The sequence below is a fragment of the Hordeum vulgare genome, chromosome 6H, assembly GCF_904849725.1.
Source record: "Hordeum vulgare subsp. vulgare chromosome 6H, MorexV3_pseudomolecules_assembly, whole genome shotgun sequence".
NCBI classification, from domain to species: Eukaryota; Viridiplantae; Streptophyta; class Magnoliopsida; order Poales; family Poaceae; genus Hordeum; species Hordeum vulgare.
This window is the reverse complement of record NC_058523.1, coordinates 160,479,599-160,551,687: the sequence shown is the minus strand read 5'-3', so window position 1 is coordinate 160,551,687 and position 72,089 is coordinate 160,479,599. Positions and strand designations below refer to the sequence as shown.

At 44.2% G+C, this 72,089-nt stretch overlaps 1 protein-coding gene and 1 pseudogene across 1 annotated transcript; both read right to left on the bottom strand.

Annotated features, from left to right (window-relative positions):
* Nucleotides 1-16,289: 16,289 nt before the first annotated feature.
* Nucleotides 16,290-61,238, bottom strand: LOC123405254. Its single transcript, XM_045099013.1, has 3 exons — nt 61,017-61,238; nt 60,591-60,938; nt 16,290-16,385 (listed from the first exon to the last, which is right to left on the bottom strand). Exons 1-3 carry the CDS (start codon nt 61,236-61,238, stop codon nt 16,290-16,292), a joined length of 666 nt encoding a protein of 221 aa, XP_044954948.1.
* LOC123406481 lies at nt 52,354-52,450 on the bottom strand (annotated as a pseudogene).
* Nucleotides 61,239-72,089: the final 10,851 nt, after the last annotated feature.

The window sequence follows — 72,089 nt, the reverse complement described above, 5'->3', positions numbered from 1 at the left end:
AAAAAGTAGTAATGGTAGCATATACCTTTAATGAAAATTACACGGAAGAAACTAATAACTTCTGACTAAACCTGTTGCCATCTTCTCATATGTAAAAGTACACATATTTCTCTCATGAGATATTATGCAATTGAGTAACAAAGAATTTATGCAATTGAATAAAATTGTGTCAAGTGTCAACTAATTTGTTAGAGATTGTCGGCAAAACATGCTATTTTGAGGTTTTCTAACGATGGTATATTTACGGCTTCCTCATGGTGTTTGAGCGTGACTTTGGTCTGTAACTAAGTTCATATATTTTTAGTCATTTCACATTTGTTGTTGTTCCTGGGAGTTGAAAGTCGAAGACCTTCTCAACTGTATCGCCATTTATAGTAAATAGAAAGGATCCTAAATTGAATGGTGAATTTGAAATAGAATAGGGAATTTGATAGGACCCTCAATAGAACAGTCAATTGTATGGACAAGTTGAGAACCTTTCACAATGTACCCAATGCTTTATGCTCTCTTCTCCTTGCCTCCCCAAACTTTAATATATTATCATCATCCGACTGAGCATACTAAGGAGCCGAAACTCCCACAATCTTTGTCTAGTACAGGTACAGGAGGTACGCGCTCGGCTAATGCACCTTCCGACGAGCTGAGATTTGGTTCCTTCAAACACGCTTCTGCGCCAGCTAGAGTTGGTGGAGCACGTGGGGTGACAGACATGGAGGGACAGCTTCGGGCTAGGCTGCCAAGGTTCCAAGGGAAGAACCCTCGGAGTAAGGCGGATCTTACAATTGCGCAGCCCAAGCAGGTATTGTCGGATGTGTCTTTCAGGGAGTATCTAGCTGGAGCCAAGTTGGCCGGTAGCTTGGGGTGCGAGGGGGTTGCACATCTGGCGAGCCTAACGCAACCAAGGGCATCGCCACGCTGGAAGAAGGAGCTGGAGCCAAGTCGGATGGCAGCTTGGCGCGGGAGGGGGGCTGCACATCTAGCGAGCCTGACGCGCTCCTGGGCATCGCCACGCTGGAAGGAGGGGTGCCAGCCAGCCCTTCTTTTTCTAACACTGCTTTGGTCCTCTTGGTTGGATCGGACCTAGCGTCCAAGGTGGAAACAGAGACTGTTCACGTGGTTGCAACCGAGCAAGAGTCTGCATCGGTCTCTGTTGACGAAGTTATAGCTTTTGGCGGGATTCCGAATCCGATGACTCCGGATAGAAGGTCCAGTCAGCGGGTCCATACTCAGCCAGATGCGGATGACTTGCAGATGGGTCGTGCAATGCGGGAAGCAAAAATGAAGGATGTTCAGAATTCGACAGGTATGTCAATTAACACAGAACATTCTATTCTTCATTTTTCATCGCATGAAATTATAGATAATGATGTTTCTGTTGGGGTTACCTTGGGTAACACGAGTAAAGAAGTTTCAAAATCTATTAATGACCTACTAGACCTAGAAGTCGATAGGGCTTTAGATATTATTCGGAACTTAGCTGCAGTGCAACCAATGAACGATGTTGAGATAACTAAAATGGAGGGGCTGAATTTGCTTTGTGAAAATTTAGTCCCAACCGATGCTCTAGAGGAGGGACAAGAGGATCTTCATGATCAACACCTACCCAATAGACAACTTAATGATGTTGGCACAGAAATACCTGGTTATATGGACCAGCTGTTTGCTTCTGAAAAGCCAAAACGGACTTGGAAACAGAAGGTGTATCCGGTTTCTGTATTGCGTAGAAGTGCTAGATTTAAGACTGCAAAAAATTCTATGATGAAACATGAGAGGAATTTTTTGGAATAGCAGAGGTCTCAAAGACTTGGCTAAAATTCGGTTCCTAGCAGAGGCGACTTTAGAGCATAGTCTTGACTTTATCGCGCTGATGGAGACAGGGCGGGATAATTTCACATCGCAATTCCTAAGCTCTTTATCAGCTGGAGTTGATTTTCACTGGCATTGTCTTCCTCCAAGAGGAAGGTCCGGTGGGATCTTCCTTGGAGTACGTTGTGACACCCTTCAAGTGCGAGAAGTGGTGTTGGGGGAGTTTACGGTCAAATTTCGGATTCGATCCAAGGGAGACGGGTTTCAATGGGCTCTTGTTGTTGTTTATGGTGCAGCCCAGACGGAGCATAAACCCGACTTTCTTGCTGATCTGGTTCGGATTTGTGACGAGAAACTACCATTGTTGGTAGGTGATGATTTCAATATCATCAAGCGTGCTGATGAAAAAAACAATGATAATTTCGATGGCAGAGGGCCCTTTATGTTCAACACGATTATAGAGAGCCTGGACCTAAGGGAGATTGATCTCTGATGTAGGAAATATACCTGGGCGAACTCTCTACAAAACCAGACTTTTGAAAAGTTGGACAGGGTGCTTACTAGCGTTGATTGGGAACAGAAGTTCCCGCTAGTTACGATATGTGCACTTCAAAGGGATATATCTGACCACAGTCCACTTCTGCTAGACTCTGGTAATGCCACTCACATGGGGAAAAAAGATGGTTTCTCTTTTGAATCAAGTTGGTTCACACGTGAGGGATTTATGGACATGATTGCTAGGGAATGGAACAAGGAAGTGGGTGGGAAGTCAAACATGGACATATGGCAAAACAAGATCCGACATCTTAGACAATTTTTAAGAGGTTGGGCTAAGAATGTCTCTCGGATCTATAAGGATGAGAAAGATCGACTTCTCAAATTTATAGCTGACCTGGATCGTAAGGCAGAGACCTGTGTGTTGGATGAAAACGAAAGGCCTTCGAAGAACGAGGTTGAACAACGAGTACGAGTCCTCCTTCGAGAGGAGGAAATGAAATGAGCACTTAGAGACAAAGTAAGGGCAATAGTCCAAGGGGACAACAACACCAAAATTTTCCACTTAATTGCAAATGGCAAGCATAGGAAAAAGAGAATTTTACAGCTAGAGCAAGATGAGGGTACAATAGTAGGTCATGAGAATCTAAAGTTGTATATCTCAAACTACTATAAATAGCTGTTTGGTGCTCCGGATCATAGTTTTGTGTCTATGAATGAGCATCGGGTAGAGGATATTCCTCAAGTCGGATAGGCCGATAATGAGTGTTTATCTGCTCCATTCTTAGAGAAAGAGGTGCTACAGGCTATTGAGGGTATGAAGAACAGAAAAGCTGTCGGTCCGGATGGGTTTCCGGCTGAGTTTTGTAAGAAATGTTGGCATATTATCAAGAAAGACCTTATGTCGATGTTTCATGACTTGTTCTCTGCACACCTACAACTCTTTCACCTGAATTTTGGTACCATTACGTTGCTACCAAAGAAGGAGGGTGCTACACTAATTGAACAATTTCGTCTGATTTGTCTGTTAAACGTTAGCTTCAAAGTTTTCACAAAGGTGGGAACGGATAGCCTAACTAAGATGGCCCATTCGGTGGTGCAATCTACGCAGACGGCCTTCATGCCTGGACATAACATTCTTGAAGGGGTCGTCGTCTTGCATGAGACTTTGCATGAGTTGCACTCCAAGAAACTAGACGGAGTGTTATTCAAAGTAGATTTTGAAAAAGCATACGACAAAGTGATATGGTCTTTTCTGCAACAAACCCTACGTATGAAGGGGTTTGGTGAGATATGGCGTAAGCATATCGATTGTTTTATAAAACAAGGAAGTGTTGGTATTAAAGTAAATGATGATGTGGGTCATTTCTTTTAGACACTAAAGGGTCTTAGACAAGGTGACCCTATGTCCCCTATTTTATTTAACATTGTTGCAGATATGTTGGCACTCATGGTCACGAGAGCTAATGAGAAAGACCTGGTAGGGGGACTAGTACCACATCTACTGGATGGGGGTGTCTCTATTCTACAGTATGCAGATGACACGATCCTTTTCATGGAGCATAATCTTTAAAAGGCCAAAAACATGAAACTCATATTGTGCTTATTTGAACAGCTATCTGGGCTGACGATTATTTTTAATAAAAGTGAATTGTTCTGTTTTGGGAACACAAAAGCAGAATAGCTCACGTATAAACAACTTTTTGGTTGTGAGGGTGGTAATCTACCTTTCACATACTTAGGGATCCCTATGCATCACCGAAAGTGGACAAATAAGGAGTGGAAATGTATCGAAGACCGATTTGAAAAAAATTAAGCTGCTAGAAAGGCAAGCTTTTATCCTATGGAGGACGTTTGGTACTTGTTAATTCGGTATTATCAAGCATGCCTATGTTTCTTCTATCCTTTTTTGAAGTACCAGTTGGGGTGCGGAAAAGGTTGGATTTCTATCGGTCTAGGTTTTTCTGGCAGAGTGATGAGGTCAAGACCAAGTATAGGCTGGCCAGATGGGATATTCTCTATAGACCGAAGGAACAAGGAGGTTTGGGGATTGAAAATTTAGAGGTTAAGAATAGATGTCTGCTTAGCAAATGGTTATTCAGATTATGTGTGGAAACAGAAGGTATGTGGGTACAAATTCTGAAGAACAAGTACCTACAACACAAGACCTTAGCTCAGGTCACTGCGAGACCGGGCGACTCACCTTTCTGGAAGGGTCTGATGAGGTCAAAAATTGCATTCTTTAACAGAACTGGGTTTATCATAGGTAATGGTGAATCAACTAGATTCTGGGAAGATACATGGCTAGGGGAGGAGCCCTTGGCTCTTCAGTATCCGCAACTTTACAATATTGCCCAACGCAGACAAACGTCTATTGTGACAGTTGTGCGTGAGATTCCTCTAAATATTCAGTTCCGTAGAGCCTTGATTGGTGATAGTTGGATTAGATGACTGCATCTAGTCAGAAGGCTGATGGACATTAGCCTTTCTGACTGCCCTGACAGTGTTCAATGGAGGCTGACCTCTAATGGTATATTTTCTGTAAAATCTATGTATGTGCACCTCATAGATTCTTGACCTATTCCAAAATCCATGCATATATGGAAGGTCAAGGTTCCCCTTAAGATAAAAATATTCATGTGGTTTGTTCACAAAGAAGTTGTTTTAACTAAGAATAACTTGGCCAAGCGAAATTGGAAAGCAAATCAAAGATGCAACTTCTGTGAGAATAAAGAAAATATTAAGCACCTCTTTCTTGATTGTCCTATGGCTAAACTTTTATGGCGCTCGATACATATTGCTTTTAACATTTCTCCTCCTACTAGCATTAACATGTTATTTGGGACGTGGCTGGAGGGGGTTAATGTTGATTACGCTAAACTTATTCGGGTTGGAACCTGTGCACTTTTGTGGGCTGCATGGAACTGCAGAAATGATCTAGTATTTAACAGACAAAGATATGTTCATTTTTTGCAGGTCATCCTCAGGGCTACTGCCTTGATCCGCAAGTGGTCCTTACTCACTCCTGTGGAATCCAGGGAGCCTTTGGTTACTGGGTGTGTCCATTGAAAGATGGTAGCTCGGGGTATCTTCAACCGATTTGGATGGCGACATATTAATAGGATAGGTGGATAGTCATCTAGGCCTATTGTTATCATTGCTTGTGGCGCGATGGACGTCTTGTATCTCTTTGTTTCTTTTTTAAGATCACTTTGTACTTGATTCAGACTGCTTTCATGTTTAATAATAGGTTGCATGCATCACTTGATGCAGAGGCCAGGGCGATGCCACCTTTAAAAAAAATCTCTTTATGTAGTTTGGCATGCTAATGTACACAATATTGTTTAAACTTTTTGGTATATACAGGTAAGAAAAATCACAACAAGTTTCGGCAGCAACGCGCGGGTATCCTAATTCATCAAAAAGATAAGTACATCCAAGCTAGGTTGCATTGGAGGCATGGACTCTGCCATCCGCATGAATAGGAGCAGTCTGGTCCCAAACCTCCAAATGGTCCAAAACACTAAAACACTAAGAGAGGGTGCCGCGCGCTGCCACATGCATGGCCCATGGCATGGATAATGCTCCATAGGCACATCTGGATTCTGGAAAGTATATCTTGGTAAAGAGAAAACCATCTGGAGCGTATCTTCAACCGCATGCCGAAGCCTAGCTGGTGGTCGACAGCATCGTTTTTGGTGCTAAACTAATTCCATCATACGCACATCGTTTTCGTGGGTGTACGTTAATCCACAAGCTGACACGCCACATATTTGGTGCGTCACATAATGCAGGCAACCGCCTACTGGCTGGTGGAGACCCTTCATCATGCATGCCTCCATCCTCCTCTTCTTTCTTCCTCCTCCTCCCTCCTTTTGCAGCTAAGCCATTGGCCCGGCGCGCCAACTTTCGTAGCTAGTGCGCCTACGGTTCTTGGCGAATCCGACAGCCGTCGCTCTCCTCCCGCCGTGGCCGGCCCCGGCGTTCGTTGGCCCGTCGCGTACGCACGTACGCGGCGGCCCGCCGTGCATTAATTAGGTGTGTATATAGCTGGACTGGACGGAGGCCGGCCACACTCGCACATGCACCACGAATAACTTATCCATGCAGCGTTGAAGTAAAACATGGGGGTCGTGCTTCGTTACAAGTTAGTTCATGCTAGATGTGGCTTAAGCCGAGGAAAACTCGTTGTTTCTACAGCTACAGTTTAAGCCCGAAGTTTTGGCCCGGACAGATTAGACTTTGGTTTGGTGGCGCGGACAATAATTTGCTAACACTGTAGGTAATAGCTCGGTAGCAAGAGGATTCAATTATATGGTGGTGTCTTTTTGACTTGCGATCTGACGCGACATGCATCTTGTTCGCCACCTTCACCTGCTTTCTTTCCGGAAATGGAGACAAGCGGAAAGGAAGAAGCAGCAATGGGAACGCAGATGCTGCTTGCTTGTGGATAACGATGGACAGCTCCAAGGTCCCTCTCATCCGCTAGCTCCACCCCGCCGAAGCCATCCTAAATCCGTTTCTCTTTTTTCTTTCGGGGAGAACCCGTTTCATTTAGTATTGTATTTATCCTGAACCATGATGTGCGTCGGTGCCTTCCTATTTAGGATCAATAGCTCATGTGCGACACATTTGATGCGAATTGGATCCTGTGCGACACATTTGATACGAATTGGATTCTGTGCGACGTTTCTCTGGCCCAAATAGCCAAAGACCCACTCGGACGATTAAAATGGTCGTCAACGGCTGTGATGTTATATTTAAGATATGTGGGTCCTACTTGGCACATCGTCTACTTACGGCCCCACTTGACAGTGCATCTACTTACGGGCCCCACTTGACAGTGCATCGGGTGAGACGTGTCTCCGTGCCTGGCATGTCTGTCTGAACCGCCCGTCTGAAGCTCTGTTGCCCCCGGCGGTGAGCCGAAGACGGCGGCAGCGCTTTTGTTGCAGCGGCGGAGCTTTCGATCTCGGCGGCGGCTGTGGTGAGTGAATCCGGAACCCTTGGCCAGCCCGTTCCCTTCTGTGTCGAGTTAGATCTCACTGCAGTTTCTGTTTCCCTCCTCTTTTTTGGTCGATTTGATCCAGATTTGGGTGGGGCAGAGGGGGGCTAAAGGTGATGGAGCCTCCAGAGACAACAACAACGTTGACTAGGTAATCTGTGCATCCTTTCCATCCTATGCGATGCCTCGTCTGCTTCCGCTAGCTCACAGTGCGCGCCATTGGAAAACTGGGCCGATGATGCTCGGACATTTGAATTCACTATTGAATTCTTTCCTTCTAAGGCGAAGCTAGGTGATGGTAGCTTGCGGGACATAGAGGGAGATACTATTGTGAAATGGAAGGTTGAATTATCAGAGATTGATCCACAAGAACTACAGAGCATGGAAGAGAAGGCCGTGAGGAATGTGGTGGCAAAAATTGGGAAGAGCATTTTTTTGGGTCCAGAGCAAGAGGTAGCATTGTTATGGTTTGATAATTGGAAAGGAGAGTATGTGAGAATTGAGGATGGCGAAGAGATGGTTGATGAAATCGATCAACAAAATGGCTGGACAACCAAACAAACTACGTTTCGTGCAGAGCTGGTTGATCTGAAATCAGATTCTAAGGTTGGATATATTCCCTCAAAATTGGCTGCACAAATGATAGATGATGATTGGGTTCAAAGAGGCAGATAATGCCCATGTGTATGGGTGAGGTGACAGTATTACATGAGGGGGCTGATGCAGATGCACAAGAGGGCTCTGATGGTGTTGCAAGGGTTCTTTCTGTTGATTGGAATTCGGTTGAATTAAATGAACCAACTGATTTAGTCATTGCACCAATGGATGACACTGAGATGGCCAAAAAAATTGGCATTCCAGTACCTGATGAAGATAAGGAAGAGAATGATGAAACTAGTAACCCGCTTACTGATGCTCAAAGAGATATATGTGAAGATGTGGATGGACAACTGATGGAAGATGTTGCAAATGATGTTGATGATGCACATGATGATGAGTTGGTAAATGTCTATAACAAGGAAAACCATGTTATTGCAGTAGGGAAGTTGTTCCCAAACATGGATGAATTTAGAATGTGTTTCAAGACTTATGCCATCAAACATGAGTTTGATGCCAAGACAAAGTGGACTAATAGAAAAAAGTTGTATGCAAGATGCAGAGGTTTTGATGGAAGTGTCAAGCCTTGCAAGTGGTACATATCTGCTAGACGCCAACCTGATGGAAGTACCATTAAGGTCAATCAAATCCCACACCAACATACTTGTATTACAATTTCACAGAGAGTATCAACCATGACATCACAGCTTTGGATTGTAGAAAAGATCACTCCTATTTTAGCAAAGAAACCAAATACTACTGTAAAGAAACTTAAAGTAGACTTGGAAAAGTAGTACCCAATTAAGGTGAAGTATAACACAGTGTGGAAGGCAAAACAAAGGGCAATGAAAAAATTATATGGTGACTGGGCAAATACATTTAGGATGCTTTATAATTTCAAAGCAGAGGTGGAGAAGAGGTCACTTGGTAGTGTTGTGGAGATAGATACTAAGGTAACAGAGGAAGGAAGAGTCCTTTTCTCAAAGTTTTTTATGGCTTTAAAGCCTTGCATCGATGGCTTCAAGGCAGGTTGTCGTCCATATTTGAGCATAGACTCATCGTTTTTGACCGGCTAGTGGAATGGTCAATTGACAGCTTGCAATGCTTTAGATGGACACAACTGGATGTTCCCTGTTGCTATTGGCTTGTTTCAGTCAGAAACAGATGTCTCATGGACATGGTTCATGATGCAGTTGAAGAGATGCATAGGTCCAGTATCACCTTTGGCAGTCCACACAGATGCATGCAAAGGGCTAGAAAATGCAGTCAAGAATGTGTTCCCCCATTGTGAGCAGAGAGAGTGCTTCGGCCATATGTGTATGAATTTGATCAAAAAGTTCACAGGGGAAGAATTTGGTCGCATGTGGCCAGCAGCAAGATCTTACACTAAATAGACATATTCATATCATATTGGTAAGATAATCACAGCATGCCCTGAATTTGGTCCGTGGGTGAACACCTACCATTCTCTATTATGGTATAGGTGAGGATTTAACACTGCCATCAAGTGTGATCATATCAACAACAACTTGGCAGAAAGTTTTAACAACAAGGTGAAGCAGTTGAAAAACCTGCCTGTGCATGACATGGTTGACCAAATCAGGATCATGATCTTGCGCTTGTGGGAATTGAGAAGAAGGATTGGTGATTGTCTGCAAGGGGAAAAGCTTCCTGCAGTGGTACAACAGGTGGTCAACAGGAGCAGAAATCTTACACATTTATCTATTGAAAAATCTTGTGTGTGGGGTGCTGAAGTTAGAGATACCAAAAATGGTAGAAGGCATGTTGTTAACACTGAAATGCATGAGTGCACTTGTTTGGAGTGGCAACACACTGGGAAACCATGTGATCATGCCCTACTTTTCTTGGCCTCCCGACCAAAGATAAACATGCACCCTTATTTGCACGAATATTACTCAGTATCAAAATTCAAGGCTGCATATGCAACTCCAATTCCAGCACTTACAGATCAGTCTCAGTGGCCTGAAGTGGACATAGAATTTTCCATGTGTCCTCCCCTAACAAAAAGAAAGGCTGGTAGGCCTAAAGAGAGCAGATTCAAGGCATGGTTTGAGAGAGGCGGGAGTAGTAAAAAAGGGAAGCGAAAGAAGGATGAAAAACCAAAAAGGTCCCAAAAAGGTAACAAAAATAGATGCAAGTTATGCGAGGAACTTGGGCACCGAGCTGGATCTTCCAAGTGTTGTTACACTCCTAAAAGGCCAAAGTATTTGTGCTAATGTTTTTTATGTTTACTATTTGGCTGCATTTTTCAATTACAAACCAATTGACATGCTTAAATTTTTTAGGAGGAAGTGTGCAGCTGAGCCCCTTGTTGTTGAAGATTGATGGCCAAAGAAAAAGAAAAAATGCAATGGTTGTGGAAAAAAGAGAAGTTATGGTGAAACAATGCAAACTGAGCAAAATGAGCAAGACTTGGATGTGCTGCAAAATGAGCAACAAGACTTGGATGTGTTCCAAAATGAAGATGTGGTCCAAAATGAGCAAGACTTGGATGTGCTGTAAAATCAAGATGTGGTGCAAAATGAGCAAAATATGGATCTGGTGTCAAATAATTATCTTCCAGCTGATGTTGTGCAAGCTGAGCCTATATTAGAAGTTGTGTTGCCTAACCCTGTTTTTCCAAAAGATGTGGTGCAAAATGAGCAAGATATGGATCTGGTGCCAAATGATTATCTTCGAGCTGATGTTGTGCATCTGAGCCTATATTAGAAGTTGTGTTGCCTAACCCTGTTTTTCCAGAAGATGTGGTGCCAACTAAGCCTATATTGGAAGTTTTGTTGTCAACTGAGCATGATGATATTCCAGCTGATGCAGTGATGAAAACCAAGAGCTTGAGTGAACTGGGGATATTGGTAAAGAGAAGCACTGATAAAAAGAAGAAGAAGAAGAAGTTGAAGTGAAGTGAACTGGGTGTTGTACTATGCTATAGAATAAAACTTTGCGTGAAATTGTATTTTTCGTATGAAATTGTATTTGTGTGATACTATTCAAGTTTGAGACAAATTTCAAGTTTGAGACAAAATTCAAATTTGAGCCAAAATTCAAATTTGAAGTTATTTGGTATGTGGTATGGTGTTGTATTTTCATATGAAATGTATTTGTGTAATACTATTCAAGTTTGAGACAAATTTCAAGTTTGAGACAAAATTCAAATTTGAGCCAAAATTCAAATTTGAAGTTATTTGGTATGTGATATGGTGTTACAATGATTTATGTACTATTACACATGTTAGGTGATTAATCGGAGAACTTTTATTATGTGAAACTTTGGACATGAAAAATGTGCTCCAAATGAGCTCCAAAACCCCCTCCAAGCCCCCCTGCAAAGCCCCATTTGTAAGCAAGTTTTTTTAGACCTTCTCCAAATGAGCCAAAAAATGAAACTTGACATATTAGTCATATAGAAAGATGATTGGCGCAAGTTTTAAATTTTTTTATTTTTTTGAATTAGTTATAGTCAACCCTAACTTTTGAAATCCGTACAACCTCGTACGTGATAGCCACTTTTGTGAAGGGTTTTTCATGAAAAATTTCATAGTCCAAGTTTATTATTTTTCCTAGCAACCTAGTCACATATAATGATGATTGGCACAAGTTTTATATTTTTTTGATTTTTTCGAATTAGTTATAGCCAACCCTAACTTCTAAAAACCGTACAACCTCGTACGTGATAGCCACTTTTGTGAAGGGTTTTTCATGAAAAATTTCATACTCCAAGCTTACTATTCTTCCTAGCAACCTAGTCACATATAATGATGATTGGCACAAGTTTTATATTTTTTGATTTTTTTTGAATTAGTTATAGCCAACCCTAACTTTTAAAAACCGTACAACCTCGTATGTGATAGCCACTTTTGTGAAGGGTTTTTCATGAAAAACTTCATAGTCCAAGTTTATTATTTTTCCTAGCAACCTAGTCACGTATAATGATGATTGGCACAAGTTTTATATATATATTTTTTTGAATTAGTTATAGTCAACCCTAACTTTTGAAAACTCTACAACCTCGTACGTGATAGCCACTTTTGTGAAGGGTTTTTCATGAAAAACTTCATAGTCCAAGTTTATTATTTTTCCTAGCAACCTAGTCACATATAATGATGATTGGCACAAGTTCTGTATTTTTTGATTTTTTGAATTAGTTATGCTCTACCCTAGCCCTTGAAAACCTCTTAAAACCCCCTCAAAACCCCGTCCAAACCTCTCAAAACCCAGCACCCCATCGGACCATTGGATCGTCGTGAATGGACGGTCTGGATCACGTATTAGGGCTACGTCAGCAGCGATCCGTGGCCTTCACACTGATTGGCTGGCCTTTTAGCCCTCTTTTTTATTGCTGGACGAGAAGACGCGTGGATGCGTTGTTGGGCTTAATTAAAGGCCGCCCACCCTTTTATCCGTTGAACCTCACAGCGTACCAGCCTTGCATGCATGCGCGTAGCCCTGCTTCCCCTCGCTCGCCCGTAGCCCTGCCTCCCCTCGCTCGCTCGTTTGACCGACACTGCATGCATGCGCATCGATCGAGAGGGAGCACGCCCGACGCCATAGAGAGCAGCAACCCGACTGACGCAGCAGAGGCACGCAGCGGCTCAGCCATGCAGAAGCTCGTCGCCCAACCCGACCGACGCAACAGTCAGCTTTCAGCTCGTTTTAATTGCTCATGTGCGACGTGTACCCTGTTTTAATTGACCCTGTGCTACGTGGGGTGTGTACACACTCGATGCCCCCTCAATGCCATGCGGTAGCCATTTCACACTCGATGCACACCATGGCTAGCACCCCTATTTAAGCACGGGTTTTAAGCACCCCCTAACATCATATTCTCCCACCCAGCCTTCTTCTTCATATCCTAGTCCATCTTCTCCACCTCTTAGGCCGGAAGATGAACTACACCGGGATGACCTACCGTGTGCCGCCCACCGTCCCCGAGATGCTCTACCCTCCCCAAGTCCAGGTGGAGAACACCCTACGGGTGTGGGCGATCTCGAGGTAGAGGGGTGCAAGGGCGCTCACCGAGTTCTTCCTCTCCGCCGGCTACCGCCACCTCCCTAGGGGTTCTCCGGTGATGTTCCACGTGGAGGAGCTGACCAACAATGGTTATCCTATCGGCCTTATTGTGAGGTTCACCAACAGCATCGATGCTTACCACCTCCTCGGTCGTGTTTTTTGGTGTGGATGCGAGTTTATCGCATTCACAACATACAACATCTTCACGGATCTGGACAACATCTTCCCCAATGGTAACATGCACACTCTCCCGTACCACACCGACGGCGACGACGAGTGAAGGAGGAGGAGTTTGCCTTGGAGCTTGGAGTACCCGGTGGTGCCATGGAGGAGGAGGAGTTTAGCTAGTTGTCTTATCTATCTATGTAATCATACTATCTATGCGTGCTTATTTATCTATGTAATGGTACTATATATGTCATGTTTATGTAATGCCCTGCTACTATTTATGTTATATATATTGATGTTCTATCTAGTTCATATATGTTCTATCTAGTTCTATCTAGTGCATGCAACAAATATGTAAAGCCAATAGGAACTGGGTAACTTGTCATGTTACTGAATGCTCGTGTTCCCGTCAAAAAAATACTACTTCTGTATTTGGGTACCCTCTGTATTTAGTGTTAGCGTGTGCGGCCGTGTTGTTTGCAAGCGATGGCCGTTTCGGTTTCCGAGCCTGGCTAGTGTAAATGATGAAAAGACCGCACACACACCCACCCACCGTCTCTTTGCACCACTCCCCCATCTCCTCCTACACAGAAACCGCCGCCCTCCGTCTCTTCGCTCTCCCCCATCTCCTCTCTCCCACACGACGCAACTGCCGGCGCCATGGACCAGAGCATTGCCTGGCAGAAGGTCGTGCAAGATCTCGCCGGCAACAACCAAGAGATCCGTGAGCAGCTTCGAGATGATGCGGAACCACGCCCGTGGCCTGATCAAGGTGATGCGAGAGGACGAGAAGCTCTGTGCCTTCCCCCCGGCTACTACGTCCCACCTTCCGTTGTCATCCTTTGGGCGATGAGGGAGGTGCAGCGTACCACCGACCCGACGCAGCGCGCAAGGTGGTGGATGTACCGCTCATCCAGGATGACAGCACCGCAGCCGGATCCTACCCATCTTGCCTTGAGGACGGAGAGGGTGACCGATGCTATCGTCACGCTGCCGGCCACCGTCCTCGACCCTGAAGTGAGATCATTCCACCAGTCTTCACTGGCGGAAACAACAAGAATAAGAGGGAGCCAAAGAAGCCGGTGGTGGGTGTGGTGCGCCGCTCAGAGCGCTTGAAGAACCTCAAGAACAACTGAAGTGCGCCGTCAGGGGCTGTTACTGGTTAGGTATGTTTCTATATGTCAGCATATAAGTTAGAACTACTTTTGGTATGGATGTAAGCTAAATTTCTGGTGTTGGTTGGATGAACTGTTGCTGGTGTTGGCTGTATGAACTGATGATGCATGGTATATGTTGCTATCTATTGCTATATGTTGTTGGATGAAGTATTTTTTATCGAAGCAACAATCGATTTACATCTGTGTCTCAAAAAATGATCCATCACAAAATGGGCACGACTATTTTTTATCGAAGCAACATGGTTACACCAAGCGGATAGGCCTGTTTTCTATTTGGGCCTGCTTTTTCTTCTCACAGTCCTCATCAGCCCATGACCCAATAACGTTTTTTGTTTGACCATGAACTCTGCACCTCCACTCTGTTAACTGAAGAATTGCTGCACATTATGAATTGCTGCATTTTTTCATCAATTGTTGCATTTTATGCATAAAATAATCCATTACAAACACAGGTAGGTTTTGCTTCACATAAATTCAAATTCAGCTAACAAATGAAACTAGATTGACACACTGACTGAAACTCTAACAATTTCTAGCGATTGATGAACATCAAGTAAAAGAAACCCATAGCAATGACACAGCAATAAAATGCTCGAGCCATCATATTTGCTTACTGCTTCAAATCAATCAGTTGCTTTAGTTGATTGTCCATTTTCCTCAATTCACACCCCAGTTCAGCTTGCCCATAACAATGACCTGATCTGTCCGCCAAATGGGGGCGTGTTCCACAGCAAGCGGTGCCCCAAAATTGAGCCCTTCGGTTGATCCCTCCAATTTCAACCTCTCAACATACTCATCGAGCCACTCGAAATACCCGCATTTCTGCAGAACCTGAAAAACATGGGTCGGCAACTCATGAACTCTAGATCCAACATGTCGTGGTTTTGTCACGGCAGATGTCCTCGTGAAAGGACTTAGTACTGGAGCCATCGCACCTTGGTGGCGACTCAAAAGGGTTAAACGTGACAGACACGGCGATTTACCCAGGTTCGGCCCCTCGAGAGGAGGTAAAAGCCTACGTCCTGCTTTGGTTTGTATTGATGTGGTTTCGATTACAAGGAGGGCGTAACTCGCCGAACCTAGCACTCGATGATTTCTAACCTGCCCTCTCCTTCCCTGGGACTCGTCTTTATATACAGGTCGAACCCTTAGGGTTTACAAGGATCCTTCCCTTTCTACAAATCGTGACCTTTAGGGTCTCTAAGTCACCGTCTTTCAAAGCTTGGAGACCTTCCAGAAATCATGAACCGCCATACGACCTTGATCCGGCCAGGCCAAGGCCCAAATCACTGTTTTAGGTGAATCGCCTGATTGGTGACCCGGCCCAACTAGGGCAGGTTATTAACAGGTAATATCCCCAACATTAGGCCCCAGATTGACTTGAACTCTTTTCACGCCAATACTTCTGCTCAGTTGAAAGCGATTCATTCCTCATTTTTCTCCATACGTCAGAAATTGTAACCCGCCATCTGGCACCGAAAAATCTTTAAGTCGCCAAACCATTTCTTGTTGGCATCTTCTTATCCCTCGATTTCCAGGAAGACTGACATAATCCCAACGGATCCTGGTGCATCGTTATCCCAAAATCTTCGGAACGCTATTATGGAGAATCTTTTTATTCCCCGGCGGTTCCCGCTCACGGCGCCTCGATTCCAGCGCCCGCCCTGTTAAATAGATGGGGGGACAGGACTGGTGCTTCCCACCTACCAGTCTCGTCAATCTCCTCCCCATTATCACAGCGAGGAAGTCTCATCGCCTCTCGAGGGCTCCGCCGCTGACCGCACTTTCCGTCTTCGTCCGAGAGGCTTCGGCGCCGCCCATAGATCTTCGCCGTCGTCAAGCTTCGTACCGTGGCCGACCCGTCTGCCGCCATTGACCACCGCATCGTCGTCGACCGTCTCGTCGCTCGCCAAGAACTCCGCCGCCGTCGAAGATTTCTTCGCTCGACGGGACCTCCGTGCTTCTCCAACAACCTCCATCACTGTCGGCCTTTACCGACCGAAAGCATCAGGTTAGGCCACCGCCCATTTAAGAACAGATCTAATCTCCGCTCGAAGCTCCAGCACTGCCATGTTCTTGATGTTCTTCGCGAGCATTTGTTGCCCGTCCTGAACTAATTAGCACAAACGTCGACGAGATAGCCAATGCTTTGAATACCTTCATTTATCCGCTCTTACTTGCGAATCTAGAGTAATGTTTCATCAAGCGAAGGGCATCACCTTGCCCTGGTAATAAATTGCTGCATCCAGCCACTTTTCTCATGTTTTTCATCTGCCCAGTAGATCCATAATTTACCTACTGTTTGCAAAAAGTTGTTTGTAGTCTTCACACTTTGACGTTTTGAACGAACGTCTCCATCATCTTTAGAACGCAGCTCTCGTGAATAGCCAAACTTCGTAAGTCGCCATAGCAACCCAACTCGGCCCTTGATATGGCGGGTCAAGTTTTTTCCCTCAGTCCATGGACAAATTACTTGGCAAGTTAAATGAACTTATTTCACCCCTTACAGTAGATGTTCGAGGCGTGTAAATTCATCCATACTTTACTTATTTGTAGCATGGGCGCCGTCTTCAAAAGGGACTGGCTTCCCACCAAAGTCAACGACACCATACTAGCAGACTATGTGAAAATGGGCAACTTGGACCCTCAGAATGTTATCGGCTGGCGTACCGGGTTCGGAGAAGATCTCCCCAACCCCAAAGAAGGGGAGATAGTCGTTTTCGTTGAACACCTAGAGCGAGGTTTTAAGCCGCCCGGATCGAAGTTTCTTAGAGACGTCATGGCTTTCATGAACGTCCGCCTCCAGGATCTGGGACCTAACTCGATAAGTAACCTATGCCAATTCCAAGTGTTCTGTGAGGCTTATCTGTAGATTGAACCCTCTGTCCCCTTATTCTGGCACTTTTTCCATCTGAATCGCCAAACGGAATTTCACAATGGCCCCAGCCTGGAACTCGGCGGTGTCAATGTCCAGCGCCGCAGGGATAGCCCGTTTCCCTCACTCGCCATGCCCAGCCATCCCAAAGGTTGGGGCGAGTCTTGGTTCTATTGTCAAGAGACCTCACCTGCAGGCGAAAACAAGCTTCTGGGCTATAGGAAAGATCGCCTTCCAACGAACTTCAAACTTCCAGACAAGCTCACCGAGGAGGAGGAATCAGAATTCATCCCAGTATTGTCCGAGTTAAGATCTTTGACAAACGACGGCCTTACTGGGGTTGACCTGATCCGCTGCTGGGTCGAATGGCGCATCCTCCCTCTGAGTCGCCGGGACGGGCTAATGTGCGAATTTGATGGCACCTTAGATCATCCTCAATGTTATTTCCATATGGCTTTAACAGAAAAGGATATTGTCACCATCATTAAGAAGCTGACTGGCGAGCCTGCGGGAAAATGCGGCCAAATCGGCCTCAAGCCTTTCTGCAAAATTAATCCGGCGCCCAAGGTGAGCAAATCTAACCCACCTTTTGTCTTTACTTCTTATGTTTCACTTGTATTGTGGTTTTTGTAACATATGCTATTTCAGAAAGGCGATAAATTTTGGTCCAGAAAACCCAAAAGGCCAGCCATGAAAAATGTTAAGCCGCCCCTAAAGAAAACCAAGGGCAAGGGCAAAGCTGCTGCGGCTGAGCCATCCGAAGTCGATGAGTCTCAAGTCGGCGATGCACTTTCGGAGGTAAAAACCTATCCTCTTTTCACTCGCCATCTACTACTGTTAACTTTGTATTTATATCTCTACCTCTCTTGAATAGAATGAAGACAACGAAAGCCAAGAGGACTCTATTGAGGTAATTTCTGTTTCCTTCGATTCATCTCCTTCTCCGCCTAAGCCGGCCAGGCGAATTTGTGGGAAAGTTCCCTTCTCACACCCAAATGCTTGTTTGGACCCAAATTTCCTACTGAAGAAAGCACAACATACTTCAAATCGGAAGACCCGAAGTCATTCCGGTGATCAGGTGTCCCGCTTACCAGCAACGAACAAGAGGAAACCAAATGAGGTACTTATGAATAACAATTCTTCATGATTCTTTGGATCACGTCTATAACCCGCCTATATTTTTGACGTATAATTCTTGCAGAACTCTCCTCCTACATCTGGCGACTCAGTGATGTCGACACTTCCGCCAATGATTCGAGTCCCTGGGTAAGTCTTTTGATAATATTACTTTGAACCTGAGGGTAATAAACTTTTAGTTCCTTAATGCGATTCTCCCTTCTTTTAGGGCACAGGCCAAGAAAAGGAGAACCAGCGGATCAACTCCTCTCACAATTTCAGATCCCATCAAAGAGTCAATGCCGATCCAGGATAACCGGATCAAGGCGAGCCCGAAAATCAAATGGATCTTCCAAACTCGCCCAAGGAAACAATGGATGCCCCTAAGCCTCCAAGTCCATTGATGACAGCAGAAGACCCGGATGCTGTAGTTATTACTGGTACCGGCTCTTCCAAACCGGCGGCAACGGTTTTGTCAAGGCATGTGGCATCCTCCTCTCAAATCATTCCTGAGTCTGGACTCTCCAAGGCTAAGCTTTCTGAATATGAAAATCTGGAGTTCAAGGAACTCTACTCTGGTTTTGCAAGTCGCCTCGAGGCGAGTTATGAGATGGAGAAAAGCCTGTTGTGGATGCTAAAAAACAAACATGAGGTAAGTTTTGTTATATTGTATTACTCCCATTAACCCCCAAGGGTCGGGTCATCAGTAAAAAGATGAGTCGGGTCTTAATAAATATAGAAAAAACATTCGACCAGTAACCCCCAAGGGTCGGGTCATCAGTAAAAAGATGAGTCGGGTCTTAATAAATGTAGAAAAAAACTTTCGACCAGTAACCCCCAAGGGCCGGATCATCAGTAAAAAGATGAGCCGAGTCTTAATAACTGTAGAAAAAACTTCCGACCAGTAACCCCCAAGGGCCGGGTCATCAGAAAAAAGATGAGTCGGGTCTTGATATTGTATAATTTCATCTGAAAATAAAAAAGTATACATTAGCCCCCAAGTGTCAGGGATATTGCTTGCAATAGTTATGAGACTTGCCCCTTATTTCGTACTTTCAACAGGAAACTCTTGCTCAGACTGAATCGGCACTTAGCGATTTAAAGAAAAACTTATCTGGTCAGCAAGATGCCCGAGCTAAGTCGGAGGAGAAACATCAATTGGTCATGGCTGAGCTGGAAAAACTTAAAGCTGATTTAAAAAGAGCTCAAGCTGACCAAGATGCTGCAACGAAAAGAGCAGAAAAAGCTGAAGCCAGGCTGGCCACTGTGCAACAAGAATTGTCCGGCTTCAAGCGTCATATCTCAAACATGACGCAAGCTGTGTTTGGTAAACTTACTCAGACATTTGATCCCTTTTTTTATCAATAACTCTTATTTGTAAGTCGCTGATCATCATGACCCCTTACACAGGTCCGAGAGCCGCCAACCTTCAGGATGATTGCGTGCTGATGCTGAAGGCGATTTACACGCTGACAGAGCAGCTGTACACCGGCAGTGTTCTGACTGTTAAAGCTGTGATGGGTGCCAAAGAGCCCATAACTTCCATAAAGAAGATGCTCGGCTGCCTATCTACGCTTCCCCCTCAGATTGGCGAGTTGACCCGGTCAGCCGCCCGGAAGGGGGTACTGACTGCCTTGAGTCGTTGCTTGGCATAAGCTCCAGAGATCAACCCGGAAGAGGTAGCGGCAGGCTTTCCTCAACTCAAAGATGACGGGTCAGAATTCGTCGAAGAAGACTATCAACATGTTGTTAAGGACTCCCGGCTAGCGTCTACCCAACTCGTAGCAAGTCTGGATTTATCAAAGTATCAGGCTGCTTATGATAGTAAGAACAAGAAGGTCAGCCCGCCAACTTTTGTGACGACCAGTTTAACTCCTCGGCGACCCAAGAACCCTTTTGACTTGGAAGCAGATCTGGCATCAATCCTGACCGATGAAGATGACTTCGCAGCTCTGGCCAAGTGTAACTGGGTGTTGGGCGACTTGCAAATTGAAGTCGGCCAAAGCTCGCAGCAAGATGATCCGAAAGCGCCAACAGAGTAAACTTCATTGATTTGGCCTGAGAGCCATGTAATAGTTTTTTTTATAAGTCGGTACTGCTTTTGTGATACTCTCGAAAGAATCTTTATATCGCCCTTAAGGCGATTTGAAATATTTTGATCCGCCATTTGAGAATCATGTAAAATGCTTAATCCGCCATGGATGAAGTGACTTTGATCATCAACGTGACTTAGGCTTTGAAAACAACATATGTGAAACCAAATAAATGATAACAAATATTTTCAAGATAAATCAGGAAAAAGATTTTGAAACCCTCGTGGCCATGCCATGAAGGAAAATAAAAACAGCAATTTCGTCGGCTCATAAGGTCGCGACAGGATGGGGCGAATCGGAAAACTCGAGCGCACACCCTAAATGATGGTTTCGTCGGCTCATAAGGTCGCGACAGGATGGGGCGAGTCAGAAAACTCGAGCACACACCCTAAATGATGGTTTCGTCGGCTCATAAGGTCGCGAAAGGATGGGACGAGTCAGAAAGCTCGAGCACACACCCTAAAATGCTGGTTTCGTCAGCTCATAAGGTCGCGACAGGATGGGGCGAGTCAGAAAGCTCGAGCACACACCCTAAAATGCTGGTTTCGTCGGCTCGTAAGGTCGCGACAGGATGAGGCGAGTCAGAAAGCTCGAGCACACACCCTAAGATGATGATGATTTCGTCGGCTCATAAGGTCACGACAGGATGGGGCGAGTCAGAAAGCTCAAGCGCCACCCTAAAATGTTGGTTTCGTTGGCTCATAAGGTCGCGACAGGATGGGGCGAGTCAGAAAACTCGAGCGCACACCCTAAGATGATGATGGTTTCGTCGGCTCATAAGGTCGCGATAGGATGGGGCGAGTCAGAAAGCTCAAGCGCCACCCTAAAATGCTGGTTTCGTCGGCTCATAAGGTCACGACAGGATGGGGCGAGTCAGAAAGCTCAAGCGCCACCCTAAAATGATGATTCTGTCGGCTCATAAGGTCGCAACAGGATGACAAAATTGTTCTTTAATGAAGAAGCCCCCAAGTCGGGGAGTATTTTTAACTTTATTACTTCATAATGAAACTGAAAAACTTACAAAATGTAGAGCTTAAGAGCTCAAGTGTAATAAGGCCGCAGGTGGGCAATATTCCAGGGGCGAGTTGACTCAGACTCCGTGGTTGGCCGGTTAGGCCGGAGATCCACCAAATAATAAGAGCCATTGCGGAGATTCTTGCTGACAACGAACGGTCCTTCCCAAGGTGGTGACAACTTATGCATGCCTGCACGATCTTGTATCAACCGAAGAACCAAGTCGCCTTCCTGAAAGGTCTGACTCTTAACCCGGCGGTTGTGATAACGCCGTAGATCCTGCTGGTAGATAGCTGAGCGGGCCGCAGCGAGGTCACGTGCCTCCTCTAAGGCGTCCAAAGAGTCTTGACTCGCCAGCTCATTGTCTTGTTCCACATATGCGGCGACTCTAGGTAAGTCATGCCTTATATCAGTAGGAAGAACAACTTCTGCTCCGTAGACCAGAAAGAAAGGGGTGAAACCCGTGGACCGGTTCGGGGAGGTCCGAATACTCCACAGTACTGAAGGTAATTCTTCAACCCAACACCCTAGGGTTTTTTCCAGGGGAACCATGAGTCGGGGCTTAATTCCTCGCAAAACCTCCTGATTCGCCCGCTCCGCCTGCCCGTTAGATTGTGGGTGAGCGACTGCAGAAACATCAAGCCGAATATGTTCTCGATGACAAAACTCCTGCATCGCCCCTTGGGACAAGTTAGTACCATTATCAGTAATGATACTGTGCGGATATCCAAACCGGAAAATCAAGTTTTTCAAGAATTTGACCGATGTTTCCGCATCGCAAGCTCCAATAGGTTCCGCCTCAACCCACTTGGTGAACTTATCAACCGCCACCAGCAGATGGGTCTTCTTGTTAGAGGGCATTTTAAAGGGGCCGACCATGTCCAGCCCCCAGACCACAAAAGGCCAAGTGATGGGAATCATTCTTAATTCTAGAGCCGGCACATGAGCCTGTCGCCCATAACGCTGGCATCCTTCGCACCGACGAACTATATCTTCTGCATCTGCATGAGCCATCAGCCAAAAGAAACCATGACGGAAAGCCTTTGACACCAAAGAGCGTGACCCGGCATGATGCCCACAGTCTCCAAAATGAATGTCATTTAAGATTATGCATCCTTCTTCGGAGGAAACGCATCGCTGAAAAACTCCAGAGGCGCTCCGCTTATATAACTCGCCATTGATGATGACCATGGATTTGCTGCGCCGAACGATTTGACGAGCCGAAACTTCGTCTGCTGGTAACTCGCCCCGAGCAAGATAAGACAGATAAGGAAGAACCCAATCCGGCGTGACGTGGAGAGCCGCCACGAGCTGAGACTCAGGATCTGATATTTCCAATTCCTCCTCCGATGGTAGAATCATGGATGGTTTATGCAAGATATCCAGAAAAACATTGGGAGGAACTGGCTTTCGCTGGGAACCAAGTCGTGAAAGGGCGTCAGCTGCCTCGTTGAGGCGCCGATCAATGTGGTCCACCTGATAAACATGAAAATGACCCGCCACATCAGACACAGCTCTTCTGTAAGCCGCCATCATGGGGTCCCGAGAATCCCAGGTACCTGAAACTTGCTGTGCCACCAAATCAGAGTCGCCAAAGCATCTGACTCGCGTTAGATTCATCTCCTTGGCGAGTCGTAAGCTGTGAAGCAAAGCTTCGTATTCCGCCGCATTGTTAGTGCATGGAAACATGAGTCGGAGAACATAACAGAATTTATCTCCTTGGGGGGATACCAACACCACACCAGCCCCCGAGCCTTCCAGCTGCCTAGATCCATCAAAGTAAATAGTCCAGTAAGTGAGATCAGGCCTATCTTCCGGAGCCTGTAACTCCGTCCAATCGTTGACGAAATCAACTAAAGCCTCAGACTTGATGGCTGTGCGGGGGGTATACTGTATGTGATGCAGCCCAAGTTCTATTGCCCACTTGGCAATCCGCCCTGTTGCCTCCCGATTCTGGATGATGTCCCCAAGGGGGGCCGAGCTAACCATTGTGATAGGGTGTTCTTGGAAATAATGCTTAAGTTTTCGACTCGCCATAAACACCCCATATACCAACTTCTGCCAGTGTGGGTACCGCTGCTTGGAAAGAGTTAACACCTCGCTGATAAAATATACCGGGCATTGCATTGGGTATTCCTTCCCTTCCTCCTTTCTTTCAACGACCACTGCCACACTTACTGCTTTGGAATTTGCCGCGATATACAGAAGCATGGGCTCTTTTTCAGTCGGGGCGGCCAGGACCAGCGGGTTAACCAGTTGGCGTTTCAGGGCTTCGAGCGCCTCGTCTGCCTCATTCGTCCAAACAAAACGATCAGATTTCCTTAATAACTGATAAAGAGGAATCGCCTTCTCACCCAGGCGACTCACAAAACGACTTAGGGCCGCAATGCGACCCGCCAGTCGTTGAACTTGATTAACGTTCGCCGGCTTTCCAAGGGATGTAACTGCTTCGATCTTGTCCGGGTTAGCTTCAATGCCGCGCTCCGATACCAGGAAACCCAGCAATTTCCCTGCAGGCACACCAAAAACACATTTGGTGGGATTTAGCTTCATGTGATATACCCGTCGATTATCGAACGTTTCCTTGAGATCATCCAGTAGTGTCTCCCCCTGGCGGGTTTTGATCACAATATCGTCGACATAGGCATGGACGTTGCGACCGATTTGGTTGCGGAGGCAATTCTGGATGCAGCGCTGATAAGTCGCCCCTGCACTCTTGAGTCCAAAAGGCATGGACACATAACAAAAATCCCCGAAGGGGGTTATAAAGGTTGTTTTCTCTTGATCCTCCATGGCCATCTTGATTTGGTGATATCCTGAGTAGGCGTCCAAAAAGCACAACCGTTCGCATCCCGCCACTGAGTCAATGATCTGGTCGATGCGGGGAAGAGCGAAGGGATCTTTTGGACAAGCTCTGTTGAGATCTGTGTAGTCAATGCACATACGAAAGGTACCGTTCTTCTTGAGTACCAAAACCGGGTTAGCCAGCCATTTGGGGTGAAAAACTTCCACGATGAATCCGGCGGCTAAAAGTGTTGGGGAACGTCGCATGGGAAACAAAAAATTTCCTACGCGCACGAAGACCTATCATGGTGATGTCCATCTACGAGAGGGGATGAGTGATCTACGTACCCTTGTAGATCGTACAGCAGAAACGTTAGAGAACGCGGTTGATGTAGTGGAACGTCCTCACGTCCCTCGATCCGCCCCGCGAACAATCCCGCGATCAGTCCCACGATCTAGTACCGAACGGACGGCACCTCCGCGTTCAGCACACGTACAGCTCGACGATGATCTCGGCCTTCTTGATCCAGCAAGAGAGACGGAGAGGTAGAAGAGTTCTCCGGCAGCGTGACGACGCTCCGGAGGTTGGTGATGATCTTGTCTCAGCAGGGCTCCGCCCGAACTCCGCAGAAACGCGATCTAGAGGAAAAACTATGGAGGTATGTGGTCGGGCAGCCGTGAGAAAGTCGTCACAAATCTGCCCTAAAAGCTCCATATATATAGGAGGAGGGAGGGGGACCTTGCCTTGGGGTCCAAGGGACCCTCAAGGGGTCGGCCGAGCCAAGGGGGGGAGGACTCCCCCCCCAAACCGAGTTGGACTTGGTTTGGTGGGAGGAGTCCCCCTCCCTTCCCACTTCCTCCCTCTTTTCTTTTTCTTTTCCTTTGATTTCTTTTTCTTGGCGCATAGGCCCACTTGGGGCTATCCCACCAGCCCACTAAGGGCTGGTGTGTCTCCCCAAAGCCTATGGGCTTCCCCGGGGTGGGTTGCCCCCCCCCCCCCGGTGAACTCCCGGAACCCATTCGTCATTCCCGGTACATTCCCGGTAACTCCGAAAACCTTCCGGTAATCAAACGAGGTCATCCTATATATCAATCTTCATTTCTGGACCATTCCGGAAACCCTCGTGACGTCCGTGATCTCATCCGGGACTCCGAACAACATTCGGTAACCAACCATATAACTCAAATACGCATAAAACAACGTCGAACCTTAAGTGTGCAGACCCTGCGAGTTCGAGAACTATGTAGACATGACCCGAGAGACTCCTCGGTCAATATCCAATAGCGGGACCTGGATGCCCATATTGGATCCTACATATTCTATGAAGATCTTATCGTTTGAACCTCAGTGCCAAGGATTCGTATAATCCCGTATGTCATTCCCTTTGTCCTTCGGTATGTTACTTGCCCGAGATTCGATCGTCAGTATCCGCATACCTATTTCAATCTCGTTTACCGGCAAGTCTCTTTACTCGTTCCGTAATACAAGATCCCGCAACTTACACTAAGTTACATTGCTTGCAAGGCTTATGTGTGATGTTGTATTACCGAGTGGGCCCCGAGATACCTCTCCGCCACACGGAGTGACAAATCCCAGTCTTGATCCATACTAACTCAACTAACACCTTCGGAGATACCTGTAGAGCATCTTTATAGTCACCCAGTTACGTTGCGACGTTTGATACACACAAAGCATTCCTCCGGTGTCAGTGAGTTATATGATCTCATGGTCATAGGAATAAATACTTGACACGCAGAAAACAGTAGCAACAAAATGAGACGATCAACATGCTACGTCTATTAGTTTGGGTCTAGTCCATCACGTGATTCTCCCAATGACGTGATCCAGTTATCAAGCAACAACACCTTGTTCATAATCAAAAGACACTGACTATCATCGATCAACTGGCTAGCCAACTAGAGGCATGCTAGGGACGGTGTTTCGTCTATGTATCCACACATGTAAATGAGTCTTCATTCAATACAATTATAGCATGGATAATAAACTATTATCTTGATACAGGAATTATAATAATAACTATACATTTATTATTGCCTCTAGGGCATAATTCAAACAGTCTCCCACTTGCACTAGAGTCAATAATCTAGCCCTCACATCACCATGTGAATTACATTGTAATAAATCTAACACCCATACAGTTCTGGTGTCGATCATGTTTTGGCCGTGGAAGAGGTTTAGTCAACGGGTCTGCTACATTCAGATCCATGTGCACTTTGCATATATTTACGTCCTCCTCCTCGACGTAGTCGCGGATGAGGTTGAAGCGTCGTTTGATGTGTCTGGTCTTCTTGTGAAACCTTGGTTCCTTTGCTAAGGCAATGGCACCAGTGTTGTCACAGAACAAGGTTATTGGATCCAGTGCACTTGGCACCACTCCAAGATCCGTCATGAACTGCTTCATCCAGACACCCTCCTTAGCCGCCTCCGAGGCAGCCATGTACTCTGCTTCACATGTAGAATCTGCTACGACGCTTTGCTTGGAACTGCACCAGCTTACTGCACCCCCATTAAGAATAAATACGTATCCGGTTTGCGACTTAGAGTCGTCCGGATCTGTGTCAAAGCTTGCATCGACGTAACCTTTTACGGCGAGCTCTTCGTCACCTCCATACACGAGAAACATCTCCTTAGTCCTTTTCAGGTACTTTAGGATATTCTTGACCGTTGTCCAGTGATCCACTCCTGGATTACTCTGGAACCTACCTGCCATACTTATGGCCAGGCTAACATCCTGTCTAGTGCACAGCATCGCATACATGATAGAACCTATGGCTGAAGCATAGGGGACGGAGCGCATATGCTCTCTATCTTCATCAGTTGCTGGGCACTGAGTCTTACTCAATCTCGTACCTTGTAAAACTGGCAAGAACCCTTTCTTGGACTGTTCCATTTTGAACCTTTTCAAAACTTTATCAAGGTATGTGCTTTGTGAAAGTCCTATCAGGCGTTTTGATCTATCCCTATAGATCTTAATGCCTAGAATGTAAGCAGCTTCTCCTAGGTCCTTCATAGAGAAACTTTTATTCAAGTAACCTTTTATGCTCTCCAAAAGCTCTATGTTGTTTCCAATCAGTAATATGTCATCCACATATAATATTAGAAACGCCACAGAGCTCCCACTCACTTTCTTGTAAATACAAGATTCTCCAACCACTTGTATAAACCCAAATGCTTTGATCACCTCATCAAAGCGTTTGTTCCAACTCCGAGATGCTTGCACCAGTCCATAAATGGATCGCTGGAGCTTGCACACTTTGTCAGCATTTTTAGGATCGACAAAACCTTCGGGTTGCATCATATACAACTCTTCCTTAAGGAAACCGTTAAGGAACGCCGTTTTGACATCCATCTGCCAGATTTCATAATCGAAAAATGCAGCTATTGCTAACATGATTCTGACGGACTTAAGCATCGCTACGGGTGAGAAGGTCTCATCGTAGTCAACTCCTGGAACTTGTGAAAAACCCTTTGCCACAAGTCGAGTTTTATAAACGGTCACATTACCGCCAGCGTCCGTCTTCTTCTTAAAGATCCATTTGTTCTGAATAGCCTTGCGGCCCTCAGGCAGTATCTCCAAAGTCCACACTTTGTTCTCATACATGGATCCTATCTCGGACTTCATGGCTTCTAGCCATTTGTTGGAATCTGGGCCCACCATTGCTTCTTCATAACTTGCAGGTTCATTGTTGTCTAACAACATGATTGATAAGACGGGATTACCATACCACTGTGGAGCAGCGCGTGATCTCGTCGACCTGCGTGGTTCAACAGAAACTTGAACTGGAGATTCATGATCATCATCATTAACTCCCTCCTCAACCGGCGTCGCAACGACAGAGGTTTCCCCTTGCCCTGCGCCACCATCCAGAGGGATGAGAGGTTCGACAACCTCGTCAAGTTCTATCTTCCTCCCACTCAATTCTCTCGAGAGAAACTCCTTCTCGAGAAAAGTTCTGTTCTTAGCAACAAACACTTTGCCCTCGGATTTGAGATAGAAGGTGTACCCAACTGTCTCTTTTGGGTAACCTATGAAGACGCATTTTTTCCGCTTTGGGTTCCAGCTTTTCAGGCTGAAGCTTTTTGACATAAGCATCACATCCCCAAACCTTAAGAAACGACAAATTCGGCCTTTTCCCATACCACAGTTCGTATGGTGTCGTCTCAACGGATTTTGATGGTGCCCTATTTAAAGTGAATGCAGCTGTTTCTAATGCATAACCCCAAAATGATAACGGCAAATCAGTAAGAGACATCATAGATTGCACCATCTCTAATAAAGTGCGATTACGACGTTCGGACACACCATTACGCTGTGGTGTTCCAGGCGGTGTTAATTGCGAAACAATTCCACATTGTCTTAAGTGAGTACCAAACTCGAAACTCAGATATTCACCCCCACGATCAGACCGTAGGAACTCGATCTTCTTGTTACGATGATTTTCCACTTCACTCTGAAATTGCTTGAATTTTTCAAATGTTTCAGACTTGTGCTTCATCAAGTAGACATAACCATATCTACTTAAATCGTCAGTGAAGGTGAGGAAATAACGATATCCACCGCGTGCCTCTACGCTCATTGGACCACACACATCGGTATGTATGATTTCCAACAAGTCACTTGCACGCTCCATTGTTTCGGAGAACGGAGTCTTAGTCATCTTGCCCATGAGGCATGGTTCGCACGTGTCAAGTGAATCAAAGTCAAGTGACTCCAAAAGTCCATCAGCATGGAGTTTCTTCATGCGCTTTACACCAATATGACCCAAGCGGCAGTGCCACAAAAATATGGTGCTATCATTGTTTACTCTAACTCTTTTGGTCTCAATGTTATGTATATGCGTATCGCTATCAAGATTCAATATGAACAATCCTCTCACATTCGGTGCATGACCATAAAAGATGTTACTCACAGAAATAGAACAACCATTATTCTCAGACTTAAAAGAGTAACAGTCTCGCAATAAACAAGATCCAGATATAATGTTCATGCTCAACGCAGGCACTAAATAACAATGATTTAAGTTCATCACTAATCCCGATGGTAGCTGAAGTGACACTGTGCCGACGGCGATTGCATCAACCTTGGAACCATTTCCTACGCGCATCGTCACTTCGTCTTTCGCCAGCCTTCGTCTATTCCGCAGTTCCTGTTTCGAGTTGCAAATGTGAGCAACAGAACCGGTATCGAATACCCAGGCACTACTACGAGAGCCGGTTAAGTACACATCAATAACATGTATATCAAATATACCTGATTTTTCTTTGCCCGCCTTCTTATCTGCCAGATACTTGGGGCAATTGCGCTTCCAGTGACCCATACCCTTGCAATAGAAGCACTCTGTTTCAGGCTTAGGTCCAGCCTTGGGTTTCTTCGGCGGATTGGCAACAGGCTTGCCGCTCTTCTTCGAATTTCCCTTATTGCCTTTGCCGTTTCTCTTGAAACTAGTGGTCTTGCTCACCATCAACACTTGATGCTCTTTACGGAGTTCAGACTCTGCGACTTTCAGCATCGCAAACAACTCGCCGGGAGACTTGTTCATCCCTTGCATGTTGTAGTTCAACACAAAGCCTTTATAGCTTGGCGGCAGTGATTGAAGGATTCTGTCAGTGATAGCTTCTTGCGGGAGTTCAATCCCCACTTCAGCTAGACGGTTTGAGTACCCAGACATTTTGAGCACATGTTCACTGACAGACGAGTTTTCCTCCATCTTGCAAGCATAGAATTTATCGGAGGTCTCATACCTCTCGATCCGGGCGTTCTTCTGAAAGATAAACTTCAACTCCTGGAACATCTCAAATGCTCCATGACGCTCAAAGCGACGTTGAAGTCCCGGTTCTAAGCCATACAAGACTGCACATTGAACTATTGAGTAGTCCTCCTTACGTGCTAACCAAGCGTTCTTAACATCCTGATCAGCCGTAGCGGGTGGTTCATCTCCTAGCGCAGCATTAAGGACATAATCCTTCTTCCCAGCTTGTAAGATTAGCTTAAGATTACGAGCCCAGTCTACAAAGTTGCTTCCATCATCTTTCAACTTAGCTTTCTCTAGGAACGTATTAAAATTCAGGATGACACTTGCGTGAGCCATGATCTACAACACAAATATATTCAAAGTGGACTTAGACTATGTTCAAGATAATTAGAGTTCAACTTAATCAAATTATATGCTAAACTCCAACTCAAAAAGTACATCTCTCTAGTCATTTGAGTGGTTCATGATCCACTTACACTATCCCAAGTCCGATCATCACGTGAGTTGAGTATAGTTTCAGTGGTAAGCATCCCTATGCTAATCATATCAACTATATGATTCATGATCGACCTTTCGGTCTCATGTGTTCCGAGGCCATGTCTGCACATGCTAGGCTCGTCAAGCTTAACCCGAGTGTTCCGCGTGCGCAACTGTTTTGCACCCGTTGTATGTGAACGTTGAGTCTATCACACCCGATCATCACGTGGTGTCTCGAAACGACGAACTGTAGCAACGGTGCACAGTCGGGGAGAACACAATTTCGTCTTGAAATTTTAGTGAGAGATCACCTCATAATGCTACCATCATTCTAAGCAAAATAAGGTGCATAAAAGGATTAACATCACATGCAATTCATAAGTGACATGATATGGCCATCGTCACATGCTTCTTGATCTCCATCACCAAAGCACAGGCACGATCTTCTTGTCACCGGCGCCACACCATGATCATCCATCAACGTGTTGCCATCGTGGTTGTCATGCTACTTATGCTATTACTACTAAAGCTACATCCTAGCAAAATAGTAAACGCATCTGCAAGCACATATGTTAGTATAAAGACAACCCTATGGCTCCTGCCGGTTGCCGTACCATCGACGTGCAAGTCGATATTTCTATTACAACATGATCATCTCATACATCCAATATATCACATCACATCGTTGGCCATATCACATCACAATCATACCCTGCAAAAACAAGTTAGACGTCCTCTAATTTTGTTGTTGCATGTTTTACGTGGTGACCAAGGGTATCTAGTAGGATCGCATCTTACTTACGCAAACACCACAACGGAGATATATGAGTTGCTATTTAACCTCATCCAAGGACCTCCTCGGTCAAATCCGATTCAACTAAAGTTGGAGAAACCGTCACTTGCCAGTCATCTTTGAGCAAAGGGGGTTACTCGTAACGATGAAACCAGTCTCTCGTAAGCGTACGAGTAATGTCGGTCCAAGCCGCTTCAATCCAACAATACCGCGGAATCAAGAAAAGACTAAGGAGGGCAGCAAAACGCACATCACCGCCCACAAAAACTTTTGTGTTCTACTCGAGAAGACATCTACGCATGAACCTAGCTCTGATACCACTGTTGGGGAACGTCGCATGGGAAACAAAAAATTTCCTACGCGCACGAAGACCTATCATGGTGATGTCCATCTACGAGAGGGGATGAGTGATCTACGTACCCTTGTAGATCGTACAGCAGAAGCGTTAGAGAACGCGGTTGATGTAGTGGAACGTCCTCACGTCCCTCGATCTGCCCCGCGAACAATCCCGCGATCAGTCCCACGATCTAGTACCGAACGGACGGCACCTCCGCGTTCAGCACACGTACAGCTCGACGATGATCTCGGCCTTCTTGATCCAGCAAGAGAGACGGAGAGGTAGAAGAGTTCTCTGGCAGCGTGACGGCGCTCCGGAGGTTGGTGATGATCTTGTCTCAGCAGGGCTCCGCCCGAGCTCCGCAGAAACGCGATCTAGAGGAAAAACTATGGAGGTATGTGGTCGGGCAGCCGTGAGAAAGTCGTCACAAATCTGCCCTAAAAGCTCCATATATATAGGAGGAGGGAGGGGGACCTTGCCTTGGGGTCCAAGGGACCCTCAAGGGGTCGGCCGAGCCAAGGGGGGGAGGACTCCCCCCCCCCCCAAACCGAGTTCGACTTGGTTTAGTGGGAGGAGTCCCCCTCCCTTCCCACTTCCTCCCTCTTTTTTTTTCTTTTCCTTTGATTTCTTTTTCTTGGCGCATAGGACCACTTGGGGCTGTCCCCCCAGCCCACTAAGGGCTGATGTGTCTCCCCAAAGCCTATGGGCTTCCCCGGGGTGGGTTGCCCCCCCCCCCCCCCGGTGAACTCCCGGAACCCATTCGTCATTCCCGGTACATTCCCGGTAACTCCGAAAACCTTCCGGTAATCAAACGAGGTCATCCTATATATCAATCTTCGTTTCCGGACCATTCCGGAAACCCTCATGACGTCCGTGATCTCATCCGGGACTCCGAACAACATTCGGTAACCAACCATATAACTCAAATACGCATAAAACAACGCCGAACCTTAAGTGTGCAGACCCTGCGGGTTCGAGAACTATGTAGACATGACCAGAGAGACTCCTCGGTCAATATCCAATAACGGGACCTGGATGCCCATATTGGATCCTACATATTCTACGAAGATCTTATCGTTTGAACCTCAGTGCCAAGGATTCGTATAATCCCGTATGTCATTCCCTTTGTCCTTCGGTATGTTACTTGCCCGAGATTCGATCGTCAGTATCCGCATACCTATTTCAATCTCGTTTACCGGCAAGTCTCTTTACTCGTTCTGTAATACAAGATCCCGCAACTTACACTAAGTTACATTGCTTGCAAGGCTTATGTGTGATGCTGTATTACCGAGTGGGCCCTGAGATACCTCTCCGTCACACGGAGTGACAAATCCCAGTCTTGATCCATACTAACTCAACTAACACCTTCAGAGATACCTGTAGAGCATCTTTATAGTCACCGAGTTACGTTGCGACGTTTGATACACAAAAAGCATTCCTCCGGTGTCAGTGAGTTATATGATCTCATGGTCATAGGAATAAATACTTGACACGCAGAAAACAATAGCAACAAAATGACACGATCAACATGCTACGTCTATTAGTTTGGGTCTAGTCCATCACGTGATTCTCCCAATGACGTGATCAAGTTATCAAGCAACAACACCTTGTTCATAATCAGAAGACACTGACTATCATCGATCAACTGGCTAGCCAACTAGAGGCATGCTAGGGACGGTGTTTCGTCTATGTATCCACACATGTAAATGAGTCTTCATTCAATACAATTATAGCATGGATAATAAACTATTATCTTGATAGAGGAATTATAATAATAACTATACATTTATTATTGCCTCTAGGGCATAATTCCAACAAAAAGACGGGCAACCTCTTCCCCAATCGCCTTGCGTCGCTCCTCGTTAAATCTGCGAAGGTACTGCTGGATGGGTTTGGCCTTTGGGTCAACATTAAGATGGTGCTTAGCGAATTCTCTCGGCACACCAGGCATGTCAGAAGGTTTCCATGCGAAGATGTCCCGATTCTCACGGATGAATTCGATGAGCGCGCTTTCCTATTTGGGGTCCAGACCCGTCCCAATGGTGAACTGCTTGGATGAATCGCCAGGAACGAAATCGATTGTCTTAGTGTCATCCATTGTCTTGAACTTGAGGGGCGACTCGGAATCTGTAGTCGGCTTCTTTAGGGGTGACATGTCCGCCGGGTCAACATTGGCCCGATGGTGTTTGAGCTCTTCTGCAGCGCAGGCGACTTCCGCATAAGCCGTGTCCCCTTCTTCACATTCCTTTGCAATCCTTCTATCTCCATCAACCGTGATCTGTCCTTTGGGACCAGGCATTTTGAGCTTGAGGTAAACATAGCACGGGCGAGCCATGAAGCGGGCGTAAGCCAACCGCCCAAACAACACATGGTAGGGGCTCTTCAATTTGACCACCTCGAAAATCAGTGACTCCGACCTGTAATTCTGCACTGTTCCAAACGCCACTGTGAGCCTGACTCGACCTATGGGGTAGGCCGACTTGAAAGTGCGTTATATCGACTAGAGGGGGGTGAATAGGAGATTTTTAGAATTTCATCACTGAGGAAATTCCTTTTGAGGAAATTCCTCACTGATGACTAACTTACAGCGGAAACAGTTAAGGATCAGTCGTGCAATCGTTCACAACAGCAGTATTACAGAGTGAAGATTATGAGAACTGATTGCACAGTAAGCAGGCACGCAGAATACAGATGATGATTAACTATCGTGAAGAATTTGGGGTTGAGGAAATTCGGAGAAAGTCTTCAGCAAATTCTTCAAACAGTCACAGTGAAAGTCATCAACACATAATACAGAGAAAGTAAAGAGTTGAGGAATTAGAACCTGATTCTTGGTGAAGACTGTTGTTGATGACCCAGTTCCAACTGCTGTGACAGTTGTACATCTGGTTTGGAGCGGCTTGGTATTGAAACCAAAGGACACCCAGTCCCAGGACACACAGTCCCTACCGTATTCTCCTTGAGCTAAGGACACACAGTCCTCGCCCAACACTCGTGGTAAGTCTTCAGGGCAGACTTCCAAACCCTCACAAACTCGGTCACCCGGCGATCCACAATTGACTGCTGGATTGCTCTAGACCATGACGCCTAACCGTCTGGAGGATGCACAGTCCTCAAAGGTAAAAGGCTTCAGTCCCACACAGGAACAACTTCTTCAGTGATGCTCAATCACTAGGTTTGGTTTGTGGTTTCGGTGGGTGGTGTATTTCCTCACTGATGATTTACTCTTGTAGGCTCTGAGGAATTTGGGTTGCTCTTATGACAAGTGTCAGTTTCTAGCGGAGCAGCCAACCAGCTAGTGGTTGTGGGGGGCGGCTATTTATAGCCTGGGAGCATCCCGACATGATTTGACATTAATGCCCTTAAATAATATGACCGTTGGAGTGGATAAGACCAGTGACTTGGCGTGCCTATCGAAACGGTCGGGACCCTCAACTGTGAGAGTCCTCATGTCATTCATATTCCTCACTTGAGGCTTTTTGGTAGGATTTGGCTTGGGTTGAGCATCATGAGGAAATTCATTCCATAGCGTTACTTTGACACCCTTTAACAGTACGGTGTTCCTATTCATCAAATGCGAAGAAAGTAAAACAGAAAACTTAAATCTTCACGCTTCAATTTCTTCAGAATGATTTACTTCAGGAACCACCGATCTTCTCAATATCAATGTCTTCATGAGGAATATCAATTTCATCGCAGATTCCTCGTGATTCATTTCTTCAGCTTCAGACCAATTTCTTCAACTGAAGATATACATTTTTAGGGGTCGATATTCTTCAAATATCTCAAACTCCTCAATGACTTATAGATCATGTGTACACTTATAAACACATTAGATACTTAACCTATAAGTCTTCAAACCACCAAAATCACTAAGGGGCACTAGATGCACTTACAATCTCCCCCTTTTTGGTGGTTGATGACAATTAGGTTAAGTCTTCAACAGGGATCAAAAATATGAAGTGTAAATACTCAATTGAGGAATTTGAAGACAAGATTCACAGAGACTCCCCCTGAAGATGTGCATACCTTGAGGATTTTGCTTTTATAGCATATGCACATTGGTGATTTATATCATGGAGATCTCCCCCTGAATCTTGTAAATCATGCATACATATAACATATCATATGAAGAAAATGAAGATGCATGATGGCAAATGGTATCTGACGAATTCCAGCATGCGTGCATTAAAACTTGAGGAATAAGCATGCGAAGAAAAACGTTCAAAAAGCGTCAGAGTACCATCGGGCTTAGGTTACAGAGCCAAGAGTTTGTAACTTAAATATAGTTCATAAGCCCCAAAAATAAATCCCGTTTGAAGATTAACTCTCAAGTTTCTCCCCCTTTGTCATCAAGTGACAAAGAGGGACAAACTGAGGACTAACGCCCGTGAAGACTTCATTTCTTTGCGGTTGATGAAGATCCTTGGCGCTTCTTGGGTGTAGTCTTCTTCCTTGGGCCTGTTGCGGTGTCGAGTTGTTCCTCATCAGATTCGGCGGTGCGGAATGACGAGAAGGAGCTGTCTTCAAGATCTGGCACTGAAATGGGCCTGAACTTCTTCTTGGGAGGCCACGACCACTCAAAGTCTTGCTCAAAGTTCATTTCTTCAAGCTCAGTCTGGGTCTTCAGATGTGCAAGAGTGGCCCAGGTGCGATCGAAAACCTCATGCAGATAGTGATGATTAAGTTTCATAGAGTTCTGGGTCTCAGTGAGGGTTTTCACAATGGCACCAAACTGGCGTTTGACCCATTTGTGGTTGTGATCTACCTTCTGATGAAGACTGAGAAGAAGCTCTCTGGTGTTAAGCACGCGAGGAGGAACAGGGCTGGGTGGACGAGTCTCAGTATCGTCCCATGAAGAATATGCATCTGGTTATTTGAACTGGCCGTCAAGGGGCCTGCTGCCTTCATCAATCACAGACTTTCCTTTTCTCTCAATGGGCTCGAAAGTCTTATTGTTGACCCGGATAGGAGGCATATAACCAACATGGTTCTGGAAATCTGCGTGGAAGTTGATGCCTGTCCTAGTCCTGAGGAATCTCATGATCCACGGTGCATAAATTTTGTGATCATAGGGGCACATTGCATTGTCAGCCAAAGTCCTCAAGAAGAAATCATGGATATTCATGGGGATACCGTGAATGATGTTGAAGAGGATATTCTTCATGAGGCCGACAACATCTTCTTCATCGTCATGGCCTTTGATTAGCGCGAGCACACTGCAGAGAATGCGGTAGACAGACCGGGGTGTATACTTGAGCTCATGGACGAGGAATGTGGTTCTTGAGGGTTTTCCTGCAGCCAAAGGCTTCATGAGGACTTCCATCGTTCCATTTGGTAGCTCACGCTCACCATAAAGCTTCACTGCCCCGTCTGAAGGAATTGGTATGGGCAGTTCTCTGAGGAGTTCAGACGCTGGAGCCTTGTAGTGAGTGTTTTGGGTCATCCAGTCGAACACCCAAGTGTTGATGTCATCAGCATTGCCCGAGATGTGCAGAGTTGCATAGAACTGAAGAATAAGCTCACTATTCCAATCTGATATGTCTGAGCACATAGGGAGCAAACCTGCATCATGAAGTACACTGAGGACTGGTTCCATGCAGGGAATTTCTTCAAGTTCATCATGAGGAATGTGCCTGTGCTGGAATATCTTGTTGCGTCCACAGAGCACAGAAGCATAATAGTTCATCTGAGTCCTTGTCCAAAACTTCAGATGCCTCATTTGAGGCTTGTCATAGGGATTCTCTCCGATGAAATACATGCGTTCCTCAAAGAAATTTTCTTTCTGAAACTTTGGCCGCTTCGAGAATGGCAGGCGCTGAACTGGCTTGAGATTGTGCTGAGGAATGGGAGGGGAAACAACCATGGCAGTCTCTGGGTTGAGCACAATGAATTCATTGTCAGGGGCGGGAACATTTTCTTCAGCAGTTTCCTCAGGTTGAGGAATTTCATCAGCTGGTATTTCTTGCTCTGGCTGAGCTTCAGGCTGAGGAATTTCTTCTTCCTTCTCAGCTTGAGGAGTTTGGTCAGCCTGTTCAGTGGGAGGGGCCTGCTCAGACTGGACATTTTCTTCAGCTTGGTTTTCATCAGCTGACTTTGTGGCAGAAGCAGATTCATCAGCTGGTGCAGCTGAAGCTTGAGTAGTCTCTGTCTGAGGAACATGAGGTTGAGGACTTTCATCAATCTGGATTTCCTCATCAGTATGCTCCTTAGAGGCAGCATCCTTCATTTCCTCATCTACCCTTGCAGTTTGGTCACCAATGACGACCATTTCATATGAAGGTGCAACATTTAGAGGCACCGGGTCCAGAGGGGCAGATTCTTCAGTTTCCTTGAGGCATTTTGCCTCAATCTTTTCTTCTGCTGAGGAAGCTTTTCTCTTCTTCGCTTCCTTCTCAGCAGCTCTTGTCTTTTTCACGTCTGATGCAGACGGGATTACCTTCTTCACCTTTGAAGCTTTTGGTGAAGGTGTTTTCTCTACAGATTCTTCAGCTGGTAGTGAGGAACCAGCTGGATGAGAGTCATCAGCCTGCTTTGGTGAAGCAGCTGGATCAGGAGCAGTTGCATCAGGGGTTGCAATTTCGTCAGTGGCGGTCTCGGTAATGATTTCTTCAATGGCCGGCTCATCAGCACGGCGTTCTTGGTGGTGTTCCTCGGCTTGAGGAATTTCCTCCTCATCAGGAGATGCATCTTCTGGCTGTTCAACCAGGGGCTGAGGAGTTGGTGCTGGTGGTGGGTGACGTTTGTTGTAGTCATCAATAGCACTAGTGGCTAGCTTGATGAAATTGCGTTTAATGCTTTTGCGGTCTGACAGTTTCTCACACTTGTCTGTCAAGACTTGCAGCTCTGCCTGGGTTGACACCAATGCTTCAGGCGTCAGCTTGAGGAGATTTTGCGTGAGGAATTTCTCCTTTCTGGCCTTTGCAATCTTTGCCTGCTTGGCCTTCTGTTCCTTCCACTTGGCTTCGTTTATGAAGGTGGCCACCATGTGGCTGACGCCAGGAGGAAGTTTCAAATCATCAATGGGTGTGTTTGGGTCTTCGTACCATACATTGATGAAGTCGAGGAGGACCTTGGGGTCCATGGCCAGAGGAATAGCACTGCCTGATGCTTGTGCTACCCTTTCTTGCTTGTTCCTGATGATGGCTTCCAGGGATTCATCATCATAATCATCACTTCCCTCTGATGCAGACGGGACTGCGATGATTTTGCTGGGGCTGGGCACAGGTGCAGGTTCAGTAGTTGCCAAAGTCTTCGCAAGGGGTGTTGAAGATTTTTTCTCCGAGCTAGTTGCAGCTGGGAGTGAGGAGCTGGAGCTGGCAGTCGTAGTCTTCACGACTTTCTTCTGTACTGCCTTTGGAGGTGGAGCTGAGGACTTTGGTGTAGATGAGATGGGTGCTGAGGGTTTTGGCGCTGATGGTTTTAGTGTTGACGGTTTTGGAACCGAGGGTTTTGGAGCTGAGGGTTTTGGAGCTGAGGGTTTTGTGACAGAAGCCTGTCCAGACTTCTCTTGAGGCTTTGGAGCCTTTGGCTTTGATGGCGCAGACTACTTTTGAGGAATCTCTGAGCCTGAGGTTTCTGCTGCTGAGGAATGAGCAGCACCGGAGGCAGCAGCTGAGGATTCATGAAATTTCTTCACTGTTGTTTCGGCTTGCTTCTTGAGCTTGGCCAGATGCCTTTCTTTTTCATCTGGGTAGTCATCAAGAGTTATAAGACTTGAGCGATGAGCTACTTGATGATCCTCAAGTGGAGCCCTTCTGCCAGGAGGCTTCAAAGCGAATTTCTTCGCATATTTTGGGGTCACAAATCTGTACTCCTTCCACTCCTTTGCCCATCTGCGCTCAATTTTCTGCAGCCTAATCTTTCTTTTAGCCATTGTCTCAGGTTCTTCATCAGGCGTGCAATAGTCCACGTATATGTCATCAAGAATATCAACAGCTGTGTTCTGCTCCAGTTTCTTTCCTCCCTTCTATTTCCTTTCTTCCTCCATTTTCTTTAGACGAGGAATTTGCTGATGATTTTGAACTCTTGAAGATTCTGATGAGCCTTGAAGAGTTTCTTCCAGAAACGCTGCAAATGAGTTAATGTGATGAGAACCGAGAGATTCATCAGCTGACATGCGTGTACCTGTGAACAGAGTATAGTTGCGAGGAATTTGGAGAGGTCATATGCATTCTCAGATTTGAAGAAAATGAAAAAGTTTGACAGTTTGAGGAATATAACCAGTGGTTGAGGAATTTGCTTAAGCATACTGTTCTTGGGTTCCAGAGTTGTACAGATCCGAAAATTCGCACAATTGAGGAATCTCGTGAAAATCTTAGATGCTTAGCTAGTTCATCAATGACTGTGGTGATGGATAGTGTTTGAGGAATCATGTGCGCATCGTATCTTGAGGAAAAACAGATTTCACAAGGAAGAGGTAAAATTTCAGATCTAATCTGCTGTAAAAATGGGATATATTTACCCTGGAAGGTGCGAAAGAAGAACACAAAAGGTGGTGTTGGAGAGGCTCTTCGGTCAAGTGTCCAATGCACCCTAACTTGGCAGCAGAGGACGTCTACGGCGGCGGCGGACGTAGATGTTCCGACTCTGGCGTGATCCTGGCGGCGAGAAGGTTGAGGCAGTGAAGCTCTTCCTTGCCGGCGTCAAGACTACCAGCGGTGGCGCTAGGGTTCGGTGTGCTGTGGCAGGAGAGCGATGAGGCGAAGAAGATGATACCGAGGGGGATAAGGACATATTTATAGCCCGAAAGTTACTGTTTGGCGCGAAAGTTTCGGACCGAATAGCCCTTGCCTCTACGTCTCCGCAGGACACGTGTAGCTCCAGTACGACGCGGTGGAGATAGTGGAGATCGTGGTTATCCGATCGTGGGAAGTGGGGGTTCAGTTACTGTTCCTTTGAAGAAAACAATTTTTGAAGATTTGAGGATTTTTGTTACAAAATCATCAGCTGACAAGGATGCAGTGAGGATTTTGAACAAAGTTTCAAGTAGAACGCATATGAAGAATTGAATAGACTGGATAAGTATAGCATAGAGGGAAAATAGGGCCCGATCACATTCACTTAGCAGAAACATAAACTTGAAGAAATAGCAATAAGTGAATGTTGTTGAGGACTAGAAATCACAGTCTACCTAGGCAAATGAAAGTCATCAAGTGTTTTTGAAGATTTTGCAATAGATCATCACAATGAAGAACAGTTGTTTTGAAGAAAATGCATTGTGAGGAAATTGATCATTTGAAGAAAATCAACTTGAGGAATTTCACATTGGGCGGTGGCGTTACCCACCATATAAGAATGTTGATTACAGACGCCGCGTACAATTGTCGTAGGGCCCTGAGAATCAATTTCTTCGTTAATTTCTTCACATTCAGAGTGACTTTCTTCATTGGTTGAAGAAAATCGTTTCATCATGTGTTGCACATCTAAGTCATCAACTTTGCATAAGTGTTAGGATGTGTGCATGTTTTTACAAAACATTTGAAGACTCTAAGATATTTAGCTCACACCGCAACTTGCAAAACCTTTTCTCATCCAAGGGATTAGTGAAGATATCAGCCAGTTGATCATCAGTCTTCACATGGTCGATGAGGATATTGCCCTTGATGACATGGTCCCGAAGAAAATGATGACGAATCTGGATGTGCTTGGTCTTCGAGTGATGTACTGGGTTATATGCAATCTTGATAGCACTCTCATTGTCACAGTAGAGAGGCACATTCTTCATGTTGATGCCGTAGTCCTTGAGGGTTTGCTTCATCCATAGTAATTGAGCACAGCAAGAACCAGCAGCAATGTACTCAGCTTCGGCAGTGGAGAGTGATACGCAGTTCTGCTTCTTTGAGGACCAGCAGACTAGTGATCTTCCGAGGAAATGGCATGTGCCAGATGTTGACTTGCGATCCACGCGGTCACCAGCATAGTCTGAATCAGAATACCCTACCAGATGAAGATTGGAGCCCTTGGGATACCACAATCCTAGTGTTGGTGTGTGAGCTAAGTATCGAAGAATATGCTTCACAGCCTTATGGTGTGATTCCTTCGGTTTTGCTTGAAAACGTGCACACATGCAAACACTAAGCATTATATCTGGCCTAGATGCACACAGATACAATAAAGAGCCAATCATAGAACGGTATACCTGCTGATTGAAATCTTTACCATTTTCATCAGTGCCGAGGTGACCGTTGGTAGGCATTGGAGTCTTGGCACCTTTGCATTCATGCATGTCGAATTTCCTCAGAACATCCTTGAGGTATTTCTCCTGTGATATGAAGATTCCATTGTTTTGTTGACGAATTTGAAGACCTAGGAAGAATTTCAGCTCCCCCATCATGGACATCTGATATTCTTCACTCATCATATAGGCAAATTCATCACTGTATCTTTTGTTAGTACAACCAAATATGATGTCATCAATATATATTTGACATAAAAACAACTCATTATCATAAGATTTTGTGAAAAGAGTTGGATCGAGTGAACCAGGTTTGAAGCCTTTCTTCATGAGGACTTCCTTCAATGTATCATACCATGCCCGAGGGGCTTGCTTGAGGCCATACAGAGCCTTTTTGAGTCTGAAGACTTTGTCTGGATTCTTTGGATTCTCAAAACCTGGGGGCTGAGCAACATATACTTCTTCCTCAAGCTTACCATTGAGGAATGCACTTTTCACATCCATTTGATATAAGATGATGTTATGATGATTAGCATAAGCAAGTAGAATTCGAATAGCTTCAAGTCTAGCAACAGGTACAAAATTTTCATCGAAATCTATTCCTTCAACCTGGGTGTAGCCTTGGGCTACAAGTCGTGCCTTGTTCCTCACCACTTGACCATCCTCATCTTGCTTGTTTCGGAAAATCCACTTGGTGCCGATGATGTTATGCTTGCGAGGATCTGGTCGTTTGACGAGCTCCCATACGTCATTCATCTTGAATTGAAGAAGTTCGTCTTGCATGGCTTGGATCCACTCCGGTTCCAGAAAAGCCTCGGCTACTTTTGAGGGTTCTGTGATGGATACAAAAGAAAAATGCCCACAAAAGTTAACTAAGTGTGAATCTTTTGAGCGAGTGAGAGGACCTGGCGCGTTGATGTCGTTGAGGATTTTGTCAAGTTCTACTTCATTTGCAATCCTCGGATGAGCTGGTTGAGGATTTTGTCTGGGCTGAGGAAGTGGTGTTGTTGCAATTTCCTCAGGAGCATCTTCTTGGCTTTCATCAGTGATGGGGATCGTTTCTTCACCAATTTCCCCAGTGGGGACAATGTCTTCAGTAGGCTTAAGCTTTATTGCTTCCTCAGGAGACAGCTTATCTGGATCAGAAGGCAATTGCTCTCTTTGCGAGCCATTAGTTTCATCGAACCGCACATCTACAGTCTCAACAACTTTGTTATGATAGTTGTTGAATACTCTGTAGGTGTGCGAGTCCTTTCCATAACCGAGCATAAAACCTTCATGTGCCTTAGGTGCAAATTTTGAGCTATGATGAGGATCTCTAATCCAGCATTTTGCACCGAAGACTATGAAATAACTTACATTGGGTTTCTTGTCAGTGAGGAGTTCATATGAGGTTTTCTTGAGGAATTTGTGAAGATATACCCTTTGATGATATGACATGCAGTGTTGATTGCTTCAGGCCAGAAGCGACGAGGAGTCTGATATTCTTCAAGCATAGTTCTTGCCATTTCAACCAGAGTCATGTTCTTTCTTTCGACGACACCATTCTGCTGAGGAGTATAAGGAGCAGACAATTCATGAGTAATACCAAGTTCATCAAGATAATCATCAAGACCAGTGTTTTTGAACTCGGTTCCATTATCACTCCTGATATGTTTGATCTTGATGCCGAAGTTCGTCGAGGCCCTTGAAGAAAATCGTTTGAAGATTTCCTGCACTTCAGTTTTATACACTATAATATGCCCCCAAGTGTATCTGGAATAATCATCAACTATGACAAAGCCATATAGAGATGCTGCATTGGTTAGTGTTGCATAGTGAGTAGGTCCAAATAAATCCATATGAAGCAATTCAAATGGACATGTAGTGGTCATGATGGTTTTGGAGGGATGCTTGGATCTGGTCATTTTCCCAGATTCACAAGCACCGCAGAGATGATCCTTGAGGAATTTGACTGATTCGATGCCAATGACATGCTTCTTCTTTGCAAGTGTGTGCAAATTCCTCATGCCTGCATGACCTAGTCTTCGGTGCCACAGCCATCCTTCTGAGGTTTTTGCTAGTAAGCAAGTGGCTGGTTGAGGACCTGTAGAGAAGTCAACAATGTACAAATCCCCTCTTCTTACACCTTCGAAGACTTTGGATCTGTCAGATTCCATGATGACTACACATCTATATCTACCAAAGATAACAATCATATCAAGATCACAAAGCATCGAGACTGACATGAGGTTAAAACCAAGAGATTCAACAAGCATCACTTTGTCCATATGCCTATCCTTGGAAATAGCTACTTTGCCAAGTCCCAATACCTTGCTTTTACCTTTATCAGCATATGTGATTTGCTTCAGAGGTGAAGGAGTTAGTGGCATATTCATCAGTAGGCTTTTATCACCAGTCATGTGATGTGTGCAGCCACTATCGAGAACCCACTCAGTATTTTTGGGTTTGTCATCCTGCAGATGAATTAGTACAGCTTACCATCTCATATGCTTCAGATTTGAAGAATATGATACTAATTTCATCAGTTCAGTGATTTCATCATAACAGAAATGTAAGGACGTGTGAAATATTTCTATTTCATCAATCATTAGCTTGCGTCCTATCAAGCATTTCCTCAGGTCTCCAGCAAATTCTTCAGATGATGATTTTCATCTGGAGACCTGACCTACAAAAGTGATTAGTTTGATTTCTTCACCACCAACATCTGAAGGGGTGGCAAAGCGTTCATCATCCTGCGAGCACCATATGAGAAAGGTGGCATTGAAGCTAATGCACTTATCTTAACAATAGGGGGGTTAAAGTACTCATATGAGTATGCAGAGAACTGGTTTGATGATTTATGAACATAATGATTTGAGGAGTAGCGCTCATAATCATATTCCTTGTAGTTTCCCTGCATGTTAGACGCATAAGCACGGGTACGAACATAGTTTTGACCAGTTGAGGATTTTGATCCTCTTGAAGACTTTGGTCCTCCTGAGGAATTTGATCTGGGGTTCAGATTCTTCAGAGGTGATGTCATGAGGACATTCACTTGAAGATTTTCAAGACAGCTTTTGGGAACTCAGATTTTCCTCAGAGGAGGGCCATTCCTGGAGTTAGTTCCAACATATCGAGCAAATACTTCACCAGATTGATTTTTGAACAGTTTATAGTTGGAATCAAATGACTCATCCGAGGAATAGGATAATTCACATGAGAAGCCAGTTAGATTAGATGGATCAAAAGGAGGCCCAGTAGCAGCAACCCATGAGGTTTTGGGATACTGCTCAGGTTTCCAATAAGATCCATCAGCATTCAATTTCCTCTCAAAGGCAATTCCTTCTTTCCTCGGGTTCCTGTTCAAGATCTTCTTTTTGAGCACATCACAAAGGATTTGATGTCCTTTGAGGCTTTTGTACATGCCTGTCACGTACAATTCCTTCAACCCTGCATTTTCATCAGTGACATTTGCGTTTTCCTCAAGTGAGGAAATAGACACAACATGTGCAGTTGAAGAATTTGTAGCAATGGTAGCATTTGAAGATTCTGGTGAAGAATTAGCAGTTTCACGATCAATGCATTTAAGACATGGAGGAATAAATTCAACTTGACTAGCGCTGATCTGTTGAGCTAGTAATGAACCATTTTCCGTGCGAAGATCATCATGAGACATCCTCAGCTTCTCAAGATCAAGCTTCCTTTGAAGAAATTCGTAGGAAAGCTTCTCATGATCAGTGAGGAGTGTATCGTAACGATCCTGAAGAATATCAAATCTAGACTGAAGATTTTTCATGTCATCAGCGAGGATTTGATTAAGATTCATTTCATCATTCAACAGATCATCACTTTTGTCTAGCAGTTTTTGAAGCTTTTCCAGAGCAGTTTGTTGTTTAGTGGCAATGATGGCAAGTTTACTGTAACTGGGTTTTTTGTAATCATCATGTTCACAGTCACTTGAATCAGAGGAGGAGGCATTATGTGATACCTTTGAACCTTTCGCCATGAAGCAATAGGTTGGAGCGAAGTCATCAGCATATTCATCAGTATGGACGGTGCAATCATTTTCTTCAAGATTGAAGATTGACTTGCTGACGAAATTGGTTGCTAGTGCAAGACTAGCCTGTCCGGATTCTGAATCTTCTCCAGAGCCATCTTCTTCATCACATTCCTCTGATTCTGCCTCGGAATCCATTTCCTTGCCAATAAGTGCCCGAGCCTTTCTGAAGCTAGTCTTCTTGTGTGAGGAGGACTTTGAAGATGAGGATTTTGAAGATTTCTTCTTCTTCTTTGAGTCATCAGAACTGTCATCCTTGTATTTCTTCTTCTTTGATTCCTTTCCCCAGCGAGGACAATCAGCAATGTAATGACCTGATTTCTTGCACTTGTGACAGGTCCGTTTCTTGTAGTCCTCAGATGCAGATTCTGATTTCCTCATGTCTCTTCTTGATGATTTACCGAACTGGCCTCGTTGTGTAAATCTCTGGAATTTCCTCACAAGCATTGCAAGTTCCTGACCAAATTCTTCAGGGTCACAACTGCTGTCATCTGTGTCTTCTTCTTCAGATGAGGAAATTGCTCTTGCCTTCAGTGCACGTGGTCTGGAATAGCTTTGTCCATATAGATCTCTCTTTTCTTCTAGCTGGAATTCATGAGTATTTAGCCTTTCGAGGATATCATCAGGATCTAGCATCTTGTAGTCTGGTCTTTCTTGAATCATCAGAACTAAAGTGTCAAATGAAGAATCCAAAGATCTTAGCAGTTTCTTCACAACTTCGTGATCAGTGATGTCTCGAGCTCCCAGTGCTTGGAGTTCATTTGATATGTCAGTGAGGCGATCAAAGGTGTCTTGGCAGCTTTCATTGTCATGTCTCTTGAAGCGATTGAAGAGATTGCGAAGAATATCAACACGAGAGTCACGTTGGGTTGATACTCCTTCATTTACCTTACACAGTCTCTCCCAGATCAGTGTTGTAGAGCCTAAGGCACTTACTCTTCCAAACTGGCCAGGGCTCAGATGACCACAGATGATGTTCTTCGCTTGAGAATCGAGTTTCTTGAATTTCTTCACATCAGCTGCAGTGACACTAGCAGAAATGATGGGGACACCATTTTCCACAATATACCAGAGATCATTGTCTATAGCTTGTAGATGCATTTGCATTTTGTTCTTCCAGAAGGGAAAGTTCTTTCCCTCGTAGGTAGGACATGCTGCAGTCACCTTAAACATGCCCGCAGTCGACATAACTAAAACTCCAGGTGGTTAAACCAAAATCACACAGAACAAGGGAGTACCTTGCTCTGATACCAATTGAAAGTGCGTTATATCGACTAGAGGGGGGTGAATAGGAGATTTTTAGAATTTCATCACTTAGGAAATTCCTTTTGAGGAAATTCCTCACTAATGACTAACTTACAGCGGAAACAGTTAAGGATCAGTCGTGCAATCGTTCACAACAGCAGTATTACAGAGTGAAGATTATGAGAACTGATTGCACAGTAAGCAGGCACGCAGAATACAGATGATGATTAACTATCGTGAAGAATTTGGGGTTGAGGAAATTCGGAGAAAGTCTTCAGCAAATTCTTCAAACAGTCACAGTGGAAGTCATCAACACATAATACAGAGAAAGTAAAGAGTTGAGGAATTAGAACCCGATTCTTGGTGAAGACTGTTGTTGATGACCCAGTTCCAACTACTGTGATAGTTGTACATCTGGTTTGGAGCGGCTTGGTATTGAAACCAAAGGACACCCAGTCCCGGGACACACAGTCCCTACCGTATTCTCCTTGAGCTAAAGACACACAGTCCTCGCCCAACACTCGTGGTAAGTCTTCAGGGCAGACTTCCAAACCCTCACAAACTTGGTCACCCGGCGATCCACAATTGACTGCTGGATTGCTCTAGACCATGACGCCTAACCGTCTGGAGGATGCACAGTCCTCAAAGGTAAAAGGCTTCAGTCCCACACAGGAACAACTTCTTCAGTGATGCTCAATCACTAGGTTTGGTTTGTGGTTTCAGTGGGTGGTGTATTTCCTCACTGATGATTTACTCTTGTAGGCTCTGAGGAATTTGGTTTGATCTTATGACAAGTGTCAGTTTCTAGCGGAGCAGCCAACCAGCTAGTGGTTGTGGGGGGCGGCTATTTATAGCCTGGGAGCATCCCGACATGATTTAACATTAATGCCCTTAAATAATATGACCGTTGGAGTGGATAAGACCAGTGACTTGGCGTGCCTATCGAAACGGTCGGGACCCTCAACTGTGAGAGTCCTCATGTCACTCATATTCCTCACTTGAGGCTTTTTGGTAGGATTTGGCTTGGGCTGAGCATCATGAGGAAATTCATTCCATAGCGTTACTTTGACCCCCTTTAACAGTACGGTGTTCCTATTCATCAAATGCGAAGAAAGTAAAACAGAAAACTTAAATCTTCACGCTTCAATTTCTTCAGAATGATTTACTTCAGGAACCACCGATCTTCTCAATATCAATGTCTTCATGAGGAATATCAATTTCATCGCAGATTCCTCGTGATTCATTTCTTCAGCTTCAGACCAATTTCTTCAACTGAAGATATACATTTTTAGGGGTCGATATTCTTCAAATATCTCAAACTCCTCAATGACTTATAGATCATGTGTACACTTATAAACACATTAGATACTTAACCTATAAGTCTTCAAACCACCAAAATCACTAAGGGGCACTAGATGCACTTACACGACTTACCCGGAACGATTCCGTGGAAAACCGTGGTTGAAGGCATCAGGTCTTTTTCCAATAAGTTCATCCTTTGGAAAGTGTCAAAATATAAGATATTAATGCTGCTGCCACCATCCATTAGCACTTTGGACAGGGTATAACCCCCAACTTGGGGAGCCACGACCAACGCTAAATCGCCTGGGTTGTCAACTCTTGGCGGGTGATCCTCCCTGCTCCATGATATGGTTTGCTCAGACCAATGGAGGTATCTGGGAAGCGCCGGTTCAGATACACTGTATGCCTGGTGGCTCACATTTTTATGGCGCATGCAAGCATTGGTGGTGAAAACATGATACTGCCCATTACTTAACTGTTTGGGGTTGCTGCAGAAACCCCCGTTATCATCCTGACCCTGCGGAGCCCCCTGTGGGGGTGGCTGCTGAAAAGCTCCTGGCGGGTTATACCGCCGCTGGTGGTGCACCGGGTACTGGCCGCCGCCTGGCTGTGGACCTCCCTGAGCCCCCTGTTCAGGAAAGCCGCCAAAGGGGTTCTGTCGTTGGTTGGGTGCGGCAAACTGCTCCTGGCGCTGGTCCGGGTCATCGTTTTGACTTTTCTTGATCGCCTCCGCCCGAAACTCCCGCATTACGAAGCAATTCTCCCAGGAGTGAGTCGCCGGACCGTCTGCCGTGGCATGGTGCGGGCAAGAGACTTTGAGTAGCTCTTCATAGTTACGCGGCCTCTTCCCGCTAAACCCCCTGTTTTTCTTCTGGCGTTGGTTGCCATTGTTGGCGTTGGTATTGGCGACTAAGTCCGAGGGCTCCTCTTGCGGTCTTCGCTTTCCATTGGCCCCTTGATTGTGGCGGTTACGTCCCTGGAACCGGGTATGGTTTTTGGATGACTCGCCCTTCTTGGGCGAATTGGACTTACCGTCCTCACCAGGATCTTTGGTGCCATCTGCCTCAGCGTACCTAGTGAGGGTGTCCATCAGCTCTCCCATGTCTTGGACCTTTCGTTTGAGTCGCCCCAATTTTTGCACCAAGGGTTCGTAATGGCAATTCTGCTCGAGAATCAGCACAGCCTGAGCCGCCGTAATTCCATCTGACGAATGGATAACTTCTGCAACTCGCCGTGACCAATGGTGAGCCGACTCATCGGGGCGCTGAACACAGTGATGCAGATCGACGATCGTCATCGGGCGTTTGCAAGTTCCTCGGAAGTTTTTGATGAAACGCTCTTTTAACTCGGCCCAGGTCTAGATGGAGTTGGGAGGTAAGTTTTTCAACCAAGTACGGGCTGACCCCTCAAGCATCATCGTGAAGTATCTGGCGCAAACCGCCTCGTTTACGTCGAGCATGTCCATGGCGATTTCATAACTCTCGACCCATGATGTTGGCTCAAGGTCCGGGGTGTAATTAGGCACCTTTCTTGGTCCCTTAAAATCTTTGGGCATCCTTTCGTTACGAAGGGCGGGGGCGAAGCATTGCACCCCTACTCGCCCTCCGCCCCCGACGAGGGGGCCGGGGCGACTTGGGTGTTCGGGAGATCCCAACCCGGCGGGTTCTGATCAGGCGGGTTGTCCTGTGGGACGGGTCGCATCCCGCTGTTTACGGCAGGCTGGTCCTCTGGTCGACTCCTGGTGTAACTCGCCTGGGGGGTGGAATGCAACCTCTCGAGGCTGTGTGAGAACTGGGCGTTTTGAACCACCGCCGTCTTCAACATCTCGATGGCGTTCCTTGCTTCTATCTCGGCAGGAGTGTTTCCGTGAATCGGAAGAGATTCCAGATGGCGAGTTGCGGCAAGGACGTTGTCCACCGGGTTGGAAAAGTGGCCTTGAGGCGTCCGGAATTGGGGAATGCGATCTTCAAACGGCGGAACCGGCGGGTTAGGCGGGCGACCCGGCCCTCCCCCGGGCGGCTCCCGCCCCACGGGTTCGTGGAGTGTCGAACAGGCGGGTCGGGTTAAGGTCATGGGGCAGGCGACCCTGGTGTCTCCGTTGATGGACGGCGTCAGATGCGCGCTGTTGTCTTTCGAGCCGCCAGTTGTCAGTGTTTAAACGCATCCTTTCGGCCGTAATTTGAGCTTGCCGAGTCTCGATCCTGGCAGACTCCACCTCGGTATCCCGATGAGCCTTTGCCACTGCCTTTTTGAGTTTTTCCAACTCCGTGTTTATATCCTCCTGGTTTTCTGGTGTAAGGGGAGTCGCCATCAGCCTTGTGATCTCCGCAGCTAAATCCACCAGGACTACGGCCGGGCTTCTGGACGTCTCGCCGGCTCCATCGCCTCCGGTAGAGTTTTGTGTGGGTTGAGTCGCCCCTACCATGTAGATGGAGATCTGACGGCGGGTTTGGTCAAGGACTTCAGGGTCCATGGCCAGCGACAAGCCCCCAAGACAATCCCCATGCAGAGACCGGATTGAATCTGAATCGCCCATGGATGATTCGTCATCAGAGTTGACCGGTGTAGTTTCCTGAGTCGCTGAGCGCTCTGGCTCCTCCGATCCCTGCGTGAACCCCACAAAGACTGGGCGAGTCAGATACGGCGTTATCACTGGGCGGACGTACCTAGCCGGCTCGACGATGTCGGTGGAGATGTCCGGCTCAGGAAAGGATGATCCGATCATGCCGATGAAGATGTTGATCTTGCCGAAAGGGACCCTGTAACCAGATTCGATTGAATCCGCTTCAGGACCCCATCGCTGGTTGTCGATGTAGGTTTTCCCGCGGCGACTCCGTGTCATGAGCCCCGTCGCGTAACTCCCAAACCCGGGTAGGGCTCCCTTTGAGAACTCAACTCCACCGTGCGTAGGCCCCACGGTGGGCGCCAACTGTCGTGGTTTTGTCACGGCAGATGTCCTCGTGAAAGGACTTAGTACTGGAGCCATCGCACCTTGGTGGCGACTCAAAGGGGTTAAACGGGAGAGACACGGCGATTTACCCAGCTTCAGCCCCTCGAGAGGAGGTAAAAGCCTACGTCCTGCTTTGGTTTGTATTGATGTGGTTTCGATTACAAGGAGGGCGTAACTCGCCGAACCTAGCACTCGATGATTTCTAACCTGCCCTCTCCTTCCCTGGGACTCGCCTTTATATACAGGTCGAACCCTTAGGGTTTACAAGGATCCTTCCCTTTCTACAAATCGTGACCTTTATGGTCTCTAAGTCGCCGTCTTTCAAAGCTTAGAGACCTTCCAGAAATCATGAACCGCCATACGACCTTGATCCGGCCAGGCCAAGGCCCAAATCACTATTTTAGGTGAATCGCCTGATTGGTGACCCGGCCCAACTAGGGCGGGTTATTAACAGGTAATATCCCCAACACAACCCTAGATCCACCGCCCAAATTTGACGAAAAAAGAAAAAATCGGGAGAAATAGACCATACGATTGGTGAAGTAGACAGATCTAACCTGCCCCAGGTGTGACCTGCTCAAGCATTTCACAAAGTCGCGCCCACGGTTGCCATTTTCTTCCCTCATACAAGTCAGACGCTTCAGAGGCTCCATGCGTGGGCAATCGGGGCATCTTGTTAGCGGCACTGGACCGTACTTCCTCCATTGGCGGAGGCCGAGCTCGAGCTAGACATCACTCGCCGGTGACGCGCTTCCTCGCCGGAGAAGAGGAAGACGAAGGTGGGGGAAGGAGGAAGGGCAAGCAATGGGGGGAGGATGGGCCGGCTCGGGTCCGGGCACGCTGATGAGCACAGCCATGCTTATGTGGATAAGTTGTGGGTCCCGCACACATGCGAGTAAGTGGTGGGTCTCATGTTGACGTGGATAACTGGTGGGTCCCGCGTATCATAACTTAACCACTTGAGTTTTGCATTACATGGTTAAACAGAGCCATGTCGCATTGCAGCTATTGTTTGCTTCAAAGATGTCGCACCAGAGCAATTTTGATCAACAACGTCGCACTGCTTCCATTCCGCGTCAAATGTGTCACACAGGAGCTATTGACCCATTTATTTATTTCATTTGTGCATGTCATTCTTCTGGCAATGTTAATCTTCTGTGTATTGTTATAATTTTATCAGATGTCTCAGAAGTGACCCTTCTATCATTTTTCATTTCAGGAGTCTATACACTTCTCCATGGAACCATGGTCCGCTTTCGCGGCGGCGGTCCCCTGCAGCCTTCACTGCTCGCTGGCCGCGCAGGTGGCATGCCTCGGTTGCAGCCTTGCAGGTGAGTTTGTGTAGTCTTGTTGAGATGTGGAAACCAGTTCTGAAGATTTTAGAAATTTACACAATGATACAGATAATATTGCCCAAAAAACACAGCTACAGGGTTGATAAAGCACATGGAGTTTTTTGAATTTGTTCTCATATTGCATCTTTCGATTAGATTATTAAACAAGACTAACAATCTGTCACAATGCTTGTAAATGAAAAGTCAGCATATTTTATGTGTTATTAGATTGATTAAAACCACGTTGGAGGATATTCAAGAGACAGGGAAAAATGGTTGGGATGGGCTACTTAAAGAGGTATCAGACTTTTGTGTTAAATACAATATTATAGTGCCAAATATGGAAGATACAAGAAGTGCTAATGGGCGTTCAAGGACTTGAGGTGGGCAGTTGGTAACTTACATCCATCACTTCAAAATTAAAATATTCAATGTGTTGCATAATCAACTTATTGTGGAGTTAAACAACCGCTTTGCTGAAAGGTCTATTCAATTGCTGAGATACATTACTTGTCTTGAACCCAAGGATTCATTTAGCAATTATAGTGAAGACAAACTAGTAGATCTAGCTAATATGTATGATGATGACTTCTCTACATATAAAATTACTTTTGTCCTTACAAACCAACTAGGCTCATTCATTCGGAAGCAATAGCTTATCCGCATTTGATTAGTTGCAATGATCTTGGTCGTCTTGTCATTAATATGGTTAAAGAGATATGCACACGATTTTTCCCTTGGTTTTATCGTCTTGTTGAGTTAGCATTGATTCTACCTGTTGCAACTGCAATCATGGAAAGAGCATTATCAAAACTGGATTGACAAACAAAATGGGTGATGATTAGATGAATCATAGAATGATATGTTACATTGAGCGAGATGTATTTGTTACCATTGAAGAATCAAAGACCATCGAGTCATTTCAAGGTTATCGCACAGGTAAAGGCGTTTTGCCTCGTCCTAGAAGTAAGCTTTCATATTTTGCATCAATTATTAACTAGTTTTACCTTATATATTATGCATTGATTTACATTTCAAAATCGATGATTGAAGGTTTAGCTTCTTCTGCTATTGAAGATGTGTAGTCATGGGAGCCTCAGATCAACCAATCATTTGGTTTGGTATAAATCTTTTGTATCATCTATCTATGATACATATTTTATTTTAATTTCTCTTGCTTTATTGTTGCCCATCATGGAAGAAATGCTGCCATTGAATATTATGTTTGGTTTTTTATTAGTTATGCAACATAGGTTAACTTTTGTATGCCTTGAAACTAGAGCCCTTTGTTTTCCGCCTCGGGTGTCAACCAGTCCTGGATCCACCACTAGTCGCAGGTTCCCCGCGGTGGCTTCCTATTCGCCCGACGTGATTTGGTCGAGCTCTCTGGCTGGCTGCAGTGCTCCAACAGGCCATGGCGGCCGGTTGGGCCCTGCTAGCCGCGGCTCCACCCCGTCCCGACTCACCACCCCACCTCTCTACTCGAGCTTCAGGTCTGCCACTTCGTGAGACGACCATGAAGGATGCGGGTTGCGGGTGTTGTCGTCTGTGTCCTCTAGCTTGCGGTTGGGAGTTTCGCTACGTGCGCCACCACTATCACACTCCCCCCACATGGGCAACTTCGGTCCGGCGGCCATAGACCTGCGTCCCCTTCCTGTGTCCATGACCAGTCGGCGTTGCTTCAGACACGGCGATCCTCGGGAGTTGCACTCTTTCCGGATCATGTGGCTCATTAAGACCTTGCCGTATCCGCACTACCACCACCCTGTGGTGGCTTGGTTGGCCATCCATTTCGGTGCATCTTCATCTCCGGCATGCTCTGGGAGATGCGTCCCCTTCCACCTCCTTAGGCCTATCGGCACCCCTGCTACTCCGGCCCTGGTGGCCCGGATCTGGGCTTCCTTCCAGATCCTGGCTCATCTGGGACTATGGTCACCGTCTCATCCACACAGTATCTCATGTCGCGTAGCCACGCATCCTCGCCCTCCTCCGGAGTTCAAGCATCCGACGATGCCCGACGTCTCTTTCGACGTCGCGTCTGGCTCCCCTTCCCGCGGTCGGAACACCGGCCTATGCCCGACGACCTCCTCTTTGACTCATGTTCCGACGGCTTGGGATTTCTTGGAATTGTCCAGGGCGAAATCCTTGCATCTTATGACGGCAGCGGCGACACCCGTGGGTGACGCCCCCTTGCTGGATACGCTGCCATGGACGTTTCTATGTCCCTCTTCAGGCATCACGGGAAATACTAGGTCTGGGTTTCTGGATCAGACGACGATGGCATCTCGATCTCATTCTCCTTCATGAAGGCATTGTCTAGGTTTCTCGCGGCGTCCTTGGTGCAGGCTTCGAGTTTTGATCGTCTAGTTGTTTGTTGGTTTGCTTCTTTGGTCGGCGAGTTTAGCCGTGTTCTCCTTTGTTTGGGTCGAGCATCTTAGTCTTTCCATTTCGGGCATCACGTTCACGCCCTTTGCGTTCGTGTCATGTGTTGTACCATGTCCCGTACTCATTCTAACTTCTTCTATCAATGCAATGGTATGCAAGCTTTGTTTATTCGCGAGAAAAAGATACTTCTCCGCCCATTGGAACCATTGTTCCGAGGCATGGTAGTAAAGAGGTGATGAAAGGCTCGCAACCCAACCGTCGACTATGGCGCGAGATGGCTTGGCATGGGGACCTCCTATTCGACGTGTTAAGCGACAGCCAGCCAACCATCGTTGTCACGGCTATGGCTCATCTACTAGGGTACTAAGTACAGAGTTAGAGTGGACGATTTGTAGGATGGGTCGGTCCAATTAATGCGGTGAGTGGTTTTGCATCGGATCGTAGAGTCTTGTGAGTTTTGGATTATTTTGGGAAGGTTCCATGTAAATATCTTTATGTGTTTTCTTTTACGGTTTTGGATGGCTGTTCTTTTGGTTTAAATTTGGTTTCCTTTTTCTCTTCCGTTGTTTATTTTATTTTTATTTTTCTCAAATCTATGTCATTTTTTAATACATCTTGTACATTTCTGTATACATGTTGTACAATTTTTATACACATTGCATATTTTTTAGATGAAGGGTGATCTTTTTTCAAATGTACATTTATATGTTTTTTGGAATACTTGTCAAATATTTTTCAAATACATCAGAGCATTTCTTGAGCAGACCTTGAACATTTTTTAATACATGTGAAACATTTTACAAATACACTTTTAATTTTTATTTAAAATATAAGGTGAACATTTCTTGAAATATACATTGAACATTTTCCGAATTCACTTTGCACATTTCTCATATAAATGTTGAACCTTATTTTACACATGTTGAAAGTTTTTTGAATACACATTGAAATTATCTGAATACACATTAATGTTTTTATTACTACATGTTTAAAAATTAAGAAAAACAAGTTCAACATTTTTAATAGATGTGAACGGTTTTCGAATAGTACGGCCAATTATTAGAACTCGTGCGAAGTAGTTGTTTACACAATATGAACAAGTTTTAAACATGGAACATTTGTTAAAAATGTGATGACCAACTATTTTGAATGATATAAATATTTTCTGATGTGTGGTGAACTTTTTATAAAAATGAGTAGAGTAATTGCCTAAATATATATTTAAGAACATTATTAAATAGAATAAAAAAATGAAAAAATGAAAAAGAAAAGGAAACGATAAAACCAATGGATAAAAGAAACAAAGGAAGCAAACCAACAGCTCCCAACTGAGCCACGGTCATGCGGGCCCCTATGTCTCGCTCAGTGCCAGACCTAGGGAAACCTCGCATAAGGGCAACGCGAGATGGGACGGCCTCCTTTTTACATTTATAAAATTTTAAAATATATGCTCCCTCAATTTTTAAATATAAGTCTTTCTAGAGTTTTCATTATGAAACTACATACGGATGTGTATAGACATATTTTAGAATATAGATTTACTCATTTTGCTTCGTATGTAGTCCTTAGTGAAATCTCTTAAAAGACTTATATTTAGGTATATTACAAAAAATGTATACATTACACAATTTTTGAAAAATGTTAGTCATGCATTTGAACAATATTAAATCTGTATATAAGAAATGTTGTTCATGTATAAGGAAAATGTGTACAAAAAATTGATTATGTATAAAAAAAGTGTGTTAATCAAGCATGCAAAACAATGTTAAACAAGTTTCCCAAAATGTTAATCAAGCATTTGAAAATGTTACAATGTGTATAGGAAAAATGCTGAGCATGCATTCAAGAAATGTTAATCTTGCATTTGAATAATATTAAATGTGTATAAAAAATGTTTAGAATGAATTTAAAAAATGTTAATCTTGTAACTGAAATTTTTTCAACAAGCATTTGAAATAAGTTAAATTTATATAGGGAAAATGTTGACCATGTATTCAGAAAATGTTAATCTAGTATTAGGAAAATGTTCAATGTGATTAGAGAAAATGTTGACCATGTATTAAAAAATGTTAAAGCTGTATTTGAAAATGTTAATCAAGCATTTGAAAAATTGTTAAATGTGTCTAGAAAATATATTTACCATGCATTCTCAAACTGTTAATTTTGCATTTGAAAAATATTGTTCAAGCATTTGAAAAATGTTAAATGTGTATAGAAAACATGCTGACCACCTCTTAAAAAAGCATTATTGTACCTGAAACTATGTTAATAAAAAATGATAAAGGTTTATAAGAAATTTCTTGACCATGTATTCAAATATGTTTATTTTGTGTTTGAAAATGTTAAATGCGTATAGAAAAAATGTTGACCATTTATTAAAAATATATTAAACTCATAATTGAAAATGTTAATCAAGCAGTTGAAATAATGTTAAATGTGCATAGAAACAGTACTGACCATGTACTCAGAAAATGTGACTTTTGTAGATGAAAAAATTCAATCAGAGAATTGAATTTTATAAAACATATTTCTAAAAAAATGTACTAAATATATACAAAAATCTATATAGAAAACTAGTGAAAGCTGAGTGAATATACGGAAAACCAATGAAAAACGTGAAAGAAAGAAACAGAAATGAAATAAAAATAATAAAAATGACAAAATAAATGAATAAATAAAGGAAGAGAAAGAAATTAATAAAACTGAAGAAAAAGAAAGAAAATAAACAAACTATGAAAATAGAGAAAGAAACTAAGTAAAATTGATGAATCCGATTGTAACTCAGTGGCTAGAATCGAAGAATAGTTATCGGGTTAACTTGGTCAGACGCTCACTGGCTCAACAGTTCGTTGTTGATAGCTTACTTCGGCAAAAAGTAATGTGTCTAGTGTACTGGCTTAGGAAACAAACCAGTTGTTTCCTCGTTAGTTTTGAAATTTTATAAAGTAGAAAATATATTTGAAAATACTTCATGGATTTTTTTTTAAAATACAAATTTGTAAATATCAAATAAATGAGAAAAACACAAATTTGTTTTTTTTTTTTGCAAATTGACTATCTCAAAATTTCAAAATATGTGAATAAATTATGAAAACAAGAGAATGGAAGAAGAAAAATAAAATATGCGAAAAAATGAAATCCACAAAGAAAATATTATTGAAGTTCACAAAATAGGCTGAAAACGGAGTTCAAATGTGGCATCCTACATTGTTTGACCCATTTAGCTTTGGGGGGAGGGGGCGGTCCTCGAATCATACTATTTCTTGGGGAAATAAGCGTTAAATAGGATATACCTTGGATAGGGAGAGCAATTGGTTGAATGGTACCCCTTGCAGGAGCCCCTCAAGGATCAATTTTGATGGGGCGAGAGCCCACTCTTAGTTATGGCCGTGTGTCATGCGTTTGACGCTCACTCGAACCATTGTGTACTTTATACTTCATCTACAATCAATACAATATAAGCAAGATGTGAAGTTTTATCCCTTTGAGGCGTGATGTTTTTGAATCGTACTATACCTTGGGAAGATAAACGTTAAAATAGGATATACCTTGGATAGGGAGAGCAATTAGTTGAATGGTACCCTTGCAGGAGCCCCTCAAGGATCATTTTTTATGGATTGAGAGCCCACTCTTAGTTACGGCCACGTGTCATGTGTTTGACTCGAACCATCGTGTACTTTGTACTCTATCTACAATCAATACAACATAAACAAGACGTGAAATTTTATCTCTTTGACAGGATTTGGACCTGAATAAAATACCATGTTTCTCTTTGTCCTGAATAAAACAACTCAAAACACCCTTCCTGTGATCTCTCGGATTCATCTCCGACAAGTATTGAGAGCAATTCGCAGCCCAGAACAGCAAGTGGGATACCATGCCCGTTGGAGATGAACCACCCACATTGTGGGCTGGCTCGGGTGATGGCTAGCAGCACACTACACGAAAGAGAGTAGGGATCAATAATGGAAAAACCACAAATATTTGTCTAAGCTTATTGTGAGACCATAGCAATGCTCAACTCAAGCGTTCGCCTTAATGGGACAACACGGTAGTGTGGTTTAAAAATGTAGTAATGCACGCTCTGTTTTTCTTTCTTTCCAGTGGTGATACAAATTGCAAATAAACACACATTAAAACTAGATTTAAAGAAAAGAAAACATCGACAACCATCCATGCACACCTTTGAAAAACCCCGTGGGAGAAAATATTATTTTGTTCATCTATTTAAAAAAATAATTCATCTAATTCAAATTTGTTCATCTAATTTTAAAAATGTTCTATAATACAAATTTTCTATATCATTTTCAAAAAGTGTTCATCAATTTCAAAATTTGTTCATCAAATATGAAATAATTTTAATCATTATTCAAAAAGCTCATAATAGTTTATACTGAATTCATTTTTTGTTCATTGGGATTTATAAATATTCATCAGAATTAAAACTTTATTCATTATATTCAAAATTTGTTCAGCAAATTGTAATTTGTTTCACCAAATTCAACATTTTTTGTCCAAATTCAAATTTTGTTCGTCCATTTTAAAAAAATTGTTCATCTAACTGAAAAATGTTCACCGTATTACAAATTTCTTCGACATGATGTTTAGAAATGCTCATCAAATTTAAAAATTATTGATTAATACCGAAACTGACTAGTATGTTCTCGTATAACTATCTTTTTGTTTTGAAATTGCAAACAATTTTTGTAATCACAAACATTTTTCAAATTCGTAAACAGCATTCGAATTCGGTGACAGATTTTGGCTCCAGGAAGTTTTGCGACCTTTTGATTTCCCAAATTATTTAAAAATAAAAACAGAAAAACAGAAGAAAAAATGGTGCCCCGCCTTCGCTCATAGGCCGGCCCAAATGGGCGCTTGAGGGGGGCCAAGAGGTGTGCGCTTAGATGGGCGCTTATAGGTGTGCGCTTAGTATGTTCTAAGAGCATCTCTAGTAGAACCCTCAAACCCTTAAAACAAAAATCAGTTTTAAGGGTTGAGAATTGCACATTTTTGACACTTTTAAGGGTTGAAAAACAGGGGCAAAGACTAGAACCCTCAAACCCAACCCTTATAACGGAATATTCTGTTATAAGGGTTGGGTTTGAGGGTTCTAGTCTTTGCCCCTACCCCAAACCTTAAAACTGTCATTTGACATTGCATAATTTTCACAAGACAAACATAATAAACCTTCAAACAAACACGGAAATAAAGATCATTGATGCATGGTTTAATAGTTTTTACATCACACAATCATCATCTTCTCCCTCTCATCGGCACCATCACCAAAAAGTTGCACTTGGCGCCATTTCCTAGACCACTTGCACATCCATCAAGCACCTCCATTGGAGTCATCCACAGCGCCATCGCCACCACCACGGAAAGTAGAGGACGCACCACGGAATATCCTCTTCCTCTCTGCGATGTCCTCCTTGTAGTCCTTCCACCATTGTAATTGTTCTTCATCCATGTCCTTCTTGGACATCATCATGTGCTCCTTCTCTTCCACCATGAGTTCTTTTCATACCTTTGCCTCTTTCACCTTGATCATCCTCTCCTCCAAGTCGGCCTTGCGCTTTGCTTCTTCACGTTTTGCTTCAACTTGTGCAAGCTTGACCTCTTTCTTCTTCTCGGTGATTAGAATCTTGGTCTCCAATGTCTTCCTAGTCAATTCCTCTCTTGCCTTCATCATTTGCTCCATCTTCTCCCTTAGGCTTGATGCCTCTCCTTCCATCTTCACCCTTTGCTTGCCCTTCTTGGTTCCCTCGGGCTTGCCCAAGTTCCTCTCCTTCTCCTCATCTTCACTATCATCCATCCTAAGCATTGCCGACTTCTTGGGTGCGGTCTCTTGATCCCTCAACTTCCACTTGTCAAAGGTTTGAAGAATTGCCCAAGCATGCTTAAATGGGAATGGCTTGCCCTTGGAAGCGGCCATCTCCTTGTACCTCATGCCGGCAATTGTCTCCTATCAAGCACACATAATCACATAAGAACCCACATAGTACACACACATAATGAAAATAGTGAAGATATATGTACTCACATAGTCACTCTCCACGGTTCCACTAGGTGGTGCATCCCTCACTTGGTCCATGGCCGCACTCCAACGAGCACAAGCGGGCTTCATCAACTCCCACCGGCCTTGAAGCGACCGGTAACTGCGAGAGAGGAACCCACAATTCTTCGGCTTGATCCTACAATAGTTGTCCTCGATCCTGTGCCAATACCTTTTACCGGTTTGATCGGTGCCGGTGGTTGCATCCATCCCCACAGATGCCCAAGCACGAACCAAGAGGATATCTTCCGCTTTGGTGTAGTTTGACGACCGCGCGTGTGGGCGGGAAGCGGCGGTGAATGCCTCCTCCCCTATCTCGGCCACCTCCTCCTCATCATCCCCTACATCCTCCTCGTCTTCTCCAACCTCCTCACCAGAGGGTTCTAGAGGCGGAGCCCCGAGGTCCACCTCCGCGTCTTGAAGGAGGTCCATGAACGAGGTTGGGTTTGCCATTTCCTCGAACACCTCGTGCGCGGCGGGAGGAGGTTCGGCGACGGCGACGACAGGGGGCGCGGGCTTCTTCCGCGCCGTGACCTTCTTCCGCTTGGGGGATGCGCCGGCGGCCTTCGAGGAAGCCCCTCGCGGCCCACGCGAGGAGACCTTCGGCCGGCTCTTCTTCGCGGGCTGGACGGTGGCCGGGGCGGGGGCGGCAGCGGCCGGGCCGGGAGGAGGCGGTGCGAGGCCCGCCCGCCTCCGCTTGGCCCCGACGTGGGTCGCCGCCACCACCTCGGCCACGGTGGCCGGGGTGTGCGGGGCGGGGGCGGGGGCGGGCGGGGCTGAAGCACGGCGGCCTGGGCGGGAGGGGCCGGCGTGGGGGCGGGCGGGGCCGGCGCGGAGGCGGCGGCCAGGGGATCCATGGCGCGGCGGCTGGGACGTGTAGTTTCCCTCCCGCGCTCGAGATGAAAAGGAGTGCGGGTTGGGATTGGGTTTGCCCTCCCAACCCTCACTTCTACAGGCTGCGAGGGCGTTTACAAGTTCGACCTCTAAAAGTTTTTACGGGTTTAAGGGTTTAAGGGTTCTAGTCTACGTCGTTTTTTCGACGAAAACTGTAAAAAAGCGGTTATTTTCCAGAATTTAAGGGTTTGAGGGTTCTACTAGAGATGCTCTAAGCCGCGCCTTTGTGGCCGCTAAGACATACGTGCGCCCATAGGCTGCCCACCTGGCCTGCCCCCAACAAGGCCGATGTGTCGGTTGCTAAGACCGCACGGGAGCGAGCTCCTCCTACCTGCCGCTCATTGCGACATTTCCTATTTGGCGCCACACGCAGTAGTTAACGTGTATTTCTTTTAACTGGCGCCTTTGGTGTTCCTCAGTAAGACAACCCATATAGATGCCGGTAGACAAATTTTAGGAGTATTCTATGAACTTTTTAAAATATTGATGATTTTATTTTAAATTTTAACAAATATTTTTTAAGATTGAAAATATTAAAAAATTTGAATATCGATGAACTTTTTTGAAAATTAATGAACCTTTTATAATGTATTCAAATTATATAAACTTTTTGAATATCGATGCACTTTTTTGAAATTTATAAACATTTGTTTTAAAATGAACGAATCTCTATCAAAATTGATGAAATTTTTTAAGATTTATGAACCTTTCTTTAGTTCAATGAACATTTTGTAAAAATATAAGAATTTTTTGAAAATCTATGAAAGTTTTTGAAATTTAATGATTTTTTGTAAAATCTATTAAACTTTTTCAAAATTGGGTTAACATTGTTCTCAACTTCAATATTTATTTTCAAAAATGATGAATCTTTTTCACAGATATGAACTTATTTTTCAAATGGATAAGCATTACTATTTAATACGATAAGCCTTTTTTATGTTGTATTTTTTACCATTTATGTTGTTTTTTTATTTTGGTAACAAATAAAAATTTTGGACGTTCTTTTCTACTGGATCAACAAGAAAAATACAGATAAAAAAACTGGGCAGCACGCTAATGGGTCGGTCTATGCCAGCAACACTGCAGGCGCCGGATTACTAATGTGCACTGCATAGGGGCTTCCGCTCATTGCGGCAGGAAATCCCGAGCTAGAATCCAGCCCACTAACGGTTGTTACTAATTAATTGAAGCACCGAAACCATAAAGAACAAACACGAAGAGGAGATCCGAATTATTTTAGGAAGTTTGTTTTTTAAACATGGATTGTTTTGTGGAACGAAACACTTTCTAAATTTACGAACAAAATTTAGAAAACTTAAACATTTTGGAAAAATAGGAATAATTTTTTGAAATGGGGACATTTTCTAAATTCCAAACAATATTTGAAAGCGCGGACATATTTTGGATTTCTCAAATAAAAGTTGAAGTCTTGAACTTTTTTGGAAAATTGTGATTTTTTTTAAATGGAACATTTTTTGAAACACGTAAGAAAATGAAAACGTGATTTGTTTTAAATTAAGGAACAAGTTTTGAAATTCCCACGAAAATTGGAAAAAAGGGAACATATTTCGAAGCTTTGAACATATTATGTCAAATACCTAAAAAAAATTAAAATCCAGAACATTTTCCAAAAATAGAAATAAAAATTGCGATTTTTTTAAAAAATTTGATGAATTTTTTTGGAACTTCAGAACATTTTTATAAAATCCAAAACATTTCTTCAAAATATAGAACATGTTTGCAAAATTCAAAGCGTATTTTCTAATACGCAAAATAATTTTTTCAAATTTGAGATCATTTTTGAAAATCTAGAACATTTTTTGAAGATCCACAACTTTTTTTAAAAAAAGCAATAACAATTTGAAGAATTTGAAGAATAATTTTTTAAAATACAAAACATCTTTTGAAAATCTGTTTTTTATCGAAAATCCACAACATTTTTGAAACTGAAATAGAAAATAGAATAAATAAATAAAACGGTTCAGGAAACCTTCTAGAAATTTTCCAAAACCGAAAAAATTGGTTGTTTCCAAAACCGAGGCGCTAGGACGTGAAACAGGCAGGGCCACACCCGAACGAGCGTTAGGAATCTCTTTGCGAAGCGCCCACAAGAATTCACAACGAGCCGCGAATAGGGATTCCCCTCATGGGACGCTGCGTGAGAGCAAAGAATGTGGCCTAGTGGAGACCACGATTTACGTGTCGAGATCGTCGAATGAACGTGCTTAGTGATCCTAGAAATCAATGTTCACCGAACACACAGAAATTGAATAACAAGAGTCGTACATCCATACAAATCGTTTGATACAATAAATGACCATTTCGATCAAATCTTTCATACATAGGGCCTTGAAGGCCAACACACCAGGTCGAAAGCGTGTATCCATGCCACCAGCCTTAACCTACAGGCATTCTGACTAGGAAGCGTCCTAACTCGCAGGATCGTCACCAAGTTACTCTTCACCATTTCTTGTTCTCTCATACCTGGTCAATGAAATAAATAGTGACAATCCAATGAGTACTTTGAATGTATTTGCAAACAGCTCATGATGCGGATTATGTATTTCAGTATAATGCAGCCTTTTGCGGAAAGTAGGTTTTATAAGTGCATAAACATGGTCAAGTATATAGATGGTCATGCATCACTAGGTAAATAGTAACTGTAAGAGCATGTTATAGATATCAACATAAATAATCCGATGACTGAGCACCTCATGTTCATCCTCCATATCAAGTCACCAAACTTGACAATATCATCTTTCTCAACCACGCACACACACACTTGGTTTATGCGGAAACGACTGGACGTAGTTTAAGCAGGATTATCCAACTGTCCTTGACAACGGACACGGCTATTCGAATAGTTTTACACTCTCCACAGGTTGTATGCTGTACCCACGAGATCTGGAAAACTTTCTTGTCATCCACGACTCGCGATATATAACATACCCGAGGTAAGTACCCGATCATTGCCTTTCCCCTGATGACACTAGACAAAGAGTCCACTCGATTGGTACCCAGCCCACATGATGTACGTCTTACGAGCACCAACCTTAGACCGTCTCATCCATGCGGGGACCAACGGTGTGGCCAGAACACGTAAACCTGGTACGACCCCGTCACGAGAGTGACCACATATCACTCCCGCCACTAGTAATGTGGCTCTTTGCTAGCACCGACCAAAGTAATCAATAAAGCCCCGTCCCACAAAGGGGTATCGTGGTCGTACATGTAAGGTTGGGATGGTCGAGACACCATAAATCTAATCCCGTTTCCGAACTCACTCACATAAAACATTCCCGGTGCACCACTTCTTTCACAAGTGGTTACCTAACTCAACATCATCACCCTCGGGCATTAGTGGCACCCGACGGGGTTTTCGTAAAACCTTTGATATCAACCTTGTGTTACCATCATCATGCACATGCTCTTTTTATGCGTAGCACTACTGTCTACTTGTCAACATATTATCAGTGTGACCCTCATAAATGCTAGGGGCATGCTCAATGCAAGTGCTCCAGAGGAGCTATCAGAAACACCATGTTGGGGGTGCACCGATCATCCTTAACTATATGCATCGGAGTAGAGTAACCAATGTGTCATGCATAGAAGTATTTTTTAGACATGGTCAAAGAGCTGCTTGCCTTTGCTCACATAAGTCCTCGGGGTCTTCGAGGTCTTCCTGTCCAACTCCGACTACTCCGTCTACCCCGTCAACTATCATCGGAAACAAACACAGTAAGCCAACACCAAGCAGAAACAAAAGTGTTATATAGATAGGAGTTTTATTTTTCTTGGACCACTCTCATCATAAGAAAAATACCTGAAGCTTGTTATAGGAGATCGGGACCATCGGGGATTTTTGAATGGATCAAAGGAGGAATAGGTGATCCTCTATGAAGCTTATAGAAAATATTTGACACAACATGATTTGAGGAACATTTGGGAAGTTGTTTCACTCGATTTGGAGTTGGTATGAATATTCTAGAGATTGTACAATATTGGATAAATAGCAAAAGGGGCTATTTATTTAATGCAACAGAATCATGCCAGATAAAAATGTTGAGTAAGGCTTCAAATATAGTGCATGATATAAGAAGGCTCTCCAATTGGAATCACTCCATTTGGAGTTGATTTGAATCCTCTAGGATTTTCGAAAGGTGGTGTTTAAAATATTCAAATGGGCATTTGAATATTAACCCCACAGAAAGTCTTTCAAAAAATGTGCAATGCAGATATATGGATAGGTCTTGATTTTAGAAACTTGCAGAAACTTGAATCATCAGATTTGGAGTTAAAATAATTTAAATATGGATTTTTGAAATTTTCTGGTGAAAAAAATGAGAAGGGGTTTCTACCACAGGGGCTATCCTGCGCCTACTCGTGCTGGGGAGGAGGTGGGCCGGCCCATTGGCTCGGCCTGGCGAACAGGGGAGGCCATGCAGGAGGCGCAACCCCCAAATACGCCTTCGATGAAGGGGAGGCGCAAAATGCCTGGGGCGCCTCCACTTAACAGGTGGGCCTCGGTCCTGGCTTGCTTACAAGTGGGGCCTGGCCGCCAGGTCATCTTCCTCCTCTCGCTCGAGCAGGGAGGAGCGAGGGTGAAAGGACGTGGATGTCGCCTAGAGGGGGGGGTGAATAGGCGCTTTAAAATAATTACGGCTTAGGCTTGAACAAATGCCGAATAAAACTAACGTTTAATTTGTCAAGCACAAAACCTACAACAACTAGGCTCACCTATGTGAAGCAACAACTTAGGCTAAGCAAGATAAACAACTAAGTGATAGCAAGATATATGACAATAAACAATATGACTATCACAAAGTAAAGTGCATAAGTAAAGGGTTCGGGTAAGAGATAACCGAGGCACGCGGAGACGATGATGTATCCCGAAGTCACACCCTTGCGGATGCTAATCTCCGTTGGAGCGGTGTGGAGGCACGATGCTCCCCAAGATGCCACTAAGGCCACCGTAATCTCCTCACGCTCTCGCACAATGCAAGATGTCGTGATTCCCCTAAGGGACCCTTGAGGGCGGTCACCGAACCCGTACAAATGGCAAACCTTGGGGGCGGTCACCGATACCCGTACAAATTGCTCGGGGCAACCTCCAAAACCTAATTGGAGACCCCGACGCTTTCCCGAACCTTTACACCACAATGATTGAGCTCCGAGACACCACCAAGCTTCTAGGACGCCAAAGCATCCACGAAGAACAATATCTAGGGTACTAAGTACCAAAGGTAATAAGCTTCTCAAACTTCACTTCCACGTTTCACCGTGGAGAACTCAAACCGATGCAACTAATGCAATGGCAAGGGCACATGGAGTGCCCAAGTCCTTCTCTCCCAAATCCCACCAAAGCAACTAATGCTAGGGAGGAAAATGAGAGGAAGAACAAAGAAGAACACGAAGAACTCCAAGATCTAGACCCAAGGGGTTCCCCTCACTTAGAGGATAAAGTGATTGGTGAAAATGTGGATCTAGATCTCCTCTCTCTTTTTCCTGAAGAACTAGCAAGAATCATTGGAGGGATTGAGAGTTAGCAAGCTCGAAGAAGGTCAACAATGGGGGAAGAACACGAGCTAAAGAGATAAGGTTCAATGGGGAAGAAGACCCCCTTTTATAGGTGGGGAAAAATCCAACCGTTAAGCCTCACAGCCCGCACAGAGCGGTACTACCGCTCATGGAGTGGTACTACCGCTCGGTAGGTTCACCAACCATGCCGAGGTCAAAAGGTACGCAAAAAACAGTCCGACGGAGCGGTACTACCGCTCCTGGAGCGGTACTACCGCTAGGGAGCGGTAGTAAAAAATTAGTACCGCTCCGGGGGCGGTACTACCTCTCCGGGGGTGGTACTACCGCTCGCACCAGGAGCGGTACTACCGCTGGAAACTGAAACTGCTGTAACTTTCGCATACGGACTCCGAATTCAACGAAACCAAGTTTGTTGGAAAGCTAATGACATGGTCTAACACAATGTTGATAGACATAAGCTCTAAAACTCACAAATAGAAACACCAAACAAAAACCAAGAAGTATGATGCAAGGATGCAAATGGTTTGAGCTCTCAACGAACGATACGATCAAGCTACTCACTTGAGAGCCCCCCTTGACAGTACGACAATCTATCCTAAAACAGAAAACCTATCAAGGGCAAACCTATACCTTGCACCTCGTCCTCTTGAGTTAGATGACGACGATCTTGGCTTCCTCAAGATGGACCACCTTTCTTGATTGCGTTGGCTTGATGAAGAGTAGTTGATTGCTCCCCCATACACACTATGGGTGAGCCGCTCTTCAGCATATCTTCACAAGTCCATTGCTACCAGAATGGACGGCAAGCATCAAGCATGATATATTTGTGCTGATCCACGTGAACTTGCACACTGCAATCTTGATGACGATCACCACTTGACGTCATCCTTCATGGGTTGTATGAGATCTTCCTTTTGACGCAAGCCCATGGAAGCACACCTAACCCCCACATAGAACTCTCACAAAGACCATGGGTTAGTACACAAACACGTAATGGACAATGCTTACCATACTATGGGATCACTTGATCCCTCTCGGTACATCTTGTATGCTTTGTGTGTTGATCATCTTGATTTACTCTTTGTTTGAGATCTTGATCAACCTTGTGTCTCTATGACCATTCTTTGGATAATACCTTGAGTACCATCTTGGTCATCATATAAACTCCTTGAACCCAACAGATGGACTTCAAGAAGTGCCTATGGACAAATCCTATAAATATAACTTAAGGCAACCATTAGTCCATAGGAATTTTCATCAATTACCAAATCCACATATGGAGATATATGCTCTAACAATCTCCCCCATTTTGGTAATTGATGACAACCACTTCAAGAGAGTTTATGTAAGAAATAAGCATAACCAAGCGCACACATACAAAGCAATAATGCATGCGTGCAAGATGTAAATGTTTACGCAATAAAAGCAAAACCCTCTAAACATATCCAAAGTAAACTCTCTAAACTTCTCCCCATTGACATCGATTGCCAAAATGGACGAAAAGTTTAGAAAGCCAATATAGTAGGTGGTCCTCCAAAAAGTGTGTAATTCTCAGCAAATGAGTGCAAAGAATACACAAATACAATGATAAGTAGTTGGAGGAAAACAAACTATATTGAGGACCCAAAGATTGCAAATAAAAGGATCGTATGCCACAAAGACATACAAAAAATAGTGGCAATCAATCAAAATATACCAGATGGAACAAACAATCATATGGTCCTTAGAACCACATGAATAAAAGATATTATGATAAAGGCAACAGAGTGTTTTATCAAAACTAGAGAAGCTCCCCATGATTTGTGCACTAATACAAGATTTTTGTATTTGATACAAGTGCACAAAATAGGATCGTTGCTCCCCCAAAATTAATAAAAACACACAACGAGCGCAAGAAGATAGATGAGACAAAAATCATATCAATTGCACAAAACAAATGGTTGAGCAACATGTAAAAGAAGCAACTTAAGAATAGGCTCAACCAAAATAATGTGTGTGAGTCATGGCAAAGCACTTGAGAAGACTAAGATAAGGATGAGCATTACTCATCAACATTGTATTGATGAAATGAGACACAAAGTGCAAGACATATCATTCCCACACACACATACTAGAAAATGGGTTCACAAGCTTACTAATAAACAAAATAAGAACCAACGCTTGTGACAACCCATGGTGAAGATAGGAAATAAGAACCTTGTCAAGAAGAGGGATACCAATCGAAATGGAAAAACCCTCATCAAGACAAGCATGAGGAAAAATAATCTTCACGGCCAAAGAGTGCATCAAGATGTAGGAAAATAAGATACGCACTCAAGACAAATCCTTTCACGAAGCCACCAAAAACTGAAAAAGGAGATGCAACGGTGGACGTAAAAGAAAAGAGGATATTAATTAGAGATGTAACTTCTCTCATGTGTAAAAGATTCTAAGTAGAAGACAATCATGATGATATATATCCACAAAGAAGGATGTACACACGAAATGGATACAAGAAGGAACAAACTAGATATCCAAAAGGAAGTCATAAATATATCAATAAGATCTTTGCTTGGAAGCATAACACATGGCCTAATATTTTCTTATTGTACAATATGAACTTCCAACATACGAACATCAAAGACATCCCAACTAGTAATAAGACATCATCGTTTGGATGCTTTGAGAAAGGAAACAAGTACTACAAGAACGAATCAAGAGATTCATGGCATGATGCAACCTGGAAAAGAAAAGACACGTTTGGGCCTTTGCAAGAAAAGAATGCATGAAGTAGATACTTGTTACCGAGACAACACTGGGTTGATGTAGTAGATAGTTGTTCATTGATCATCCTAACTTGGCTCCAATAATCACATGGTCTCAACACCTTCCTTATAGGTGAGCCGAGCATCCAATGCATCTCCAATTGTCCTGGAACAACAAAGACAAACAAAATGGTGCCCAAGCTCATTGGGACCAAAGAGTTAGAAAACCAACAATACATAGGACAAACTCCACATACATATGTGCACATAGATATGAATTTGAATTTCATGCACACTTTAGCCAATTTATGACAAGGTGGAGTTTCCCCTATATATTGGGTCAAAGAAAGAAAGCAAGCAAAAGAAGTTGTATATAGTAAATATGCATGCTCAAGGCTTTCAAGAATCAACTCAACACAAAGTTGACAATACACAAAAAGACAAGGTATCAATTCATAATAAGATGCCAAACGAAAAACTATCACTTGAAGGATATCAATGAAAAGATACATCAAGGAATGAGATATCCATTGACACATGCCAAATAAAAGGAAACAAGATACCAATTGAAGGAAAACAAACACGAGGTATCTAGTTTCCAAAAGAGAGCTAGGTTCCAACAAACCAAACCCTCGACAAATTTTCATGATGGCACAAAGAATCATAAAGAGCAAAACTTGCCTCCCATCAACACACACTTGATGGGGATCAAAAGACTTTATGATGGGCGAGTAAAGAGAGTGTTCTAAAGAAAATAGGATAGCTCCCCCAAGAGATGTGCATTATATAGAATTTGCATTTAAATACAAAATGCACAAGATGGGATCATCACTTTCTCTATATCTATAAAAATACTAGACATGTTAAAATAGATCAACAAGAGGTAAGGAAGACAAACGAAACACAAAATCCAATGTAAAGACGATTAGCAATTCCTACCACATGATGGGAATACCAATTGTCAAGGACAAGAAGTATTTTGGAAATAATACTCATTGGTAGATCGGAAATATATCCAACATCATCTTTACCCATAAAACACAAGCAAATGACACTTGTAGAGCTAACATGCCACCTAGGAACAAGATAATTTACAATATCAACACTAAGTGGCAATACCTCAAATGTACACATTTTCTAGGCTTGTAATATGCACATAGAATATTACTCCCCCATAATGTGATAACCCAACAATATTAACAAGTGGCAAATTAAAACCAACAAGAGATAATTAATGGACTATATATAATTTGAATTTCTCATGAGTAAGGCATACCACATAGAAACTATATAATCTTGAAATATCAATACTAAATGGTATTCCTCATGTATACACATTTATAGTATTGTGAGGTGTGCAAAGCACATCACTCCCCCACATTGGGATAATCCATTAATCTCTCACAAGAGCCAACAAAGATACAAACAAGATACAAAAAAGGCTCATTACAAGACTCACATGTACATGATGTGCAAACCAACATACACATACTCGATTACTCAAGATAAGAAAGTTGGAAGCACACCATATACAAACACATGCAAGGTACAAAACCACAACATGCAAAGGGGCAAGCAACAAACAATGTAAACAGTTTAAGTACAAGTTACCGCAAGGAGGCACATTGATATAAGATAGAAACTCGATAATACAAATGACTTGGCTTGAGAAAATATGAATGATGAAGACCCCTTAATTCTTCATTATGTATCCAAGTCTCTAATGTCCTCCACAAACACCTATTTCTCAAGTTTGAGCTTGTTGGTCCCCAACCACGTTGGGTCCTCAGAGGTTAGTCACAATAGGCCTGGCAACCCAAATTGTACTTTTCTTGACACCACTTTGAGTACCAACAAACTTGGCAAACACATTGCCAACCTTATC

What these genes read in the sequence shown, in the direction of transcription:
- LOC123405254 (XM_045099013.1), bottom strand. Translation starts at nt 61,238, where the DNA reads ATGGATGCAACCACCGGCACCGATCAAACCGGTAAAAGGTATTGGCAC. An exon ending in GAACCGTGGAGAGTGACTAT is followed by an intron (nt 60,939 to 61,016) that starts GTGAGTACATAT and finishes TGTGCTTGATAG; the next exon opens with GAGACAATTGCCGGCATGAG. An exon ending in TCACCGAGAAGAAGAAAGAG is followed by an intron (nt 16,386 to 60,590) that starts GTCAAGCTTGCA and finishes TAATTAGTTCAG; the next exon opens with GACGGGCAACAAATGCTCGC.